General features: G+C 35.7%; 4 protein-coding genes and 2 pseudogenes across 5 annotated transcripts; all 6 read right to left on the reverse strand.

Annotated features, from left to right (window-relative positions):
• Positions 1–2,778: 2,778 nt before the first annotated feature.
• LOC115960299 (uncharacterized Rho GTPase-activating protein At5g61530) lies at positions 2,779–8,625 on the reverse strand. Its single transcript, XM_031079118.1, has 10 exons — positions 8,500–8,625; positions 8,000–8,091; positions 7,643–7,905; positions 6,842–6,904; positions 6,721–6,739; positions 5,946–6,044; positions 5,763–5,840; positions 5,431–5,675; positions 4,371–4,530; positions 2,779–3,397 (listed from the first exon to the last, which is right to left on the reverse strand). The coding sequence occupies exons 2-10, from the start codon at positions 8,058–8,060 to the stop codon at positions 3,252–3,254; spliced, it is 1,134 nt and encodes a 377-aa protein (XP_030934978.1). The 5' UTR covers positions 8,061–8,091; positions 8,500–8,625; the 3' UTR covers positions 2,779–3,251.
• Positions 8,626–20,033: 11,408 nt separating this feature from the next.
• Positions 20,034–23,641, reverse strand: LOC115960699 (hexose carrier protein HEX6-like). The gene is made up of 3 exons (XM_031079671.1): positions 23,469–23,641; positions 21,791–22,113; positions 20,034–21,292 (listed from the first exon to the last, which is right to left on the reverse strand). The coding sequence occupies exons 1-3, from the start codon at positions 23,596–23,598 to the stop codon at positions 20,219–20,221; spliced, it is 1,527 nt and encodes a 508-aa protein (XP_030935531.1). The 5' UTR covers positions 23,599–23,641; the 3' UTR covers positions 20,034–20,218.
• A 3,091-nt stretch (positions 23,642–26,732) lies between these two features.
• LOC115960211 (hexose carrier protein HEX6-like) lies at positions 26,733–29,954 on the reverse strand. Of its 2 annotated transcripts, XM_031078987.1 has the most exons (4): positions 29,587–29,954; positions 28,837–29,159; positions 27,353–27,893; positions 26,733–27,232 (listed from the first exon to the last, which is right to left on the reverse strand). In XM_031078987.1, the coding sequence occupies exons 1-4, from the start codon at positions 29,714–29,716 to the stop codon at positions 26,826–26,828; spliced, it is 1,401 nt and encodes a 466-aa protein (XP_030934847.1). In that variant the 5' UTR covers positions 29,717–29,954; the 3' UTR covers positions 26,733–26,825. The 2 variants fall into 2 exon arrangements, with proteins under 2 accessions (XP_030934847.1, XP_030934846.1); XM_031078986.1 differs by having other exon boundaries at positions 26,733–27,893; positions 29,587–29,953.
• A 746-nt stretch (positions 29,955–30,700) lies between these two features.
• LOC115962342 lies at positions 30,701–30,865 on the reverse strand (annotated as a pseudogene).
• Positions 30,866–31,352: 487 nt separating this feature from the next.
• On the reverse strand, positions 31,353–34,114 carry LOC115960212 (hexose carrier protein HEX6-like). The gene is made up of 3 exons (XM_031078988.1): positions 33,829–34,114; positions 33,151–33,473; positions 31,353–32,821 (listed from the first exon to the last, which is right to left on the reverse strand). The coding sequence occupies exons 1-3, from the start codon at positions 33,956–33,958 to the stop codon at positions 31,748–31,750; spliced, it is 1,527 nt and encodes a 508-aa protein (XP_030934848.1). The 5' UTR covers positions 33,959–34,114; the 3' UTR covers positions 31,353–31,747.
• Positions 34,115–54,368: 20,254 nt separating this feature from the next.
• LOC115961526 lies at positions 54,369–56,640 on the reverse strand (annotated as a pseudogene).
• Positions 56,641–60,732: the final 4,092 nt, after the last annotated feature.

The raw sequence follows: 60,732 nt of genomic DNA on the forward strand, positions 1-60,732 counted from the left end.
CACTCTTGGGCAAGAGAGGGAGACCCAATCAGGCAGGAAGGAGATGATTACATTTTCCAGATTTAAAAGTGTACAATGTGTAATGTAATGCCATATCTAATTTTAAAAAATGTGCCACTAAATACACTTTTTAATTTGTAACATTTGACACATAAAATATATAAAAGAAAATGGTGTTTCAAACTTTGTCCAAAGATATTTTGCTTTATCTATGAGACACCCAAGAAATCACATTAAGAGCATCGACATTGGTGGTGCAAAAAATTTAGCAATTTAACACTATAAAAAGCTACTTTATCTATTTTACCACATCATTTTACAAAATAGTCAATATCAGTGGTTTTATTTTAGTATTCAACACAATAAAATAATATAAATAATACAATAAAATAATATATCTACTATAATAAACAACAACAACCACCACCACCACTACTGCAGCCCACTTTTGCTATATTTTGATAGTAAATTTAGCATTTTAGCAAAATGCCTACACCAATACTAATACTCTAACCAATAGTGTGGTGGATTGAAAGTATTAAGTAATAACAACACCATTCGAGTACCCCGATGGGGGTGATCCTAATACTAAAAGTGAATAATAATAACTAATAAGTTAGACTTAAATGAGACCTAGACATATAATCTAGCATAAAACAAACAGGATACTGAACTATTCCTTTACCTTGCTCCTTCTACAATTGACGTCTTCTAGAAAAAAATAAAAAAAATCTCATCAAATTATTTTTTTAGTTAATAACATTATTTTTTTAGTATTTCTTTTTAACTAATTTTACTCAATAACTTTTTATATATTATCATACTATGTAATAAAGATATATAATAGTAAATTCATGCAAACAACTTTTTCCATTCTCCCATTGTTATAGAAGTTTTCATCTCTTTACTTTTTCATCCTTCCAGCTAAACATGTATGAGAAAAAACTAAATATTTTTTATCCCTCATTTTATCATCCTCTAAACAAGATACATTACCTAATAAATGAGTTTTTATTTCTAATTTCATCCATATTGGGATTCTTTTTATCGAAATATTGAATTTTTTACTTATTTTTTCAGTAATTAAAAATTTATATATATAAATATAATATTCCATTTGCAAAAGATATAATTTTCTTAAAGAGTTGAGTTAGATTATCAATAGAAATACTGGCCTATTTCTATTTCTAAATTATTTGGCAAATCTTGGTAATTGACCCTGAGCTTCTCAACTCCTCTCCCGCCTCAAGTAACCTATGTCAAAATCTATCAACATGCTACAAGTGTAAAAATTTGCTGAAACACCCCTCAGCCATCACACGAAAGAAATTCTATTGCCGTTAAATGTCTCAATAACAATATAAATTTAACTTAGAAAATGGAAAACAAATTTATTGTCTGAGCTGAATGAGTTTGCAGATTTAGAAATTGGGTTGCTTTTGTTTGATTGAAGGTGATCAAATCCTCCTTTAGGATTGCATTTGAGAACAAGGATTTAGATTTACAAAATAGAAATTTAGAATGCATAGATTGAATTCCATGAATTTTAAATCCTTTGACTTGAATGTCTTGATCATTTATATGGTCAAATGTATTTGAAGTTCATTTTCATTGATTTTAGAGTAATGTTACCCACACAAAAAATTTCACAATATTTTTAATAGCAATTGAGTTGGCTAACATTTATCAGTCCTCATTTGTACTCACTACTAACATCACTTTTTAACCTATCATAACAATCACTCACTTTTGATTTTAAGCAATCTTACCTTAGGTTTAGTTTTGAAAAGGAAAAATAAAAATGAAAACAGATACAAAATTATCAAAGAACAAAGCTGACCCAACAACAAACCAAATGCTCCAATTTATAGTTACACTTTCTAGTGAAAAACCCCAGTCATATAATCAACATAAATGTGTAAAATGCGAAACGTTAAATCCTGGAAAAAGAGTTACACAAAAAGCATTCAATCAAACAAAACATATCCACTCAGCCCACTTTCTAACTTTAATCAGATACCCAAACTACAGTGATCAAGGTCAAATTAATTTTACTGATGTTGCAGGAAAATTTTCAGACCAGTACCGGGTGACAGTTTGATCCAATGACATCAATACAATAAGTTAGCAATAATTAGTGCAAGTTAAAGGAGAATAAATCATCTGAGAACAACAAGAAAAGCGACAGCAACAAAATCAAGCAAATCACTATCCACAATGAAATCATTTGCTTTTGACATACCTCTCCCGACCTATGCTGAAGCAAATCATCCCAGTCCACATCTTCTATGCAGCAAGCATCCAAGCTGTATATGTGATTTTATTTTATAGTTATTAATTTAGATTCTTAGTATTTTGTACTCATTAACTCACTTGGCACAAAGATTAAAAAACTTAAAGTGGATAATTATAATGTAACCCCCACATCAATTTAAACACATAGTGCAAAATTGGATTCTAATTTCAAATTTTAATTGAACTTTCTTTGAGTTTTACCTATTAATATATAATAATAATAATAATAATAATGAAAATAGTAATAATGTAACATCATTAAGAAAACTGAAATATTTTTTTAATGGCAAACCCTTCATGGGGGCTTTACCAAGCCGACTGTTAGCTTTAAAAAAAACAAATGTAGCAACCTTGGCATGAGGGAAATATTGTGATTCAAAACACAGGTTTCAAATAGGTTGTGTTGAATCCCTATTCTTAAAAGTTCATATTAATTACTGCAAAATATACATCCTTTTATGCATGCCCTTTTTTCCCCTAATGAAATCCCATGAAAAGAATTCAGGTTCATCTTACACAGAAGGGAATATAGACAAGCCAATTCACCATAGATCAATCCTATAATCAGATACAATTACTTCTGTCTACAATGTATTACTTGCATACTTATAAATCATCATTCCAACTGTACTCACACCACAAGAATTTCACACCTACAAGATATGTATTTGTAAAGTATTTGACTGATTGATCTTCTAAAAATATATGCATGGTGCACTTCCATTTCCAAAGGGGAAAATATTGGCAAAACCAAGACTCATTTAAATCCAACTTTCAGTACTCCCTGATCACTATAAACATATAGACCCAAATCCAGCAATGGTCTCAGCTTTATCAAGGAATGTAACATCCACTACAGAGCAATGACCCTTGTGACCTGTCAAGATTTCAACCTTGAGAAATAGTTGGCTAAACTATTCATTAAATCCCCTGCTGGAGTAGAGAGTCATTGTAAGTCATCTCCAAGTTGTCACATTTGCATCTGTAAAAATTGCATTATGATGTTCTATAAGGCACTGAACAACTTCAATAGCACCAAAGTCAGTTGGCACGCCATCATCCAAGGGAATGAGAGAAGATGCATCAACACTTTCACCCTCTTCTGTACCCACAAAATTAAGGAAAAAAAAAAAATAGGCAGAAGAGTAAGGCTTTACCAATGCAAACAAAGTTTACTTTTCAATTAGCACAATATATTTGCATTATCCTACAATTTATTAGGGGGAAACAAACTTATGGCTTATACCATTTCAATAAATAAATTCAATAAATTTTAAGTCATAGATGGATTCGGTACATTATTACACATTTAGCAGTTTACAACTATTTATTTATTTTCATACGTCTGTTGATACTTTTTCTTTTTTGGATAAGTGATAATAAGTCTGTTGATACCTATACCCAACCCAATCCATTTAATTAGGATACATCTCTACCCACCAGTTAACGCAATTATATATGAACAGTTATAAAACTCAGGAGGGCCTTTTTCAAGGAATAAGAAAGACTCCAGGCAGATGCATCCACTTGATGGATTTCTAATTTCCTTTCTATGAATGCTGGATCATGGTCATTCAAGGCAGAGCAGAAAGCAAGATCTAATTGTCTGAGAACCCAACCCAGGGTGTTTGAATGATCTCAATTTCCCCCTTAAATTTTCTAAGCTACCAAACAAAGCATATCTTTTTTCAAAATGGGAAAAAAATCACCAAATTAATTGGATTTGGGGCAAAAGTTAGTTAGGCATCTCAAGATAATGAAAGAAGTATTCCAAAGAAGTCAAATGGGTAGCAGAATAGGTAAGCTGAGGCTTTTGTTAGGTGCTATATGGCTCCTGATAGGTGCCCATTTATAACCGAATTAAATCCTGTAGTATATGGATTTCTTAAATGGGTTGGGACGGGAAAATGGGTTATAGGTAATTCAACTGAAAAGAAAACAAGATATTGACAACTATTATCATTGACCAACCCCCCTGAATGTTATTCAATCTACTGGTGTCACAGACAGTTAGATGCAAGAGTACACTAGCCTAGGCAAAAAGTTGATATATATGCACAAACTGTATTACTCACCAGCAAGCATGTCCCATGCACTGTAACTAGGCGGTTGATCCAAGTTCTTGGAAGGAATTTTGGATGGTTGATTCCAATATTGCCTGTAGAATTCTGGTTTCCGTCCCTTCTGCCAGATAATAACAGGAACCATTTCCATGGCAAGGCTCCGGGCATCCATCTGTTTGAAAGTTAACAACAACTGAGAAAGCTTATGAAATAATATGTACCTGTAGGCTAGCAATTATTTTTGCTCTGATCCACAGTTCCTCATTCAGTACAAGGATAAAATAAAAAAGGAAATTGCAGATGGCCATAATAAATTAGATGAAGAATATCTTTAGTTGCATGAAAATTATAGCTGCACAGCAACAAACAACAGATAAACCTAATATATTTCCTTCATGGTCAATGTGGAGGAGCAAGTTAACCATGAAATGTTGTGATTTGATGAAAAATGCTGAACTTGAACAGAGGTAGGGGATAAAAGGAAAAGTAGTTGGTCTTGACCAGTTGACTATCAAATTGTGTTTTGCCCATCAGCAACCCCAAGTACAAGAAATTTCCATTTTCCAGACTCATATGGATTTCTGAGGCTTTGTATGATCCCAATGGATGTAAAAATAAATCAAGCAGTTAATGAATATCAATATATGGGGTGCCTTATTCATTGGAGACATGGTTGCATACAGTTTCAGTGGAACAATAGCTTAGAAAAGTTTAGATGCTAAATATAGGTATTTCAAAATTAACTTCCTTGAATTTTTTAATAGATCAAGGCATGTTATCTTTCAAAAGCATTCAAAATAATTCTAATGAGCTAATCTAATGATCTTTTAAATCTTTTCTTCAGTCAAGTTTAAAATTTTTAAATAGAAATATAATGCATACAAAGAGTGATAATCTAACTCAACTGATAATTCTATTGCTGGCTGGAAAAAGACACTGACAATATAATCCTCAATCAAGTGAGGAACTCATACCTAATAAGCCAATACTTGAGCCCACCTGCACCCCAAGACACGGGTGACACCCATGATAACCAATCCCATTTGAGAGAGAGAAAGAGAAAGATTCATGCCTTGTTAAGAAGTGACTTCTGGCTAACGCGGAGTAGCAGAGCAGTGATAAATTCCAGGGTCATGTAGTTTACACTAGGAAGCCTCTTCAGTATGTTTCTCATTGAATGAATGCTAGAACGAGCACCTTTGATCTCATCATAAAGCTCAAATGTAGTTAGTGGCTCAGGAAGGCTAGCTAAGTAGCACTTAGCTAGAGCTGCTACGTCAACTGGATTTACTCCTTCTGGTAATGATGCATTTGAATCTGTAATAAATATACTACAGCATTAGATTACAGCTTTATATTATAATATCAACCAAATTAAACAAATGATAACAACTGCAGGGATACCTTGGTTGTATATAGAAACCAACTGTTGAATGACTTTTTTATCTCCTTCAGACTTAAAAAGGTCTGGTGAGTTTAGTCCTTCAAATTAAAACAATAAACAGGTTACTCTCAGCATCAAAATGAAAAATTAAAGAGTGGTTATATATTATACCAGGAAAACATACTTTGTCAAAACTTAATTACCTGATAATATGAGATAATCTGCACATCTGACCAAAATATGGGGAACAGGCTTGCTGGACTGTTGCCGTTGCACCGTAACCTCAATTGGAACTCCAAATACTAGGAAAGCACAAAACAAAAAATAAAGAAATGACAGCCAACACTACAATACTAATTAAAAGCAACCCAAAGGCATTATGGATCTGTTAGTATATAATAGCTTCTTCTTTTTTTTTAAAAAAGTAAAAAAGTAAAAAGTAAGAAATAAGAATACTTCATGTTCACGATGATGAACACAAAGTATCCAAAAAAGTACAAAGTAATTAAATAGGGAAATGCAGGGAGTCCTGGAACTCCAAAATAGAATTACAATGAGTAAAACCCCAAGCACAAGACCAATCAAACAAGGTACAAAACAACAAACACTTCAAATGATCAAGAGATTGCTCCATATCCTTAAAAGTGTGGCTATTCCTTTCCTTCCACACCATCCACATCAAACAAAATTACAAAGCAATAAATGGTACATTGGATACTCCAACCATTGCGGGAATTCGAATAACTCTATTGGAGAGAATTTCAACTACATGACAAAAAGTCTCCAATATCACCAAAAAAGAAAAAAAAAGGTACTCTTACCATCTATCTCAGCTTCAATAAACTAATATAATGAACCTATCATAGCCATATGTCTTTGAAGAGGCAGGCAATTCATGTTCAACCAACAGAAGGTAGGATTACCAAATACGAAATACTATCCAAGAAGCTAAAAATTATGAAGGTTTAAGTAACTTACCATCGGTACTAGCAACACCCTGCAGATGACCAAAACAGATTTAAGTAAGAATTTTGAAACTTGAGAAAGAGAGGAGAACAAAAAGAGCAAGAAGAACTACTAGTTGCCTCAGAATCTATACCTTCTGCCATCGTTCAATGTCCGTCAAGATAGTCTTACTTTTTTGTGCAGTCTTCTTTGCCACCTGAGACAAACTCAGCATCTCAGACGAGTCAGTTATCATCTTAACTTGAAATCAAGGCTATTATAGGTTGTTGTAAACAAAGATGACCTTACCTGTCAGAATTCCTTATCACTTACATATATTATATCATATAAATACACTATAATGTTAAGATATGAAAAAAGAGGCAGAAAGAAATGTTAAGAAATCAAGCAAATAGATGAAAATGAACAGTACAACCGTGAGAACATGTATGAATAATATAATTTTTTTTTTTTTTTTAATTATGAGTTTAATCCCATAATAGGAAGCCTCACAGTTGAGCCATATTCCATAGTCTCCTAAACAGATACCACTAATTAACTTGGTTCATTAAGAAATCGAACAGCAAGAATCCCTAGTTGTTGGAGACCACTGATTCCGCTAGAGCATTAAAAAATTTGACAAGGCTTAAGGCTATAAAATAAAGGAAGAGGGATTGGCTGACAATCACCACAGGGACTTAATTCATAATCAAGCAGCAAAGATTCATGGGAACCCCTAACCTTAGTTACCAAACAGAACAGACTAGCATTATTAAAATAAATATCAGCAACTTTCAAACCATAATAGCATATCGAATTATAAATACCACTAACACAATTCCAAAATTCTTCAAATTGCAAATGCATTAAATAATCTCAAATCACCACTATATCAGTTATAATTTCACACAAAAATTAGTATTCTGCATTGACAGGCTATTTGAGCTAAAACTACCTCTTCAACTTTAGTTTTTCCAACAACAACCTTGTCCTTGGTCTCCTCAACACCTTTCCTAAGCAATGTGCCGGTGGTAGCAGCCGCGGATATAAGGCGTTCTTGCACGGCCTGCTTCGTGGAAGGCTGCTGAAGGAACGCCCACCGGCTTTTCACCATCGTGCCAACGCGTTCCGCCACATCTGTAAAATTGCCTTTGGCATCCTTTGCAACCTCCCCCACAAATGTTCCGGCCGATTGACCTGCGGATTTAATCTTCACCCCTGCTTTTCAAAACCACAAATTCTAAACACTTCAAAAAAAGAAAAAGAATTGAATGATCAAATTAATTAATGTAATAATGATTGACAATATTACCTGAGGAAGAAAAGAAACCGCTAGCCTTCTCTTGCCACGGAGGCGAGACTGCTGAAGGCATTGAAGCTTTGTTCTCAAACAGGACCTATCACCTATATATATATATATATATATATACACACACACACACATAAAATTTGTAAATTTCAATTAGCCAAATTGGGTTAGAAGTGCTAATTATAGAGATTCTAAATTTTATTAGTTTTCAAATTAAGAAAAAAAAAATTTACTAAATGATCGTTTGGGCTCTGTTTAGGGGAAAAGGAAAATCAAAGTTTTATAGTTATGTTGATTGAATTCTTAACATTTTCTCGGCAACCAAATGAATTTCAGAATCAAAATTCGATTATATAAATCAGATATACTAAAAATTTTCGACTAACTGTTTCTATTAAAAAAAAACTAAAAATTTTCGAGAATATATGATGTTAAAAAAAAAAAATCTTTTTAGAGAGAGAGAGAATCCCTAATTATGAGAGAAGTTAGAGAAAGTAATTTACCTTCGTGGCTTTGTTTAGGTTCTGATTGGAAAAGATGGTGAATAAAGGGAATAATTTTAGAGAGAGAAAGAGAGAGTTCAAATTTAAAAGCCAACAGCCTCGACGGGGTATTTATTTGAGAGAGAGAGAGAGAGAGAGAGAGAGAGAGTGTCAGCCGTCGGAGGAGTTAGAAAAAAAAATTGCTAGTTTTCGCAATTTTTGTCACAAGTTGTCAAGTAACTTTTACCGAGCTGTGAATAGCGGAAAAAAATGTGGTGACTACACGTTGGATTCACAACTCGATTTTTTTGTCATTCGCAATTCGTGACTTGGTAAGAGAGTTACGGTAAAAGTTGTCTAAATTTTTGTGGTTGGTGGCTAGAGTTGGGGAGGGAGGTCAGGGATTCTGTGAGCCTAGTCAGGAATATTAGTTAACGTTGTGAGCCAATGGAATAGTGACACGTAAGAGCTTTTTAGATGTGTACGCGGACCCGTGTGTGTTTTAGTGTTTTGGGGTCATGTAAAATTTTGGTAACTGATGTAACGGTTCTGTTCTGTGTGCTATTTTCAGCTCGACGTGCTGGAAATTTCGTTTGTTGTTTTAATTTATAAAAGGCTATCTCTATCATTGTTATTATTATTATTTTTTCTAGATTCTATCATTATCATTGACTTTTGAATATCAACTGTAAAAATCATAAGAACCAGTTATTTGACCGGAAGGATTTTTATGATTATAAATAAATAAAAATTGACAGGAAGAATGAACCTGAAGAAAGGCTTTAAATGGTTTTTAAAACAATTTGTAAGAGTTGTAAAACAGAATAACTTTTAAGTCTTTAACTAGGACTAGCTTTTATTTTTTATTTTTTTGATGAGCTGCGTTCTGATTTTATATATATAACTTTTATTTTGAGAATCTAATTTATAAGTGAATAAAATAATTTGAAAATTAATAGGAGAGTTGTCTTATTTTTTAGGCAATATTTTAGTGGAGTTAGAGTTGCATTTTTATCAGATTGTCTTTTAATTTTGTTTATACTTAAACATAGGGGTATAAGGGTATTTTTGAACTAAAAAAATGAGAAATCCAAATAGAAGAAGACCCTTAAAAAGCAACATAGATAATAAATTTGCTGGAAATAATTGTTTTATCTTACATTCATATTAATCTCTCTAAATGGAAGTTAGTGTAAAATCATATGTTTTGCTAGTCTTCTTTTTTATTTATTTTTAGAAGACTCTTGCTTTGAGAAAAACATATTAACTACTCAAGATTAAACACAAAGATTTTCTTAAACAAATTAATAGAGTCTCTAGCTCTACCAATTTAAATTAATTTCATGGAGTCTCTACTAATTTAAACAAATCAATGGAGTACTTGATTCTACCAATTAAACAAATTAACAGAATCCTTCACTCTACCATTATGAATTAATTTAATTGAGTTATTGACTCTACCAATTTAAATATTAGAGTCCTTACCACCGCACATCCTTAATGCGTTGATCACTCCACAAGTATAAGTGCTTGTGGGGTGTGGAGGGTAAGGGTTGGGGTTCAAGTTTTCAAGAGGGAGTTTCAAACATATATACACTTAGATTAGGTTAAAGTAGAATTTCTATCTTGTATCAAAAAAATATTAGAGTCATTGACTCTACAAATCAAATACATTAATGAAGTTCTTAACACTACCAATTAAACAAATTAATGGAGAAACTAACTCTACCAATTTAAATATTAGAGTCCTTGACTCTACAAAACAAACAAATCAACGGAGTTCTTAACTCCACCAATTAAACAATTTAATAGAGTCCTTGACTCTACCAACTAAATAATTTGGAGTTCCTACCACCACGCACCTTTGGTGCGGTAGTCACTTCACAAGTATAAATACTTGTGGGGTGTGGGGGGTAAGGACTGGGATTCAAGTCTCCAAGAGAGAGTTTCACACACATATACACTTAGATTAGGTTAGAGTATAAATTCTATCTTATATCAAAATAATAATAATAATAATAATAATTTGGAGTTCTTGAATCCACTAATTTAAAATAATATGATTCAATGGAGTCTTTGACTCTCTAAATTATTTTAAATAGAGTGGAGTTTCTAATTCCTTCAAATTAATTCAATAAATTATTTAATTCCAATATGATTAATTGTTTTGGGTTCTTAATTCCTCAACTAAAATTGGAGTTTCTAATTCTCCAATTTCCAATCTCTAAAAATGTTCATAAAAATAGAATTACTTCGAATGAGTTTTCTTTCCCTTAATTAATTTTCAGGACTTCAATCAAAATACCATCGCTTGATAAAATTCCTACAAAGAAGCAAATGAAAGAAAGGGAAATTTTTTTGTACATTTAATTTCTTAAAAATTGGGTTTTTGCTTCAATTTCCATAAAAAAAAAAAAAAAAAAAAAAAAAAAAAAAGGATCCTTTACTCATCCTTAAAATTAAAATAAACTATCTCAACAAAAAAAAAAAAAAAAAAATTAAGTCAATACTTAATTAAATAGCAAGTATTTGACTTAAATGTCCATCATTTAAAGTGGACAAAATCATATTTGAGAATTTTATATCCAAAACCTTAATTTAAGAACTACAAATTGGCTTGATCCCCCACCAAAGGTAGGCAACTTACATAAGTTATTAGGTGCAGCCACAAATAAATAAAAAACAGATATCCCCTCAAATACAAAAAATAAACTCATGTACAAAAAGGATGTGGTTGAAATCAAAGAGTCTTCTCTTGAAATAAGGGATTGTAATTAAGAGATACGTTATCTAAATGAGTACTACTTACATTAATAAAACTCATATGGCCAAACATTAATGAGCGAAATTATGTTTGATGGATTTTACTCAATAACAATTTTTGTCAAATACTCAAACTCTAGATGTCAAGAGTTTTGTAATTCAACTAGTTGACATCTTTTAATGTTTCTAATGAAGACCTCCCAATTTAAATTCCCCCTCACCCAAGTAATTAAAAAAAAAAAAAAAAAACTCAAATTCTATCATTTTAAAATTAGTTCATTATTATCATTATTATATTTTTAAAGAGGTATGTTTCATTATGGCCCATTGGCATTGGCATCTTCGTTTTCATATTTGGACTAGTTTAAGAATTCAACCCTTAACATATTCAATTTAAAATAGACTTGATCACTTGAGGGGTAGGTTTCACCTATCATTGGGATGGAAAAGATTCTTTCTATCATTGCTCTACCAAATCGATGTAACAATTCAGAGATTTGGGGATTTCTTGACTAGTGTGCGTTTCACCACAACATAGGAGCCACTCCTGTTCATCCATGTGGAGCATGGAAGCCACTACATTTTCACAATTTTCAAAGCTTGCAACCTCCTTGCCTTGGGCTATGATGGTTAGAAGTGAAGTGCAGTTGAAGGATTAGGTTTCCTCTAACTAGATCGATGAAGGTCCCTTTCCAAGTTAAGGCTAGGTCCGAAAGGGTCTAACCTCCAAATCATATGTTCTCATAGATGATAGTTTAAGCTAGCAAGCCACGATTAAAGCTGAATTTCAAAATAGAAGCCTCATTGAACCTTTAAGGGTCTATTTGGATACTGCTTATTTTTTGAAAATTGAAAACTTAGGAGTTAATAGAAGCCTCATTGAACCTTTAAGGGTCTATTTGGATATTGCTTATTTGTTGAAAATTGAAAACTTAGGGGTTGTTTGGTTTTTGTGTTTCCATCACTCATAACTCTATTTTCATCACCCATAACTCAAAATATGTGGGTCTCACGGTCGAGAAGTCTGTTTGTCATTGTTTCTAGTTTTTGTTTCTATCACTTAATTCTCTGATTTTTGAGTGATGAGTTATAAATGTGTTTTCAGTTTTCAAAACTCAGTTTCCAATGGCAAAATTGTAATTTGACTCAAGTCATGGGCCCTACAATCAGTGTTTAGTCATTTCAGTGGTCAACTTTTACTCCGACGTCTCTCTTTCATACCAGACCAAACCCATTTCATTCAACACCCTTCCTTTACCTTCTTCATCTTCTCTTCCCAAGCACAACCTCTCCATACGCTTCCTATACTTGCTTCATCTTCTCTTCCCAACATCAATATCATGAAAAAAGTTAGCTTAGAAGGAGATTCATACCATAGCTGAAGGAGATCTCCATCTAACGTGCTCCCCACCACTTGTGACAGTGAAGACCAAGGACGAAACTGCAACAAACTCACCGATTTCGGCCTCCACAGATTAGATCCACAATCTTCCTTCCTTGCTTCGTCGATTTGGATGCTAGGTTTTTTTTTTTTTTTTTTTTTTTTTTTTTTTTTTTTTTTTTTTTTTTTTTTTTGTCTTAGTTTTGGGCTATGAAAGTTTGGTTGGATCCCACAAGTTTAAACAAATCTCATACATAGTTATGTGGGGATGGGTTTTACAACAGAACAAAAAAAAAATGACATTTGAGTGAACATGGATAATTACATCATCCGTGATACAACACAAAAAAAAATTAAAATGGGGTTAAAAAAACCATGACATAACCCAAGGAAATAATGTAAATAAAAGAGGAGTAGTAAGGACAATGAGAAGTGAGAAGTGAGAAGTGAAGAAACAGGGTTGAAAGGGGAAGGGGAAATTAGAAGTGAAGAAAAATGGTGGGGTTTTGAGGGTTTCACAGGTAACCAAACAGAATTCTCAGAGTGAGGAGTCAAGCATGGGTCCCACAAAAAGTAGAAAAAATTGAGTGATGAGAAGCTGAAAATATGTACCAAACGGGTGGGTGTAGGAAACTGGGGTATTTTAGGTGATGAGTGATGAGTGATGAGTGATGAAAATTGAGTGAGGAGTGATGAGTGATTGGAAAAAAAAAAAAAAAATCCAAAAAGTCCTATTGCTAAAAACATTATAGCAAAATATTTTTTTAAAAGTAAAACATTGTTCACTTGTTACTGTTCACACGTTTTTGTGCTTTGGCTGGTCCATAAATAGTGCCATGGGACCAAGCAAAAAATGTAGACGCAACTTTGTTGTGAAATTTTAAAATACTCGCAAGTGTACGAACCGTACCGAAGTATAGTTGGACAAGAACGAGGTCGAACCCACAGGGATTTGTATGAACGTAGGAAAATTAATTAAACCTTAACCAAATTAATCATAATCTAGTTTAAATAAAAACTGGTTGGTTACAATAAAATAAACTAAGCAAATAATAAAATTAAGCAAATAGTTAAACTAAGCAAAATATATAAAGTAATAAAAAGATGTAAACAATCAAGAGAAAGGAATTAAGGTTTTGAAATCCGCCTTGTAAGTCATATCAGCATATATTTATGATCATTAATTTTTCCCAACCACTGCATGATAATCTAGAAATCAATCTTGCTATCATGGAAAATATCATCATAAAAATCCTTATTTTAAAAATCAAAAGCATGTTCTTCTTCGCTTCTTAAGTATAAAATCAAATTATCAATTGTATCCGTAGCCAAACAAATCACAAGATATATCCAATTCTAAAAATCAAATCATAAATTGTATCCATTGACAGACAAATAACAAGAGATATCTAATTTTATAATCAAGAATTAATAAACCAAGTATTCAATTAATTAAGACAAATCTTAAATTATGAGAAAAACATGATTGAACTCATATCTAGAATTCCATCTTAGTTAATTGATATGAAGCAAGAACAATTTAAATCATTAAAGAACAACTATTGTGGGAAAAATCAAATCACATAAATATTATTGATAATCGTTAACAAGGTTTCATCCTCAACCCTAATTATAAATTTAGCTACTCATAGTAATTGAAAGAAAACACAAAAATAAAATACTAAATATTAAATTAGACAAATAAAATAAAACTAACTGTCATAGAAGAAAACGAAAGAAGTAGCCGCACTCTCTATACATTCAGCCCTCAGCCCTAGCACTAGCCTCCGCCTCCTGAATTTTGCCCTAAAGAGCCTTTAAATAGGTTAAAGAATCCTATTACAAGTTGAAGAGTTTGGAGAAAATTCCAAATTTTTAGGCTTCACTTAACCGACTATTTTGGCCCATTTAACGTCAGAATTTGGACTTTTGGTGAACAACAAAGTTGTAGCCCTTTAAGTTATCGTTCCAGCCCAACTTGAATCATCTCGATTGGACATCTGACCCGAAAGTTATGCCAAAAATACTAACTAATGTGCAGTCTGGAATCCTAATTCGAATTGGACTTGGATTTGGTGCAAATTTCCTTTGATTCCTTACTCCAATTGGACTTAAATTTAATTGGATTGGTCTTTTCTTGAATTCATGCCTGGCTCGATGTAAGTTGGCTTGATTCAATTGGCCTAGCCCCACTTTGCATGTAAAACCCTTATTATCTATAACATAAAGATATTATATAATCAGTTACAAAATAACATAAAAGTAAGACTAAATATATAGATATGTGAGTACTTTATTGTATATATCTTATGCACATCAAACTTCAACGCAGACGCGTTGCTAAACAGATGCACACTAAGTCACCTATCAAAATTTATTACTCTCACTAATTAGGCAGTATATGCTATTTTTTTATTAAAAAAAATTAATAAAGGCTATTTCTATCATTATCATTGAATTTTGAATATCAACTGTAAAAATCATATGAACCTATAATTTGACGGGAAGGATTTTACTGATAAAACAAAAATTCATCAGAAGGATGAACATGAAGATAGACTTTGAATTTTGAATGGGTTTTAAAAATAATATGTGAGAGTTGTAAAACAGAATAAATTTTACTAGGATAATAAAATTGCTCAAATAATTATTTTATCCGACATTATTATTAATCTCTCTAAATGGAAGTTACGTGTCTAACATTATATGGTTTTTTTTTTTTTTTGAGAAGATTCTTGCTAGTCATTCATTTCGGGCCTCATGATTTGGGAAAAACATGATAACTACTCAAGATCAAACGCAAAGATTCTCTTAATCTAGGCATAAATTTAAGCTCCACATTATAATTTACCTACCACAATTATTAGTCAAAATGACTAGTCCTAATCAAAGGTATTTATGTAACCTTAATGGGTGGGAATCTTTTTTATGTTTCTATTTAAATCAGAGAGTGATAAAGAAAAGGTGGTACTCTGGCCCCATGGAACAATGATCATCTAGTTCTTTGCCCATCAGGAAAAACGCAAGTAGTTAGGGACATAGATTTTTTTTTTTCTTCCTTGTGGGTGTATCCACAACCTACCCATTGTTTTTATGAATAGCAATGGTACTCAGTTGATATGGGCCAAAGCCTACTGAAGAGTGGCTTTTTCCTTTACAGAAACCTATGTATGACCTTTGGATCCGACTGAAATACAAGCGACTTTCAAATGTCTGCTATAAATCGCAGAAGATTAGGCCATACCAAAGGTGAATGCAGATGGAGAAAGATGACAACAGCAGATCAAAGGTCGGAAACAAAGATGAAGGGCTTTGGACCTTGGATGATCACAAAGTCGGTGAATATTAAAGAAAACCGAGTAGTGGATGTGGTCTTCATGGCTCTTTTTCAAATTTGATAAGTGATGGTTGATTGTATATTCCATTATAGTTGTATGATTAAATACTTTATTAATGTAAGAAAAACAAGCAGAACAAAGGGAAAAAATGCAAATTTCTAACAATTTTCCATAAATGAGTAATCATTAGGCATTCTAGAGTACAGTAACATTGTGATTGTAAGATAATGAAGTACTACATCACTGTACTTTGAAAATATCAATTTTCAAGAAGAATAATGCCAACGCTTTAAATGGGAATAGATAAATGTATTCTCAAAGTCAAACTGTTCCGCTAATAGACCTTGTAGAATGTCCATGTTTTTGTTGGAAACAAGTAGTTTAGAAATAAAATTTTATGACAATTCCTTGACCAATTGTATGTTATTCTAGCACCCGGCGCACCACCCATGGATGCTTATTGCCATTTATGGTTCATTTGTTAATGTCTAAGAGTAACTTTTTTTGGAGTCTGTTAACTGTCAAACTCATTCTCATGGTCCTACCATATTTGTGCCTTAGTGGACTCTTTAAAAAAAAAAAAAAAAAAAAAAAAAGCAGAAGAAAAAGAAAAAGTAGTGCCTTAGTGACTATTTTAGGAGTCAATGCTTTAGCTATCATCATCATTTTATTGTTTTAGTAAAATGCATCTACATTTCTTGAGATTTAATTGATGGAATCGCGATTCTTTTCCTATTAAAATTAAAGAAACTAATGACAATCACTTGGAAGTAGGAGTAGGTAGTATGAACAGAGACAAAGTTAGGTCTTTGAATTAAGAGGACCAACGTATTAAAAAAAGATCATTATAAAACTCTAAACTAGTATCCATATAATACTAATTAGTCGCTAACTCATGATGCATGGAATAATTAAATAAACATTAAAACTATTTAGTTTACTTATTCAGCAAAAAAAAAAAAAAAAAAAACTATTTAGTTTACTTGAAGGCACTATTACTTGAAAATGATAACAAAAAACTTACGCTAAATGAATAGAATTCATGTATAGTTAAATTCATTACTATAAAAGAGTTATTACATTTGCTTTGATAAGAAAAAAAGACAAAAGAATTACTACACAGTTTAAACATATAACTGCTCTTAATATAGTAACTTCTTAAAATTAAGTCAATGACATCTACCTAACCAATTGTGACTTCAAAAGTTCTTACATGTAGGCACTTTGAACAATCCTTTTTATATGAGATTAGTGAAAAAGGTTCAAATCATTATCATTATATGCAAGGATACAGTGGTAATGATATAGAAGATGGATGAAAAACTTCTTCAAATTATAATGAATATATGCTCAAAAAATAAAATCTAGAAGATCTTATGTCCTCATACTGCAATAAGAAAAGTAAGATTATGATAATTGGTGAATGTCAAATGAATGTGGTGGCACTTAGGAAATTAATTTATAGGTTGAAAGTTTCAACTCTCATATCTTCAAATAAGAGGTCATATTTAATTTGAAAATTGCAAAAGAAATTTTAGAGCAAACATTTTTTTTATAGGAATTTTAGAGCAAACCTTATTTTGGGTTCTTTCATCCATATGACCTAATTTTCAAAACTTTTTTTTTTCTACCCAACAAGTAAGTTTAATTCCGGAGAAGAAAACATGTACCCCATTTAAGATAAAAAATTGTAAGTTTAAAAAAGGTAAAGGGAAAAACAAAGTGAACATGAGATAAATGGAAAAAGAACATGCTATTATGTCTACACTATCATATAAATCACTAACCCAAGTTGAAGCTTAATCCTATTTATAGAGAAGATGATAGAATAACCACTATTTGCTAGGACTTAAAAAAAAAAAAAAAAAAAACCATTGCTTAAAGCTTTTTAAGTTCCCAAAGTAGTGTTTTCCCAGTAGCTCAACACTATTATTACATCCCATAATCCGTTAATTATCTACTATTATAATAGTCCTTTCTAGGCAAACTTCATCCTCACCTACTAAATGGGCCTTTAAGAGGAGAAACACCTCATATCCTCATCATTCAAATGGTTATTTGCAAATAGAATCTAAACCCAATGCAAGATCTTTATCCAACCTATTTAACTGTCCATAAAATTCAACTTGGACATTTCATCAAGCATGTGGAGTTCACTTTAAAGAACAAATAAATAATACCAATAAATTAAATTATCTTCTCAGCTAATGGCACAACAAAAGAGAGGCACTCCCCAAGAATTAATATTTTCTTATACTTCATTGCTTTGTTAAATCTGTCTATAAAAAATAAATAAAAAATCTAACAAAACCTACTAAATAATCTACAATTTCAACCTTATAGTGCATAATATCACTAATCTAGAAAAATAAATATGCATATTAGAAAAAAAACTCAATGTCAAAAAGATTCTTAAACCCAAAATAGGAACTTTGCCCTCATTCATATAAACAACAAATAAAACAATAATAAAACGAGGAGTTAGTCTCTATTTGCAACAACCTGAGAATGACTTAATGTGATATGAAACTCAGCCAATAGTGCTTTTGCAGTTCTCATGATCTCGCTGGGGGGTACCTGAACGGGTTAATGCAATATTTGTTTCTTGTGTAAGCACCCACAATTCGAACTCTTTTGTATGCCTTTGCCGCACCTCACTACATTGTTGCAAAACATCTGAACTCACTATCAATAAAAGGGGTAGACATTGGGCAGCTCAAAATCGGTTGGATTGGTTTCATTGGATTGGTGGGTATACTGTCAATGGGGTGATTTTCTGCATCTGTAGGTTTAGTTTAGGTTTTTCATAGTAAAAATTTTGTAGATGGGGGTTTCAAAATTTGCACGAAGGACTCTAAAGCTTATGTGTCAAATTTTGGTGAGGTCAAAAAATAGTTAAATGTCTTCAGTTTTATACTATATATAGAGATATACCGTTAATAAGAGAACGACACAACAATTAATTATCTCAACTTTATTTAAAAAAAAGACAAACAAACAACCACAATTATTATACTTATAATAATTGTTACAATTTTATAAAATAATAATAATAACAATTGTTAAATGGTCAGTCATCACCTCACCAAACCTAATAAAAACAACAAGTGTTAAAAACTTGATTGTGCACATCACATTGCAGATTGCACACTTATCTGATGCCTTGATGAAAACAGAAGGAAAAGTTCAAGCATTTGACCAAAAAACAAAAGGCCATCTCAATTCAATTAATAAAACAAATGGAATTTTGAAAGACTGAGGCGTAGAAAAAGGGAAAATAAAAGACAGAAGAGTGGTATAACTAAGAAGTAGGTGTGGATGATCCAGCAAGTTAAAATAAAGAAGAAGTGGTGGATGGTCCAAAAAGCTGAAATTTGGGCCATGGTGGTTGTCCAACAATTCAACGAGTATTGAATAACTATTGTCTATTTCTATGATCTGTTTGGTGATAGTACATAATTAATAGAACTATAAATTTGTATTTCATAGTTTGATACAACATGATTTGATGATATAATAATGGAATTATATTCCTATCGAATTTCTAAATTTATTTTAATAATTATATTTACACTCTTGTTAGGTTTCTCTAAACATTCAATTATTTGAAAATTCAATAATTGTAAAATTAATTAATATCCTTGTACTTTGTTCATATCAATTTCTCCACAGACACATATATAGAAATTGACAACATCTCTGATCAATATTAAACTCTAATAGCTAACGGAGTTACTTGCTTGAATGAAATATTGATATATAAAAAAAAAAAAAAAAAACTTTTTATTTTCAAAAAAATACATGTTTCATAGCAAAAGTTAATACATATTTGAAATTAAAAATTAACACATGTAACTTGTTTGTCTAGAAAAAAAATGGTTTGTAACTTGTTTGTCTTTTTAAATATTAAATTTCATATCATGGTATAAATTGATTACACTTATACTATACTTATAATCAACATTTTCTAATGATGGGTTTTGAGATTTTTTTTTGGGACTATTACTTGGCTTATTTGATAATAAATAACCATTCCTTAATCCTAGTTAAAGGACTAGTAACAAAAATACAACTAAATAACTGAACTGAATGATAATTTCAAAGGAATAGCAATTCTATTGATTGTGTTTCTATTCCAGCTTACTAAACATGGTCTTAGTGTTGTATCATACATTTAGATTTGAATCCCACCATCACCCTATTTTGTATTTTTGGACCATGAAGGAGAAGAAAGAACAGAGGACTTGCAAATCATGCATCATGGTCCTTCTATCTTACTCTCTCCACTCACTTCCCCCACCATTCTCTTCCAAAACCAGTGCTTCCTCCAAACTTTGTCCATCTGTTCAATTGGCATATTCTTAGTCTCCGGCAAATACAAGTACACAAACACAGTCATCACCACCACCCATCCCCCAAAAAAGAAGAAAATCCCAGCCTTGAAGTGGCATAGCATAGCAAGAAAAGTTTGAGCAACTATGAAAGTGAAAAGAAAGCTCACTGCCACTGTAATACTTTGCCCAGCTGACCGAATCTCCAAGGGAAATATCTCACTTGGAACCAACCATCCCAATGGACCCCATGACCATCCAAACCCAGCAACATACACACATATCAAAATCAGAACCAAATATGCAGACCTTTTGTCTAGCCCACCATGGTCACCTAGTTGAGCTGCCATTATTGCACCAATAAGAACTTGTGAGATAAACATTTGAATTCCTCCTACTGTAAACAAAGCTCTTCGACCAAATTTATCCACTACAAGCATGGATATGAAGGTTGAGACAGTACCAACAATCCCAGTCATGACTGCAGATAAAAGTGATGCACTTTCACCTAAACCTATTGTCCTAAAGAGTATTGGGGCATAGAATGCAATGACATTGATCCCAGTCACTTGTTGGAAGAAGGGTATTGCTATAGCCATTACAAGTTGTGGTCTATATTTTCTTTGTACAATTTTCTTAAATGGGTTTTCAATGGTTTTGGACATGGAACTAGCTCTGATGAGATCATCTAATTCTGCTTGCACATCATTGGTACCTCGGACACGTTGTAGCATTAGTTTGGCCTTTTGGTGGTCATTGTTGCGTTGGATTAGGCTATTGGGTGTTTCAGGAAGGAAAATTGCACCTAGAGTTAGAATTGAGGCAGGGACAGCGGCCATTCCTAGAGAGATTCGCCAGCCCCATCCACCTTTGATCTTTTGTGTACCAAAGTTGATGAGGTTAGCCGATAAAGCACCGATTCCAACGCTGAATTGAAAGCCATTGTTGAATGCTCCTCTATATTTTGCTGGAGCCATTTCAGAGAGATATAGTGGGACTGCCTGCAAAGACAAAGTACTATTGTTGTAAAATAGAATATCCAATTCAAAGATCTTCTATCTTTAGAAGTATGAAAAGACAATGGTGTATGGTGGGAGAAGAAATTAATTATAGTGAAATTTTTGGTCATTTTCTTTATAAAGTATCAAAATAGAATACCTTCTAGTGAGATAGAGTGTTTAAAACAAAAGTTTGGCTAATCAATAAAATTTTCTGTTTATAAAGAAAGCAAACATTGTATATGGAATTGAAAGTAATTTATTTTGTATCTCAAAAAAAAAAAAAAAAAAAAGAGCAAGTAATTTATTTTGAGTACGAAGGGTGAATGGGAGAGCATGTATTGTCATAAAATTCTACCATTATAAGTTAAAGTGGGTGAGCACCATAATAACGAATGGAGTCTATATATCCAATCTTCTATACATACACATGCACAAACACTAAATATTCTTAATTGTGAATATTGTATTAATATAAATGCAATTTTCTTAATATGCTACCTGGTTTGCAAAGCCAACCCCAACTCCAAGCAAGACACGACCAAGTATAAGCATGGTGACATTGAAAGCTGCACCGCCTAGGGCTGCACCTGAGAGGAATGCAGCTCCTCCTACAAGGATTGATGGCATGCGTCCAAAGGCTCTTGTGACTGAGGAGGCGAAGAAGGACGCTACGAGGCCGGCCACGTAGAGTGAAGACGTGAAGGAAGTTAACAATTGGCTATCAAACATGCAGTAATTGCTAATCTTGGTGTCTTCTTTCATCTTAGTGAGCACTTCCGGGAAGAATTTCTTCAGAAATGAATCCATAGAAGTGACTCCACCTTCATAGTTATACAATGGTTGAACATAATAAATAAGAATGATATAATAATCTCAATAATTTTTTATATTATAATCCAGATCCAGTGAATGGATGATCAACTCAAGCAAACACTTTTTTTCGATATTTTCTGGATCGATTATGAAATTTAGGTTATCAATTGATATAAAGTGTAAGCCTGCCCAATCATTGAAATGTTAATTTATGTGTCTATTTATTTTTCTTCACAATATCGGCGAAACCGTCATGATTCTATAATAGGAAGCACAACAACAACAATAACAATAATTACTATTTAAACAAAGTTTAGCTACAAAATTGGTTGTAGTCTAAAACTACAATTTTACTTAATAAAATAAACATTACTACATATTTTGAAAATCTAATAGTTAAATTGCATTTTTTTTAAGCTCTTAATATACATGTCAAATTTTGTGTCAATTGGATATTATTTACTATATGATCTATAAGTTTATATTTTATGCATAATTTTAAATCATAAAAACTTGTAATTTAAATAATTTATTGATGACATAAATATTGATCTTCAATTTTTTAGAAATTTTGCAAGCATAAAGGATATAAGAAAAGGATGTAATCTAATGGTAGATTTGTCAAAATTCACCTCCAATAAAAAGATATTTAGTAAAGTTGTAGCCTAATGCTACAAGCCTATAACCAATTTTATAACTAAACTCCGTTCTTAACAATTATTATATTTTATTTTGAACACACTATAATAACCTAATATGTAATAATAGTTACGACTAATTCTATGGTAGCTCTTTGATTATTTAAGATATATATGATAACCCAATTTTGGAGTATTTTGTTATCAATTCATATCATACTATATTAAGAAAATATTAGCTTGACCGGTAGGGATCAACATCATTTTTCCTAAACTAAAAAGTTAAAAAGTGCAAAACAACAAAAATAGACCCAAGGCAAACAAACGTGGAGGTACAAACAAACAGATATTTTGGAGTTACTAGCATTATATTAATGGTCTCTCACACAGAAAATTTAAAAAAAAAAAAAAAAAAAAAAAAAAACAAAAACATTATAATAAGGGTATAATATTATTGGCAGTATAATATTGTTCATATAGACCAATATGTGACATCAGAATTCGGAAAACAAACAATCATCCAAGCTGATCCAAATATAACCCCTTCAATTTCATAGCTAGCATAGCAATAAAGATAGAACGACTTTACTGAAAAAAAAAAGCTATATAGGCCTAAAGCTAGCATAGCATATATGATACATGTAACTGGTTGAGTATGTCAATGGATTAATGGCTAACTATGGTAAGAAGAAAGCTGACATGATAAACTATATTGTAAGACGTACCTGAAATTCCAATATCATAGCCGAAGATAACACCTCCCATGGCAGCCATCATACAAGATAGGATCACAAAAAGGGTCATTCTTCCATTGTAGTTCCCTCCTTCGCTTGTTATTGCTAGACCTGTCGCCATGGCCTCTTTTTTTCCAAGTTCATTCACTGTTATCACTCACGACAAAGATTGAGAGAGTTCAATGTTGTGGATATGTAGAAAATAAAGGCAGCAAGCAGTCTTCCTTGACCGGTAGAGATCAACATCATTGTTGTCAATTTGAATTGTCAAAACAATCAATGTTATCACTTATCAATGTATATTATAAACTATAGTATATTTTGAAAACTTCGTGGGATATAGGAGCATGGGTGTGGAATATTTTAAGTAGGGCAAAATTTAGATACAGTAACTTAGGCATTATTTCTTAGTATCCATTTTAAAATTCTGCCACGTGTTCAATCACTTAGGTTTGTAAACCGCGTTAACCAACCGTCTCTTCCTCTTCTTCTTTTTCTTCTTTTCTACCGTGAAAGCCATTCAAAATTCCAGAAAACTCCAAACCCAAACTTCTCACACCTAATCTATAATATTGAGATACAAATCATCCTACAATGCTAGAGCATCCAAAACCTACATATCCAAAAAAAAAAAAAAACCCAAAATTTTTAGTCTGCATTTTGTTTATTCTGTTCTTGTAAGACCACTGTTTTATGGTTTCATCTTTTTTGGGTTGGACGTTGTTGCTAAGTCCAGGGTCCCATTGAATACTTATTTTCTATTTATAATACAAAATTCTCTCTTTTTTCTTTAAAAAAAAATCATAAATCCCACAAACCCAGTTCACAAATTCCAAATCCAAATCAACCCGGCCTTCAGCTAAACCAAGTCTAAAAGCGCAAAATTCGACTTAGATCTACTGGGTATGAGCTGATCTGAATAGATTGTTCTTAACAGCTCCGTGTGTTAGTTCAAGTTTAAGAGACTCTGTGTTGTTGCTCCGTGCTGCCGCTTCACCTCCGTGTGTTAGTTCTTGACAGCTCTGTGCTACCGCTTCAGTTGCGAAAATGAAGACGAAGAGGATGAGGAAGATAGTGGGGTTAGGGTTCTCAAAGCTGATTGAATGGGTGACATTTGAACAGGTGGAATCGTCCATAGAGGATTTCTTTCAGCAAAACTTTTCTTTTTCTCTGGAGAGAGAGAGAGATTTAAGGTTTTTCTTGTTTTTTTCATGGTAGATTGGGTTTCAGCAGAACAAGAAAAGTAAAAAAGAAATATACGGATGGCCAACTTAACGCCGTTTGCAAACTTAAATGGCTGGGCAGGTGACAGAATTTTAAAAAGATGACCTAAGGAACAGTATACAAAAGTACTGTAATTAAGTTTTACCCTTTCAATATAGGCAAGTTTGAAGTCTCGCATGGGCTTATATATTCTCTATCAGACGCCATTTTACAAAATCAAGCATGACCATTTGACTTACTACATGTGTTGTCCGAAGAAAGGTAGATAAGTTTTTTTTTGGGAGGAGGATTACTAAAAATTAGAGAACCATCTCCACCACACAATAATTGGGTGGATAATCCATCATTTTTCCACGGGAAGAGATTTGGTTGTATTATTAGTATATTAATTTACGAAAACATCCTCATTCCCACTATAATTAAAACTCACACAAAATTAAAAAAAGAAAAAAAAGAAGATTAAGTTAACAAGGTGGCTAGAAAATTGGATAACTATCAACCAACCTAAAAGAACAATGAGATATACTGATTGCTTTCTCTGCTATCTTAGATCTTCATTTCTTCCCCCTAAAAGAAGATTTAGTGTCCATTTAGAAACAACTTATCTAGTTTTTTGCTGAAAACTTTTTACTGAAAGTGTATTAAAGTATATTTGTACCTTAAAAAATGTGAGAAAAAAATGAGAAATATGAAATTTTAAAAAGCTGAATATAAAAGATAAAAGCTAAAAATTAAAAATTAAAAGTTGAAGTTGATGTCAAACAAACTTTAAATCCTTTCTGTTGGCATTAAAGGATGAGAAATTAAGAAACTAGATTTCGGTGTGTTATAGAAAAAAGGAAATGAATATCCCTATCATGTTTTGCCCTTGTGATTATTAGTCTATTGTCAATTCAAGCAAATTGTTAGATACAAGCTAAAGAAAACTTCTCTATATAAAAATAAATAAAAAAGATGGAGAAAACTTTTGGATGAAAAGTGAACTTGGAGTTGCAGCTAAAACATTTCCAAGAATTGGCGATTGCAATTTGCTTTTGCACTAATTTGATTGGACTAATACCTCTAACTTATTCACTCAAACTTAAGGTACAAGCTTAAGGATACCTTGAGTTTGGAAAGAAACTGTAACCGTGTAAAAGTAAGCTACAACAGATCAAATGTAGAATGAACTAGGCTTGACGTAAAATGTAATGACAAATGGTAGTTAGAGGGTGACGACATTGACCGCCAAAGGAGAGCGACATTGTTTGTCGAAAGATATTGGCTAAGGATAGTGTAGTGTAGTGGGAGCTAGAAGACATCGATCGTTCAAAGTCAATAGTCAAATTCATTATTGGTTAATGGTGTACTATCGTGACTAGATGATTTGATTATTAACATGGCTTGTTAACATAGGTGTTGTTGACGTGGTAGATTTTGATGATGTGTTTGTGATGTGGCATATTTTGATGATGTGTTGGTTGATGTGGCATGCCAGAATGTTAGAGATGTGCTGTTATGCTAATTAATGTTGTAAGGTTATGTGACAAATTATGATATGTAGATGATTGAGCTAAAAAGAAGAGGATTCTCAAAACCTTAACTTTGATATCATGTTTAAATTTGAGAGAGAGAGAGAGAGAGAGAGTTGACATGACTTGGCCTAACGATCTATGTCGATAGTGAAAAGCTATTGAACTTCTACATCTTTACAATATAAATTTGTGTGATACATCATTGACTTATCATTTAACAAAAGCTATTAGCAAGTGCTATTTCAAACCCAAATGGTAAGAAACCTTTGGGACTCTTTAACAGATAGCCTTAACATGAATGTATTGTCCTATATAAATTAGTTAGTCGGATTCTTCATATCAATTTTTTCACTTCCAAGTCAGAAAACTAGAGAAACTTGTCAAGAATTTCATGCACAAACTCGTGTTTTTCAATTAGCCAATTTTCATACCAGTGTCAAGATCCTCACCTTCTCACATTATTATTTAACGACTTTGCAATATGCCTACAAAAAAGAAGCTAAAACGGCAAGAGTAGAGAAAGCCAAAATGGAAAGTCACATGGGAACATAGTAAGTATGAACTGATACAAAATAAGTAAACATATCATGGCACTTCCATCTTTCCATCTTCATTCACTTCCCCAACTATTCTCTTCCCCAACTATTCTCTTCCAAAACCAATGCTCCCTCCACACTCTATTCATCTGTTCAATTGGCATATTCTTAGTCTCAGGCAACAAGAAGTACACAAATGCAGACATCACCACTACCCATCCCCCAAAAAAGAAGAAAATCCCAGATTTGAGATGGCAAAGCATGGTAAGAAAAGTTTGAGCAACCATAAAAGTGAAGAGAAAGCCCACTGCTACAGTAATACTTTGCCCTGCTGATCGAATTTCCAATGGAAAAATCTCACTTGGAACCAACCATCCTAGCGGTCCCCATGACCATGCAAACCCGGCCACATATGTACAAATAAAAATTATAATCAAACTTGCATACCCTTTGCTAATCCCACCATAATCTCCAAGCTGAGCTGCCATAAGTACACCAACCATAGTTTGTGAGAGGAACATTTGAATACCCCCAATCATGAACAAAGCTCTTCGGCCAAATTTATCCACTATAAGCATGGATATGAAGGTTGAGAAAGTACCTAAAACCCCAGTGATCATGAATGAGGACAAAAGTGATGCACTTTCACCTAAACCAATTGTTCGAAGAAGTACTGGAGCATAGAAGGAGATGACGTTTATACCGGTTACTTGTTGGAAAAATGGAATTGCTATTGCCATAACCAGTTGAGGCCTATACTTACTCTGTAAGATATTCTTAAATGGGTGTTTAATGGTTTTTGATATGGAACTAGCTATGATGAGATCATCTAATTCTGCTTGGACATCATTGGTGCCTCGGACACGCTGCAGCATTAGCTTGGCCTTTTCGGGATCTTTGCTGTTCTGGATAAGGCTGTTGGGTGTCTCAGGAAGGAATAGAGCACCTAGTGTGAGGATTGAAGCTGGAACAGCAGCCATAGCTAGGGAGATTCGCCAGCCCCAACCGGCTTTAATCTTCTCAGTTCCAAAGTTGATAAGGTTAGCTGATAGAACACCTATGCCAACACAGAGTTGAAAGCCAATAGTAATTGCTCCTCTGTAGTTTGGTGGTGCCATTTCTGAGAGATACAAAGGGACTGACTGCAAAAAAAAGTACTTGATTTTTTTTTTTTTTTTTTTGAAAGCAAAAAGTACTTGAATTTAGAACAACATTTTAGCAACAATCCTATTCAAAGATTTACCGATAAAGATATCAGGGAAAAAAAAAGTTCCTGTCCTGCTTTTGTATGCGTCTAATGTCTATGCATATCAAGGATGCACGGACGCGGCTCCCAGGCAGCCGCACCCGCGTCCGACGCGGCGGGACACGGCGACGCGGGAGGGACGCCGCAGACCGCGCGTCCGTCCCGCGTCGTGCCGCGTCGCGCCACGTGGCGGATCCCGACTCGGGCCGACGCGGGCCGACGCGGCCAAAATCGGCGCCGACGCGGCCGAAATCGGGCCGACTCGGCCGAAATCGGGCCGACTCGGTCCGTATCGGCCGTATCGGCCATATCGGCCGGCGACCGATACGGCCGATACGGCCGAAATAGGCCGGAATCGGCCGAAACAGGCCGAAATCGGCCGTGAAAATCGCCGGAGAGGCCGAAATTCTGGCCTCAGATGCTTTTCTTGCCTTATTCTTTCTTTGTTTTGTGAATCAAGTATATTAATGTGTTTTTTAAGAATATTTTAATAGTAAAAATATATAGAAAATATAAATAAAAATATTTTTAATAATTTTTTAATCGCCGAGTCCCGCCGCACCCGCACCCTATTTTTTCAAAAATTGCCGAGTCCCGCACCCGCACCCGCACCCGCACCCGAGTCCCGAAACGCACCCGTGCTTCATAGATGCATATAACCTTCACAGTTTCTACCAAACTCAATTTCAACATTCCTTACTTCTGATGAACATTAAGGTAACTTACTATCTGATCCCATTAAAAGAAGGTTCACAACAACAAAATATTCCAAGAGATGAACTCAAGAAGTTCTACAAAAGAAACAAATAATAAAGAAGAATAAAAAAGTAACTTCCTACCTGGTTGGCAAAACCAACACCAATTCCAAGTAAAATGCGACCAAATATAAGCATGTACACATTCAAAGCTGCACCACCAAGGGCTGAACCAGCAAGGAATGCAGCACCTCCTAAAAGAATTGATGGCTTGCGCCCAAAGACTCTAGTGACTGATGAGGCAAAGAAGGAAGCAACAAGGCCAGCAATATAGAGTGAGGATGTGAAGGAGGTCAACAGTTGGCTATCAAATTTGCAGTAGTTGCTGATCTTAGTGTCTTCATTCATCTTAGTGTACACCTCTGGGAAGAACTTCTTGAGAAATGGCTCCATAGAGGTCACTCCTCCTTCATAGTTGGTTTCATAAATTAGTGAAATTGTTTGAAACTTCTTTGTGGCATGGTTGATTATATAATGACATTGCTTCCCATTAGCAATATTCATGGAGACATTAGCTAGCCATATTGATGCCAAACTATAACCAAAACTAAACTAGTAGGCAGATGGAAAGCTTAAACATTGATTTTTTTTTGAATTGAGTACATGAATGTTTGTATAAGAAAAACCTGATATTTATGTTGGACAACCTTAAAAAGGCACTTGAAAATTTTAGTACCACATATTATATATACCATTGTCAACTTTATACAATATGATTAGTATGGGTTTCTGAATTCGTTGCTAACATTGCATATATAATAGAAGAGAACACTGATTTTTATTTTATTTTTAATCTTGATGAAAGATGAATATAAAAGTTTAGCAAGAAAGGACCTGAAATTCCAATATCGTAGCCAAAGATAACTCCTCCCGTGGCTGCAATCATACAAGATATGACAACAAAGAGGGTCATCTTGCCATTATAGTGCCCTTTTTCACTTGTTATGGTAAGCCCAACTGCCATAGCTTCTTCCCAGGCCCAATACAGTAAACACAAACGAGAAAGAGAGAGATGGACTGTGTGTCTGCGTGTTCAAAGTGGTAAACAAAAGAAAGAGCAGTCTTCCTTGACTAGCATCCATCAACATCAATGTAGAAAATGTGGTAAAGTCAAAAGGAAATGTCATAGTTTCTGGACTTAGCGGAGCACGTGGGCTCATCGATCATGAGAATCACAGGTTTGGTTAAGCTACTAGTGGACTACCGAACCGCAATTGCAGAGAAGCCACTTTTCCAAAGGTTTGGAGAAGGATTTGATATTGATGTGTTCCAAAACACTTCAACAAAAACTGAGCATTCTTCTTCTTCTTCTTCTTTATATTTTTATTAAAAAAAAAAACATGTGAGAAAGGGAATGAGATTTTAATATAGTTCTATTAAAAAATTATAGTAACTTTTAACGGCAAAATCAGTCTTTGTGTTTCAATAAACTGAAATCGTAAGTTTAATTCATGATTACGGTTTATAAAAACACTATATTATAATTAGTATCCAATTTTTAAGAGAGAATATGACAAGTTATACTTTGAAACCGATGGAGTAAATTTGTACACCATGCCATCATTTAATTTTAACGGAGCCAGTCTCATGGTCATAGAAATACAACATGAAGACAGAACCTTATCAGCAAGTACACCACAAAAACATTTTCTTTTGATGGGCTGAAACTTTGGGTGGGCTATTGTGTGATGCCTGCATGTAACTATCATGTTCATGTCGGGCTCGGATATATGCTCATCTATTGAATTGGATCCAAAGCAACATACGGACGAGGACAGGAAGGGCCCAAAAATAATACAACCCAAAGTCTTAACCAAACCAAACCCATATCCGTAAATTTATTTTAAAAAATATTAATAAAAAAAACTGATTTTACAATAGTTGCAATTTACTTTTTTCCAGTTTTTTTTTTTTTTTTTTGGGTCTAATAAAATATATTGGAGTGTTGGACTAACTAATTGTAGGGCTTTACCCCGAAAGGAGTCATTCCAGAAATTCTCAAAGGCCTAGGTTGAACCCAGGCCCAAGAGGGGTTTGGAAATAGTTTTCAACCGGCAATAGACATGCCTTGGTTACAACCTCGCTAGCTGCATAATTGCCCCAGCTCAAAGATTTTTCTATTTCATTTTATTGATAATTCAATAATTACAAAAGACTCTTGACTATTTTTAATACGGATTTTCCAGCTTTCTTTTATCTAATGGTGGGCTTTCTCATTTCTGTTTAATTTTATTATATATTTACATCTATGTGAGCTTTCGCCCCAATTGGAAAATATGTCTTTTACGTACATTTTAAAAAATAATCTCCAAATTATGGTTTAAGGCAAATAGTCTTGTAAACCAATTGATATTTCTTGATGTTTCTAACAAACACTTCAAATCTCCTTAGATCAATTGACATCTCTTTCAAAAAAAGAAAACGGTAAAGGCTGGAGAGTAAATGTGGTTTAGAAAACAGTAATTGATTATAAAGATAGAAGGGAACGGTTAGAAGGCAGACCACATGAAAACTACAGTTTATTAGTTAGCTTAAATTAAAGTTTTGTTAATAACATAATCATAGCCACAGTTGCTTAACAATCCACTTCCTCTAATTTTTCTATGCTTAGATGGTTATGAACTTATGATACTATCTTGTACACTATCTCATCAAAAATATTTATTACTTATCATCTAAAGAAGGCAATTAGCAAGTGCTATCTCAAATCCAAATACTTGGGACTTAAACCGATACTCAACTTGAAGATGCACACTGCTAACAAGTTCCTTGATATAAATTATTTCTCTACGAAGTCAAAAAACTGGAGGAACTTTTCAAGAATTTCATGTACATGTTTGTGTTCCTTGATTTGTCAACTATCGGGAATATCCTCACCTTCTCACAACTTTGCAATTAGCCAACATAACAGAAGCTAAAATTGCAAGAAATGAAAGAGCGAAAATGGAAATTCTCATGGGAACATAGTACTTATGATATAAAACAAGTGCACATATCATGGTGCATCCTTGTTTCTATCTTCATTCACTTCCCCAACAATTCTCCTCCAAAACCAATGCTCCCTCCACACTTTACTCATCTGTTCAATGGGCATATTCTTAGTCTCCGGCAACAACAAGTACACAAATGCAGTCATCACCATCACCCATACCCCAAAAAAGAAGAAAATACCAGACTTGAAATGGCAAAGCATGGTAAGAAAAGTTTGAGCACTGATAAAAATAAAGAGAAAGCTCACTGCTACTGTAATACTTTGCCCTGCTGATCGAATTTCCAATGGAAAAATCTCACTTGGAACCAACCATGCTAGTGGCCCCCATGACCAAGCAAACCCGGACACATATATGCAAATAAAAATTATAATCAAAGTTGCAAACCCTTTGCTAATCCCACCATGATCTCCAAGCTGAGCAGCCATAAGTCCACCAATTATAATTTGTGAGAGGAACATCTGAACACCCCCAATCATAAACAAAGCTCTTCGGCCAAGTTTATCAACTATAAGCATGGATGTGATGGTTGAGACAGTAGCAACAGCCCTAATCACGATTGCAGAAAAAAGTGATGCACTTTCAGCTAAACCCATTGTTCGAAAAAGTACTGGTGCATAGAAGGATATGACATTTATTCCGGTTACTTGTTGGAAAAATGGAATTGCTATTGCCATAACCAGTTGAGGCCTATACTTTCTCTGTAAGATATTTTTAAATGGGTGTTTAATGGCTTTTGATATGGAACTAGCTTTGATGAGATCATCTAATTCTGCTTGCACATCGTTGGTGCCTCGGACACGTTGTAGCATTAGCTTGGCCTTTTCGTGGTCTTTGCTGTTCTGGATTAGGCTGTTGGGTGTCTCTGGGAGGAATACAGCACCTAGTGTAAGGATTGAAGCTGGGGCTGCAGCCATGGCTAGGGAGATTCGCCAGCCCCAACCGCCTTTAATCTTCTCAGTCCCAAAGTTTATAAGGTTTGCGAATAGTATACCCAAGCCAACACAGAGGTCAAAGCCGATGTTAATTGCTCCTCTGTAGTCTGGAGGTGCCATTTCTGAGAGATACAAGGGTACTGACTGCGCATAAAAAGTCTATGTTAGAAAAAAATTTCGACAATTATCAAATTCAAAGATATTCCAATAATTATACAAGAATTATTATGGGAAAAAAAAGAAAAGAAAAGGAATAAAATATTTTGTCATGTCCTGCTTTTGTGTGTGCCTATACGTATAACCTTCACAATTTCTGCTAAACTCAATAGCCACATTTAGCTTCTTTTGTCTAATTAACATTAATGTGACTTACTAACGTATCACTGATGCTGTTTAAAGAAGGTTAAAAAATTCTTCCAGATATGAACTCAAAAGACTTTCAAAAAGGGGAAAAAAGAGAGTAATTTTACTACCTGGTTGGCAAAACCAAGACCAAATCCAAGCAAAATGCGACCAAATATAATCATGTACACATTGAAAGCTGCACCACCAAGGGCTGAACCAGCAAGGAATGCGACACCTCCTACAAGAATTGATGTCTTGCGCCCGAAGGCTTTAGTGACTGATGAGGCAAAGAAGGAAGCAACAAGGCCAGCAATATAGAGTGAGGATGTGAAGGTGGTCAGCAGTTGACTATCAAATTTGCAGTAGTTGCTAATCTTGGTGTGTTCATTCAACTTAGTATACACCTCTGGGAAGAACTTTTTGAGAAATGGCTCCATAGAGGTCACTCCTCCTTCATAGTTGATTTCATATGTTAGTGAAACTATTTTAAACTTCTTTTGTAAAGTGGTTTATTAGATAATGATATTACTTACTAATAGTAATATTCATGGTGATATTAGTCAGTCATATTGATGCCAAATTATAACAATAAATGAATTAGTGAGCAGCTGGAAAGGTTAAATCACTCTTCCTTTGACCTTAACTGAGTACAATGTTTGTAAAAACAAAAACCTGAAATGTGTCTTTGACAACTATGTGTTTCATAATTGATGGCTAACATTACATATATGAGAAAAATAACGTTAAGATTTTTATTTTTATTTTTTAAAATCCTGATGAATATAAAGGTTCAAAAAAGAAGGGACCTGAAATTCCAAGATCATAGCCAAAGATAATTCCTCCTGTGGCAGCAATCATACAAGATAGGACAACAAAGGGGGTCATCTTGGCATTATATTGCCCTTCTTCACTTGTTATGGCTAACCCAACTGCCATAGCTTCTTCCAAGCTCCAACACACAGTACACACAAAAATGATAGGAGAGAGAGAGAGAGTGTGTGTTCAAAATTGTAGGTTCAGAATAAAATGAGCACTCTTCCTTTACTGGCTAGCACCAATGTCATGAACGTGGAAAAAGTCGAAACAAAAAATATTTGTTTTTGCACTTAAAGTGGAACATGTGTTCTATCAACTAGTGCAGAGTCAGTCTTGTAAGCTTTATTGTCGGCCACATGGTTGAAGTGGTGATAATGATCACCAAAAAAGAAAAAAAAGTATTTGGCTTTTTGAAACGCATTTTCATTAAAGTGACGATTGCCTCGACTCGAATAGAGTAGTTGTTATAAAAATTATGCAATTTTATCACATTAAAAGCCTATTTTATTATTTTATCACATCATTTTATAATATCTTATTTATCAGATGTTCTATATTTTTACCACTTCACTTAAATATTATTTCTTAATTCTTATTTTAAAACCTAGGACTGTAGCCACAGATGGGGATTGGTGACTGTAGCCACAGATGTCACAAAATTAAAAGCTTAGAACATGGGGACTGACCGACTGACAGAGAAAGAGGAATAAAAAAATAAAAAAATCATATGCCACAGATTTCCGTACCGTGTCAAATATATGAAGACACTGTAGCATGTTGTAAAAATTATGAGATTTAGAACATCTGATATTTGGTGTTTTTTGGTGTTTGGTGTGTTAAATGTGCCAAATATTTGGCATTTGGCACATTTAGCACATCTAGTGTGGGTGCTCTAATAACAAGAGAAAAATTTGTCTCGGAAACAGACGTTGAATTAAGTTTGGTTCTAACTTTCAAATATGTTTGGAATTATTTTTTACCGATCATTACGTAATAATTTATAAAATTATTTATATGTACTATTTAAATAAGTCATATGAGCTATTAATAAAGTCATGCAGGTAAAATTACACATGCATGGTTTTTTTAGTTGTTACATAATAAGTAGAAAAAAAGATAATTTTAAACATGTTTGAAACTAAAATTTTTCTTTTTACATCTACATTATATATTCACAATTAATGCAAGTATGTGCACAATTTAAAAGGCAAAAAAAGGGAGAGAGATCTGTCTAAAACATGAAAGTAGTTGCTTAAAAAGTGGATGTAAGAATATAATTACCTCTTGCTACATAGTTTCTAATCAATCTCATGACATGTACCTAGATAGGCCCATTTGTTTCTTTTTCTCTTATTTTGGAAGGACATATTATCTATATCTATTTATTTTTAAAAATAGAAACGTAATATTTATTGTTACTACGTTCCTATTGAGTCATCTCAGCGTCATATCATCTACCTATTTCCAATCATTTCTCTCAACTATTTCCAACCATAATGTCTCTTTTATCTTTTTATCTTTCTACTACTCTCAAACTTAATCATTCTTCATCTATCCTTTCATTTTCCTTTTATTTTGACTCTTCTTCTCCCCATTCCATTATATAAATATGTTATTCTCTCTCCTATTTTATACATATTTTCCCACATGAAAAAGTTTATTACTCTCTCTTTCAAGTTTTATTTTTGTGTGAAAATTTTTTTTAATCTCTTCTTTAAATTTATGAATTTATGCATTCTTTAGAATTTTACTTCGAGTATATGGTTTTTTTTTTTTTTTTTTTTTTTTTTTGAGAATCAACGGTAGAATTTTATTCAAAAAAAGAATAAGTTTATACAAAGCAAGGCAGCATCAAAAACAACCATGCATGCTAAACCTGTACTAGCTACATAGCTTTCTCTTCACCAACAAAACAACAACTATAAACAAATAAGTTACATCAAGGAAAGCCACAGAAAAAACAAGACTATCTAACTATTCCTCAAGACAAAACTCCATAATTAGCTTCCAAATATTCTAAAGCACGGGCTGCAGCAGACATGGCTAGAAAAGGGGGATCAGGTCGTGGAATACTGAAGGAAGCCTCATTCCGCTTATTCCAAATCATCCAGCTGGTTGTGAAAAATATTACAATCTCTAGGTCATTTTTTCTTTGCATTATTTGATCAGCCACATTCACAAATGAGAGATTTGTGCAATGAGTCATGATCTCCCTCAAACATGAAGACATCCAAACCTTGTCAGAATATGTACATCTTAGAATGACATGGTCTATTGACTCCACCCCATCCTCACAATATTCACATCCAGCATCAAACAAAATTCTCCTTCTAGTTAGATTAGCTTTAGTAGGCAATATATCTCTACAAGCTCTCCAAATGAAAGTTTTGATTTTATTACATACCTTGATTGCCCAAATCGCTTTCCAAATTTTATTGCTTTGTGAGTGATTGGATGATTGGCCATGAGAAGATCTCACTTGTTAAGTTTGGATCATCTTATATGCACTTTTTACCGAATATTCACCCGTGTTTGTGTATGCCCAAATTTGGATGTCTTGCACCACTCTATTGCTCAATGGGATGGATTTGATAACCACAGCTTCATGTGGGAGAAATACATGATCAATCATGGATACTCGCCATGATCTTGTAGTTGGATCAACGAGGTTATCCACTGTGGCTATTGTTGACATTGTGGAGCACGAGGTTACCACCTTGAATGATGGTGGGGTTGGAAGCCATTGGTCTTGCCAAATTCGAATTTTATTTCCGGTTCCTACCTGCCATCTCAATCCACTGTCCAAGATAAATTTGGCTGCTACTATACTTTTCCATGCAAAACTCCCTGAATTTGGTGATGGGGCATCTAAAAAAGATGTATTGGGTAAGTGCTTTGATTTGTAGACTCGATAGAACAAGGAGTGTGTGTTTTTCAATTCCTCCCATCGACTTGGGCATACAAAGTTTAGACTAACTTAGCCAATGTACTTTCCTTTCTTGTGTCTTTTGGCCCCACCAAAATCTACTCATCATCCCTTCAAGATCTTTAAGCAAGCCTTTTGGTAGCAAAAAGCATCCTATGGCATATGTGGGGATAGCTTGTGCCATGACTTTAATCAAAATTTCTCTTCCAGCTTGAGACATCATCTTTTCCTTCCATCCCTTTAGTTTACTTTAGACTCTTCCAATGATTGCAGCAAAGGCTGATTTTTTGTTACGCCCCACTATACTAGGCAACCCTAAATACTTCTCATATTCTAGGACTATCTCGGCACCCAATGCTTGTTTAATTGATTCTTGGGTCTCTAATCCAGTATTGCTACTAAAGAAAAGAGAAGTTTTGTTAGTATTAATCTTTTTTCCTGAAGAAACCTCATATAAATTAAGCAAATAATTGACCTATTGGCACTCCTCTACCGAGGCATGACAAAATAATAAGCTATCATCAACAAATAGGAGATGAGAAATACAAGGACCACCTCTGCTAGCTACCACTCCTCTTATAATTGCATCTGTTTCTACCTTTTTTAGCAAAGCGGTAGGCCCCTCAACACAAAACAGAAAGAGATAAGGTGACAGTGGGTCACCTTGTCTTAATCCTCTAGAAGGCAAAATATAACTTGTAGGATTGCCATTAACTAAAACAGAAAAATGAGTAGTTGTTATGCATGCCATTATCAATTGCACCCATTTTGCGTGAAACCCCATTTTCTCCATCACCCTTTGTAGATAACCCCATTCAACCTGATCATAAGCTCTGCTCATGTCCAATTTAATAGCTACCTGATCTATCTTGCCCCACCTTTTCTTTTCCATGCTATGCAAAGTTTCATATGCAACTAAAATGTTGTCTGTAATTAATCTTCCCAAGACAAAAGCGCTCTAAGTATCATAAATTAAATTTGGGAGGATGAGCTTCGACCGGTTGACTAACATTTTAGATATGGTTTTTTCTTTTTAAGTTATCATGTTTTTTCTTTTATATTTTTGAGAATGAAGACAACTATTTTATTAAGAAATCAGTTGAGATTAGCAAAGAGTACATCATAGAGGTGTGGTGGAATATCCTCCACCCACACCGACAAACCTCTAACATGTCTAGTATGTTTAGCTAGGTTGTGTGCAACTCTATTACCACTTCTATGAATATGGGTGAAAGCTATGCATTTACTGGTAACAAGAGTGGATTTAGCAGACTCAAGAAGATGGCCATAAGTTGTCAGTGAGGCTTCTGTGCTTTGGAAAGTGTTGATAACAGCTTCTGAATCTCCTTCTATCTTAAACTCATTAATACCAAGTTCCTAGGCAAAGGTTAACACCCGTGTAGCAGCCATGGCTTCCACAATGACTGGTGAAAACGGTAAGGGAGCTTATTCAGACAAAGAGGCAATGGCATTTCCTTAACAGTCACGAACCACAACACCCAAATCAGCTTTACCCAACTCCGGGAAAACGGCACCGTCGAAATTCAGTTTGATGTAGTTTTTCGGAGGAGGTTGCCACTAAGTACGTTGTTGTGGTCTTATCTCTATTGCGTCATTGGTGAGGGATTGCTGGCATTGTTGGAACGTTGCAAAGGCCAACGTAGCTAGCTGAAGGACCTGGGTTTTGGGGTAGACATTAGAGCTTAGGTGGAGTTGATTTCACCAGTGTCATATTGTCCACTTCACCATAGCCAGGAGGTCCACGTTCTTCCTTTTCTCATGAATCAAGTTGATCAGGTCCTTGAGGTTTGAAGCGCTGAGTTGACTTTGGTCTTCAAAGCCCGAAATGCTCTCCCAGATTTCGTTCAACATAGGACAAGTCCAAAGTGCATGGGTGGCTATTTCGGACTCCACCCTACATTGTTCATATCTGTCCTCATTTAAAATCTTCCTTTTCAATAGATTATGTTTGGCTGGTATGGCTTCTTTACAAGCTCTCCACAAGAAATTCTACACCTTGCTAGGAACATTGAGCCCCCAAATCCGCTTCCAAATCTCATTTTGTTGTTGTGGATTACCTGCAGGAGCAAACAAAGAGTTTAGTTTGGCTAAGAACTTTGAACCCAAATTTACCTTATAATTACCTGAGGGGGTGAAGGGCCAAATGATTTTGTCCTCCATTGGGGTACGGCTCAATGGAATGCTGAGGACCATTGCAACTTCTTCAGGTGAAAACAAACCATGTACTAAATGTGCATCCCATGTTCTTGTACTCAGATTGATGAGATCAGAAACTTTACCATCTTCAAACCCTGGTACAATATCTGAAAGAATCCGTGGGTGCTCTTGTGATGGTAACCATGCGTCATTCCAAATACTAATGGCCTCTTCAAACCCAACCCTTCATCTTGCATCCTTAATTAGGACGTCCCTTCCTTTAAGAATGCTATGCCAAGCATGTGAACTAGAGTCATTGTCTTGAGCTTCCCATATGCTACAGTTTGGAAAGAATTTCATTTTGAAAACTCTATAAAAAAGAGAATCCTTATTATGAAGTAATCTCCATGCTTGCTTAGCTAAAAGAGCATCATTGAAATTGGCTAGATCCTTGAAACCCATACCACCTTCATTTTTTGGAAGACAAAGAGTGTCCCATTTAACCCAGTGAACTTTCCTCCGTTCACCTTTCTGCCCCCACCAAAACCTTCTTATTAGGCTCGATTTCAGAACAAAGCCTTATTGGGAGTTTGAAGTAGCTCATGGTGTAGGTTGGAATAGCCTGAACAACTGCTTTGATTAAAATCTCCCTTTCAACTTGCGAAAGGAGTTTTTCCTTCCACCCTTGTAATTTTTTCCATACACATTCCTTTATGTAATTGAAGCTTACTTTTTTGTTTCTACCCACCAAAGAAGGTAACCCTAAGTACTTTTCATACTAAATAATTTCTAGGACTCCCAAGGCCAGCTTAATTTGGTTTCTAAATTCAACCTTCGTAGATTTACTAAAGAAGATTGTCGTCTTGCTTTGGCTAATTTGCTGGCCTAAGCATTTCCCATACACATCCAGAATGTCTAAGACTCGATGGCACTCCTCAATGGTGAACCTGCAAAATAGTAAGCTATCATCTGCAAACAAAAGGTGTGTTAGACGAGGGCTATTTCTACAAAGAGAGTATCCTTTTATGTGTCCTTGGTGAGCTGCTCTGTTGAGAAGCCCAGTGAGACCTTCAGTGCAAAGTAAGAAAAGAAAGGTAGAGAGGGATCGGCTTGTCTGATGCCTCTTATTGGTTTGATCATACCTTTGGGTTCCCCATTCACCAATATTGAATAGGTCACCGTCTTGACACATAGCATCATGAAACTGATCTAGTGATTTGTGAACCCCATTTTTTCCATGACTGAATGTAAATAAGCCCACTCTACTCTGTCATATGTTTTGCTCATATCCAACTTGATGGCCATGTATCCATCCTTCCCTCTGTGTCTCTACATGTTGTGTAAAGACTCAAAAGCTACCAGAATATTGTCAGAAATAAGGCGACTTTTAGTGAAAGCACTTTGGTTCTCAGTGATGATATTAGGCAAAATTTTCTTAAGTCTATTTGCTAGAAATTTAGAGAAAATTTTATACAAAACATTGCACAAACTTATAGGTCTAAATTCAGATGCACATTCAGGATTTTTCTTTTTAGGGATAAGTGTAACAAAAGTGTGATTGAGGTGTTCAGGAAGTGTGGCAGAATTAAGATAATGCAACACAGTATTAGATATGTCATTACCAATTAAATTCCAATAGTGTTGATAAAAGAGCGGAGGCATACCGTCTGGCCCGGGGGCCTTTAGTGGGGCCATTTGGTTAATGGCTTGCTTTACCTCCAAATGAGTGAACTCAAAAGACAGTTTGGAGTTCATCTCCTCAGTAATCACTGTCTGAATTGAATCTGTAGCTGATGCACAAAATTGCTAGTTTTCTAAACTCAGGAGGTTCTGATAGTATTGCACTAGACATTCAGCTATCCCTTCATTATCCTCAATCATATGGCCATTGGAGTCTCTCAGCTTTTGAATTAGATTTTTCCTCTTCCTTTGTGAAGCTTGGCTGTGAAAAAACTTTGAGTTTTTGTCTCCAAATTTTGCCCACATGATTTTAGATCTTTGAAACCATAGTCTATTTTCCTTATCAACCAACTCGGTTATTTCCTTTTCCAATTCTCTGACCTGTTGATTATTTCCAGATCTTATGGCTACTTTTTCAGCCTCTTTTAGCTCCTTTCTCTTTCAACTTAACACCATTCTAACATTGCCAAAACAATTCTGGTTCCATGCTCTTAATTCTTTACCACATTTGTCTATTTTACGAATGACATGATCCTGAACCTCTCCATCTTCCTTTGATAACCACACCACTTCAACAATATCCGAGCATCCACGATCCGAGAGCCATATTTCTTCAAACCTGAATGGTTTAGAGAAAGAAGGGATATCCAATCCATCCAAGGTGATCCACAGCAGCGAGTGATCAGAAGAGTCTGAATGCAAATGATGAATTTTGGAACCCGAAAATTTCATGAACCAGTCATGGTTGGCCAACCCTTGGTCTAATATCTCCCACAGTGAGTGACCATCAGCAAAATGCTTTCTTCATGTGAATTGATCTCCCACATATCCGAGGTCAAGGAAACCACACTCGTCTATGACATCCCTAAAAAGTTGCATTTGAGCTAGGCTCTTGTTATTGCCTTCCAATTTTTCTGAGTGTCTTGTGATTTTATTAAAGTCTCCAGCACAAAGCCAAGGGAGATTGTGTTTTGTGTTAAGTAACCGAAGTTTGTTCCATGCTTCAATTCTCTTGTGTGTTGCCGACTCTCCATAGAAACCTGTGAATCTCCAAGCTTCATCATTGCCTTTATTGATTATAGAGTCTATGTGATACTTGGAAAAAGAGTCTACATGGACATTAATGGAGTTCTTCCAGTATAGAGTGAAACCCCCATCCCCTCTATGATTTCTTTCCATGTAGAACAGGTTATCAAACTTGATATTTCTTTGAATTTCTTTTAGCCTAGCTTCATCTGCCCATGTTTCGGCTAAAAACACGACAAAGGGATCTTTATCCCGAATTAGTACTTTAAGCTCTTTCCCTGTACGCAGGTTCCCAAGCCCACGACAATTCCATACTAAGAGACTTATTATGCTTGGCGGGGCTGCTGAGCAGCCTTTGCCATTGTGTTTTGTTGACTCACTTCCATTGAAACCTGTAGCTTCTTTGTAAGTAACTTGGGAAGTATTTCCTAATCCTCTTCTCTGTTTCTTTTTGTGGCTGTAGGTCCTTGAGAAGTTTCAGTCTCCATAGTGCTCTCACGTGCTATTTTTTTCCATGTGCGCAGGGTTCTCTTTGCTGGACTGAATGAGGTCTCTGCCACGTGGGGAACGTGTTCCTAAGTAATTAAGATATGAACTGGCTGGGAAGGTACTATCATGGCTGCATTATTTGCTGAATTGAGTGACGTATCAGTTAAATTGGGGGCCACGTAACTTTCACAGTTATCATATTTTCCAAGGGCAATGTTTATTTCCTGAATTTGCACATCAAAATTAGCAGTATCAATATGGCAAGTGGATAAATTATGGTTTGAAGAAATTACCTCATTAAATACGGTGCTATTGTTCTGGGATTCTGGCGTGATTTGCTCCTCTGTTTCAACAGTTTCTATATTTGAAGCTTGCATTTGATTAGTCCCGTCCTTCTCGCCGCCGTTTGTTACCGTTGATCGGACCGCCATTTCAGTTGGTGTTTTTGATGGTTTTGAGACTCCTCCCAAGCCATCGCCCATACCGGAAACCACTGTGAACGGGATTTTCCCTGGATTGAATGACATTGCTCTCAGCCATGGTCCGTACTAGTGAGTTTCAGTGTTTCTTGTGTCTTTCCTTGCTAACCCGATGTTGCAATCCTTCCCATCATGTGAAATGAGACCACACCAATAACAAAAATTTGATAATTTTTCATACTTAAATGATATCCAAATCTCTTCATTTTCGTCCAGTGCAACTCTTCGCCCACGACAGAGAGGTTTGGAGACATCAATCTCCACATGAACATGTAAAAAATCACCCCCCACCAGGTCATTAGGATTTTCACATGGTATTACTTGGCCGAGAGTTTCTCCTAGTTCGATTATCGTCTCTATATCCAGCATATGTATCGGCAGACCGTATATTTGCACCTAAAATTTCGCTTTTGTGAACCTCAGGTACCTCGGCAGCATTGAACCATCAAACCTTTGAAGGAGGACTGTGTGTTTGTCGAAAGTCTAGGGTTCGGCAAGAACCTCTTCTGTGTCTGCTTCAAGTTCAAAAAACGAATAGGAGAACATGATCTCCCGCTTCGTGAATTTTGAAATCCTATTTGGCTCTCCAAAGGGGTTTGAACGTACGACCAATTGCTTCCACGTTAAGAGCTCTTTTTGTTAGGAATTTGGCAACCAACACGTACTCCTTACTTCATAGATTTTTAGATCTTGAAAGACTAAGCTTGACATCTTCCTCATCTGTCAACGATAATTTTTTCCAGTCGTATAAAATTTCTTCCATGGTGTTTAGGTGGTATTGAAAGGGTAGGGAGAGGAGAGAATAGACCACGCATATAGGAGACAGAGGTCAAAGGGAACCCTACTGCTATGGAGAATTAATAGAGGGGAGGGTTTATCATTCCGGGGAAGATAATGAGAATTCTACACTCTAGTGACTTAGAGAGAAACTAGGGTGAGAAAATATATATAGTTTACAAGAATATAATATTGTTCTATTATATAAAATGACTTGGATAATTTGGTGTTTCACTCATGACTATATATTTTAATTTGATGCTTCTTCTTCTCATTTTGTTTTCTATTTCTCTCCCAAAAAAGGATCTCACTCACTCTTTCTCTCTCTCTCTCTACATATATATATATATATATATATATATATATATATTATTTATTCTTTTATGTAGCTTTACTTTAGGTTGATGAATCATTGTATTTTGGGGAAATTACATTTTTTCCATATGTGATTTGCTCAAAAAATGTTTTAAAAATTGACATTTTATCCACCAAATGTAAGATTTGTTTATCTCTCCTTACCCACCTTTGTTAAAAATAGAAGTAAATTTGTATTTTTTTTTTTGCTACTCTTTTATGTCTCTTTCCTCTTAAAACATAAAAAACTAAAAAATCAAGAGAAAAGAAAAATCTAAAAGCTAGCTTCTGTAAAAATTAAAACCTAACTTTTTGATCAACAACGAATCGGAAAATTCCTTGCACATTAGGGAACTTCACAGAGTCTCAAACTTCTCCGAACCACCTAGAAATTCCGATAATGTTATGTAACATTGTATTTCCTCAATTTCGTAGTCGTCACTGTTTTCTTGTTCCTCTTCCTTTTTTCGTGGTTGTATAGTACTAGTGTTAGTTTCTTGCTCTGTTGTAAGGTCATGAAGCTTTCGACTCTTGGACATCAAAGGAAACTGAAATATCAAAAAAGAAAATGAGAGAATGTTATATTGTATAGAAGAGGGAAAAAAAAATCCAGGGATTGATGGAAAAAGAAATGTTGTGGAGATGAAAAGTCACGTCGTCGACTTCGATAACAATGTCGCTTGGCAAACAAGTGGTGCAAAACCATGCTTGACCTTGTTAGAGATATATATTAGACATATTAGACCAATGTAATAGGCCCAAGCCCAGTCTTACTTGTACTAGTAGTTTAGGGTTTAGTCGCCTATATATACTCATGTTAGGGTTCATTGTAACACATGTTATTTTACTACACTCATATACAATAAAGATGTAGCCCTTAAGGGATTCCTCCGTGGATGTAGGCCGTCAAGGCTGAACCACATAACCCTCATATTCTCGGTGTTCCTATTCTATGTTTCCTTTTCCGCATCCACTCTAGCATACACAACATGATATAACCCATCACATTGCTAATAATAATAATTAATTTTAACATGGTATCAGAGCTAAATTTCGTTCTTGGCATCAAACAAAACATCTCTAGCAAGCAAAGAAGACTCTCACGTGCACACCACCATCGGAAGCCACACATGCTTATCTGCTGGATCTAGACTCCACGGCATCTCGCAGCCGCTATGGCTTACTGTTGTGTCCAGATCCTCAAGCCCAAGCAATCAGTGCCCTTCCCTATCAGATCTGTGCACATCAAGCCTTCGCTTGATGAAACCAACAAGACAGAAGTGCTGCACGGTATATCGTGAACAAAACTCGGGCACCTGACCTCCAATGGCAGCCACACGCGCCACCACATGTGAACAATGGCTCCTAGAACTCTCACATGCATCGCCAAAGGTTCTTAACTCCCAGCTTGGATCTCAGCCACATGCGCCGCCAATACGGCCTTGTTGTCCCTTGATCTACTTGACCTGAGAATCTGGTGATCATATGAACTCACACGCGCCTACCCGTGCCGCCCGGGTATCTATCTCGCCACCACGCGCCAATAACACTGTCACGTGCCTTCCACGCATTGAAGAACTGCTGCTGATGTGGCATGATGACGTCAACAGTGTCACCTCGTCAACACCACGTCACCTAACTGACCATTGACTTGGCCGACCCGACCTGGACCACCCGAATCTGACTCGTGAGCACTGACTATTGACTTGACTAGGATCTGTTAACTTTGACTTTTGCGTTGACCTTTAACCAAAAGTTAAAATTTTCGAAAGGGCCTATCTTGCTCAGTTTTTCGTGTAGATTCCAATTTTGGACCCCGTTTCTTCATTTGAAACTCCAAAATTGGCCAATTGGCATATTCTTCATTGTGGCTTCTTCAAAGGCATTATTCATGGCATCTCCAAGTGATCTTCTCATACTTATCCAACCTCAAACCTTCATCAAGCTTCCACCTTGAGTTTGAGGGAGGGTGTTAGAGATATATATTAGACATATTAGCCCAATGTAATAGGCCCAAGCCCAGTCCTACTTGTAATAGTAGTCTAGGGTTTAGTCGCCTATATATACTCATGTTAAGGTTCATTGTAACATAAGTTATTGTACTACACTCTTATACAATAAAGATGTAGCCCTCAAGGGATTCCTCCGTTGATATAGACCGTCAAGGCTGAACCACGTAACTCTCATGTTCTCTGTGTTCCTATTCTATGCTTCCTCTTCCGCATCCATTCTAGCATACACAATATGATATAACCCATCACATTGCTAATAATAATAATAATAATTAACTTTAACAGACCTGAAGTGGTAAATCTAGTGGTAAAGTACTTTATCTTCATGGGTATATTGGGAGTAGGTGGTGTTCATGAATGGGTCCCCTGTTTGGAGTCAATGGGGATGATAGTAAATGACTGTATTTGTTAAATCCCAGATAATATTATCAATAATATTAGCAATCTAAAATAACAATCACACACAAGAATACAAATATTTACGGGGGAAATTTTTTCTCTTTGAAGGGAAAAAACCATGAGACAAACTCTGAATAACTTCATTATTATCAAATCAATTACAATAATTCTTGTGTATGTCTCATGACTAAAAAAAATCTCTCTTATTTTTTTTTTGCTCTCACACACACTAATTATCTTTTTCAAAGGTGACAACACTTTTTTCTCTCATTTTTATTTTCTTCTCCATGCATAGCTCTCTCTTAGCTGTTTTCTTTTTCTCTAAGCGGCTCCCTCTTGGCTGCTCTCTATTCTTTTTCTTTCTTGTGCAGCTTCCTCTTTCTTTACTCTTGCACATACTCTCTTTATGTCTTCTTGAAAGCGATAGTACCTTACTCTCTCCTTCTTCTTACCTTCCTCCCAAGCAAAAATCCATTTTTTCTCTCTTTATTTCACGCTCTATTTTCCTCTTCCCATAGGAAGGACCGTTGGGCCAAAGCGAAAGCCAAAACCATCAAATTCTTTGTAGCATTGTCAATTTATAAGACTCTTTGGTTATTTTCTCTTAGACTAGAAATACATTACCTTTTTGACAAGGAATATACTTCCTTCCACACTAAGGAATAGTCTTTCCTACTATAACAAAGAAACCCAAATTAATTTTTTCTTTTTTAACTAGGAAACCTAATTGACTTTCCAAGTCGGAATTGGAATTTAAGGTAATTTCTCAACAATATCCACATTGACTCAAATTCTATCAATTGTCCTTAACTATCTTCTTTCCTCTTGGGATAGCTCATACCTTAATTAAGTAGTCCTCTTTTCCTCTTGTAATAGCTCCACCTTAATCAAAGCAATCCATTCTCTTCCATCTTAATTCACACAAAGAGTCATCCACTAAATCAACTAAGCTCTAATACCACTGCTGGTCTTTTCTTTCACAACATTGTGCGTAACTGATCTTAATAAAATTAATCGAATAACTCCCAATTTCTGTTTATCAAGAAGGTTTTATTCTTCATCCTTCATAGTATCAGGCTTCTTCCCCAAAAGAGGTAGATGCAACTTTTTCCCATAGAGAAGTACACAAATTCAGTTGTGACCAAAGTGCTTCGATTTTCAACTATATATTTTTAAAATATTTAATCATATTACATTCGTTCTCTGAACGTGGAAGCAAGTCAGGTCTTGCTTCTTGCAAGTAGTTGGTAGTCTCCCCCGTGAGACTCTCTGTTTTTTCGTCTTCCTTCTTTAGCTTCCCTACCTTGTAAGACTACAACCTGCTTCTGCCGCTCTTGAGCCCCACAGTACCCTCTCAATTCTCAAATATGGCTGACGAGTTAGAAGAGATATGGAAAAAACTAACCATTACTGAAGAAGAGGATGAGGGAATATCCCTTGGGAATGATAGTACACATGCTGCTCAAGAACTGGGAAAAAACTGTCTTCTCATGCAAATCCTCACCCAACGAAGCATCAACATCGAAGCACTGAGGAAGACGATGAGAATGATATGGAAACCGAATAAAGGAGTCCTAATCTCAGACGTAGAGGAAGACCTATTCCTGGTTGAGTTCGGAGACAAGAGAGACAAGCAAAAAGTGCTCGACATGTCCCCTTGGAGCTACGAAAAGAATCTGGTTCTGCTCCAAGACTTCGATGGCAATGCGGTGCCGAAAGACATCAACCTCATCTGGTCTCCTTTCTGGGTCCAGATTTTCAACCTCCCCCTCAAAAGTAGAACTAGAGAAATAGGGTGGCGTATAGGATGTAACCTGGGCGAAGTCATGGACGTTGATGTACCAGAAAAAGGAGTTCAATGGGGACGATGCCTGCGAGTCAGAATCAAGATAAACGTAACAAAAAAGCTTGTCAGAGGAAAAAAGATCACATTTGGAGATAACGACCACCGATGGGTTTTCTTCAAATATGAGAGATTACCCAATTTTTGCTACATCTGCAGTAAGCTTGGCCATGGAGAAAAGGAATGCAAGGAAGGTGTCTCACCGAAAGGAAGTGAAAGTGAAGGTGCGTACCAATATGGGGCATGGCTCAGAGGTGAACCGGGCAAGCGAGCATTCAACAACCCGGAACACCATCACAGCAACGCCTCCGATCACTCCTCGTCGGAACTCAGGCAAACCCACAGGTCACAGGAAAGGAAGGAATACTCACACGTGAGAGATGGAGTCCACGGCACACACGTGACTCGTGTGGTAGGTGAGAAAGCCGAAATTGACGTGACAGTGACACCTCTAAAGCCTCTGACCGATCAGGTGGAACCAAGACAAGCGGAAAAGCAGGCATTGAGCAGTGAACCTGACGTGCTAGAGAGCTATGTCATCTCTTCTAACCTTAAAAAGGATACTGTCAACCTTGGGAAGCCCCTTTCCTCAGACCTAGGTGACACAGAGGGTCTTGTAAAGGAAGAAGCACAGCGGCGGACAGAGACAAGTGCAAAGAAAAAAGATGTTGTGGTAAAAGACAATGAGATGCTGCCCAAAGTCATAGAGATAGAAAAAAGTCAACACAATCTTTGGACTCAAGATGATGGGCCCACGGCCATGATTTATGACACCAACTTGGGCTGGATTAATGAACCTCCTGGGTCAACAACTAGATATTGGAAGCGTATTACAAGGCCCAGTGAAAATAAAAGCCCAGAGAAAACTCCAATCATCATTAAGGATAAAAAAAGAGCAGGCCCAACTCCACTCCAAGAGTTGGATCCAAAATCCATAACAACAAAACGTAAGAAAGGTAAGTAGGTGGTGGCACAGAATGAAGAAAAACATTTCAACATGGATGGTGGTTTGGCGGAGGCTGCAATGCAGCCCCGCCCAGCTCAATGAATATCATATCTTGGAACTGCCAAGGGCTTAGGATCCCTCGGTTAGTTCAAGCCCTCACCAAACTGGTCAGGGCAGAAGCTCCTCTTTTGATCTTCCTCGTGGAGACAAAAGCCAAGGTTCCTGTCGTGGCTAGACTTCAAACTCAACTTGATTACACGCAGGGAATCATTGTTCCGAGCGATGGAAAAAGCGGAGGTCTTGCTCTGCTTTGGAAGGAAGGCACTAATGTCTGGACACAAAAATACTCAAACTCACATATTGATGTGGTCGTCACTGATACCACGTCAAACATGCGATGGAGAGCTACTGGATTCTATGGCCACCCAGATACACAGAAGAGGCACATGTCTTGGAAGCTACTAGAACGCCTCCACTCACAACTAAGCCTTCCCTGGTTAGTATTCGGAGACTTCAATGAAATAACTCACCCTGAAGAAAAATGTGGGTAGGCCGAACGAAATGTGGATCAAATGATGGCCTTTCAGAACGTTCTTGATGCATGTAATCTCTAAGACTTGGGTTTCAGCGGCTCAAACTACACGTGGTGTAATGGCAGGTTTGGCTCACAAAGAACTCTTATACGTCTTGATAGAATGGTGGCTAACGCAGAGTGGATGAGTCTTTTTCAGGGTGCAAGGGTATACCACAAGTCCATGGCTGCCTCTGATCACTGTGCCCTCGTCCTACACTTGAAAACTGAGCAGCCCCGACATAGAAAGAAGCCTCGGTTTCGCTTTGAGTCCATGTGGCTTAGAGACCCAGGGTGTAGAGAGGTTGTTGAACTAGCTTGGGACGCCACCAACCCTTCTGGAGATCTAACAACGCAGGACCGAATCAAAAACTGTCAAAATCAGCTTCGTTGGTGGAACACGAATGTTTTTGGTCATGTTAATAAGCAACTTCAGAAGAAACAGGAACAACTCCAACACCTTGAATCTCTAAACACTCTGCATGACTTTGCAAAGGATATTGCGCTCCTCCGCAAGGAGATTAATGAATTGCTAGATAGGGAGAATGACATGTGGTGGCAAAGATCCAGAGCTTTATGGATGCAATGGGGTGATCGCAACACCAAATTCTTCCATTCCACAGCCAGCCAACGGAGACAGAAAAATACCATCGTAGGACTACAAGATGAACAAGGGAACTGGATGGAGAGTGATGAGGATATTGAAAGAATTGTCCTGGAGTACTACCAAAGCATTTACCAATCAGACATGCCTTCTGGCTTTGATGCTGTGGTGCATGCTATAGAACCCAAAGTGACACCGGAGATGAATGCTAGTTTGACCAAGGAATTCCACCCCGACGAAGTCTGGACTGCGCTCCAACAAATGCACCCACTTAAGTCTCCAGGCCCCGACGGTATGCCACCCATATTTTATCAAAAGTTCTGGAATATTGTTGGTCCTAATGTCATTGAATGTGTTCTTAATATTTTAAATTCTGGAATTATGCCCCCTGACTTCAATGCCACCCATATATGCCTTATTCCAAAACGAAACAATCCTCAAAAAGTCACAGATTACCGCCCTATAAGTCTTACTAATGTGCTTTCTAGGATCGTTTCTAAGGTATTGGCTAACCGGCTTAAGAAGATCCTGCCCCAAATCATTAACATGTCCCAGAGTGCATTTCTACCAGACAGGTTAATCACCGACAACGTTCTTGTCACATTTGAAACAATGCATTGCATTAACCAACGAAGGAAAGGAAAGGAGGGCCTCATGGCAATCAAACTAGACATGAGTAAGGCTTTCGACCGCGTTGAGTGGCCTTGCTTAGAAAGGATCATGACAAGATTGGGCTTCCATGAACGTTGGATATCACTGATGATGATGTGCATAAAAAGTGTCTCATACTCTGTGCTTTTGAATGGTGAGCCTAAGGGCTTAATCCAGCCAACACGTGGTATTCGGCAAGGCGATCCCATATCGCCGTACCTTTTCTTATTATGTGGGGAAGGTCTCTCTGCCCTGTTAAAGCAAGCAGAAAACAGAGGAAGCATTAATGGTGTCTCGGTGTGTCGGAGAGCCCTTCAGATCTCCCACTTACTATTTGCTGATGATAGCCTTGTTTTTTGCAAAGCCAACATGACTGAGTGCTCCAACATTTGGAAAATTCTTCGGGATTATGAAATGGCATCAGGGTAGAAGATGAATAGGGACAAAACATCCCTGTTTTTCAGCAAAAACACGCCTACAGAAACCCAAGACTCCATCAAAGAATTATTTGGAGCACAAATCATTAAACAGCACGAGCAATATCTGGGACTACCGTCATTAGTTGGCAGAGGGAAAAAGAAAGCCTTTAACAAAATTAACCAAGTGGGAAAGAAGATTGCCGGTTGGAAGGGGAAGTTACTGTTTAGTGCTGGTAGAGAAACACTTATAAAGGCAGTGGCCCAAGCCACTCCGACATATTCCATGAGCTGTTTTAAGCTTCCGGACTCATTATGTAAGGAGCTTGGAGCCATGATTAGCCGGTTTTGGTGGGGACAAAAAAAGGAGGAGAGGAAAATCCCATGGATCACATGGGATAAGTTATGCAAGCCTAAGGCAGATGGAGGAATGGGATTCAAAGATTTAAAAGCCTTTAACTTAGCTCTCCTTGCAAAACAGGGGTGGAGATTAATGCATAACCAAGACACACTCTTTCACCAGGTCTTCAAAGCCAAGTATTTTGAGAACTCCACATTCCTTGAAGCTGAATTGGGGAAACGCCCCTCCTTTGCATGGAGAAGCATAATGGCAGCCAAGAATGTTGTGGTGGAAGGTACCAGATGGAGCGTCGGCAATGGCAACAAGATCAGATTATGGGAAGACAAATGGTTGCCAACACCTACCCACATCAAGCCTATTAGTCCGAGGAAGAATCTCCAAGAGGGAAGCCAAGTATCAAGCTTGATTGATCAGACTTTGTGCACCTGGAGAGAAGATGTTGTGCTTAATACTTTCCTCCCACATGAGGCAGAGGTTATCCTCGGCATCCCCCTCAGCTCATTCCCCACTGAAGACAGACGAGTTTGGTCAGCCACTGCAAATGGCTTGTTCTCCGTTCGTAGTGCATACCGAGTTGCTCAACAACTCCAAGAAAACGAAGATATTGGCCAAAGCTCAGATAATACTGTAATGGCAGGCCTTTGGAAGACCATTTGGAGCCTCAAATGCCCATGCAAACTAAGAAACTTTGCATGGCGGGCAAGCAAAAATATTCTTCCCACCAAGACTCGCCTCAGAGACCGCCACGTGCAAGTTGATGTAGAATGTGACATGTGCGAAGCAACAGAGACACCGGGACATGTTTTCTAGGGCTGTGGCCTGGCCATGGAAGTATGGACAATCCTAGGTGTCAAGCCACCTAATACCACTTGGGAGCCAAAAGATTTCTGTGACTTACTCTGGCTGTTTGAAGAGCGACTCCAAAATGCCGACTTGGAAGTCCTTATTGCAGCGGCATGGGGCATTTGGAACAATAGAAACGATGTCAGGCATGGTGGTTCCTCTAAAACAGCAACGGTTATAGTCACAAATACTTACAGGTACATGAAGGAGTTCAGACAAGTAACAGCCGTCACGGTCCCAAGGCGTGAATCTATGCAGGAGCGATGGAAGCCTCCACCCCACGGGTGGTACAAGATAAACATAGATGGAGCAACGTTTAAGGATGAAGGGCATTGTGGATTGGGAATAATAGTTCGGAATGACAGAGGAGAGATCATGAGAGCTCTGTCGAAGAGGATTCGTTTTCCTTTAGGAGCATTAGAAGCTGAAGCCAAAGCAGCGGAGTGTGGTGTTATTTTTGCATGGGAGCTGGGACTTAGAGAAGTCATTATTGAAGGGGATTCACAGGTGGTCATTCATGCTTTGTCTACAGAGCAACCTGCCCCTTTATCAATCCAGCAACTCATCTCGGGAACTAAGACATGGCTGCCAAATTTCAGGTCCTGGAAGGCACGTTTTGCACGAAGGGACTGTAACAAAGCAGCTCATTTAATGGCTAGACATGCTAAGGAAATTGAAGATTGTATTTTTTGGGTGGAGGATACTCCCCCTTTTATTGTATCTGAAGTTAACTCTGATGTAATTTCTCTTGGTTCTACCCAAGTTTAATGACATTGTAGACTTCCAATCAAAAAAAAAAAAAAAAAGCAAAAGCCGAAGGTAGACAGAACAAGGAAAATCCATACGGCAGATAATAGGAAACACAGCACGATACCCAAAAACCAGCAAACAAAAAATTAAGACAAGTCAAGATCAGAAATGCAAACTTCACGTAAGGGAAGTTGAGAGATTGTAGGGAAGAAAAAAACCAAAAGCCAAAAGCAGAGAAGGAGCCAACAAGTTAAAAACCATTATGAGTCGGTGAGGCATTTAGTCGAACAGTTGGCGTGCCTCAGCGATTCAGACGAGTTTGATGATTTAGTCATTTTTGTTGCTCACAAAAATATCAACATTAAGGAGATGACCAATCAAGATCAGGTAAGATTATAACACACCAAGTTTTTACTACTATGGTACACAAGCATTCATAAGTTCATAATTTCTTCTAGCATGGCACTTTCATCAAACACAGTGTTCAATGCGTGTAAGTTTCTCACATGTGCATTTACATGAACGACACCAACAGACCTATACTTACTGACTAAAAGAAATAAGAGAAGAGGTTCTTAAATGAGAATCATTATGGCAATAATAAAACTATATGTGAGAATCATTAGGGATTTAAATAAAGAGACGAGTTCGATGGTTTTGAACTTATGATGCTATCTTCTATAGATAATGGTCATAAGTTTTTTTTTTTTTTTTTGGGGGGGGGGGTGGGAAGATAATGGTCATAAGTTAGTTTGGTAAGAAAAACTTTTTCCCCATCAAAATATTGTATTACTTATCATCTAATGAAAGAAATTAGCAGCTGCTATTTCAAATCCAAATTGTAGGAAAACATGGGGCTCAAACTAATAGACTTAACTTGAAGATGTATACTACCATATAAATTAGTTAGTCGGGTCCTTAATATAAATTATTTATCTACCAAGTCAGAAAACTAGAGGAAATTTTCAAGAATTTCATGGTACACCGTATGTGTTCGTGTTCTTTGATTAGTGACCAAATTTGCCAAATAGCATAATTTTAGAAAAAAAATCATCCTAACAAAGTTATTTAGTTATATGGTACATTTTTGAAATTTCAGTTCCAAGCAATATGGGCTCCATCGCTTGTGAGCTGCTTGGAACTCGAGTTTGTCAAAATCGAGTTCCAAAAATGTTCTACATAACTAAATAAATTTGTCATTATGCGTTTTTGCTAAAATTGTGCTATTAGGCAAATTTGGCCTTGATTAGTCAACCATCAGGAATATCCTCACATCCCCAACAATTCTCTTCCAAAACCATTGCTCCCTCCACCCTTTGGTCATCTGTTCAATGGGCATATTCTTAGTCTCCGGCGACAAGAAGTACACAAATGCAGCCATCACCATCACCCATCCCCCAAAAAAGAAGGAAATACCAGACTTGAAATGGTAAAGCATGGTAAGAAAAGTTTGAGCACTGATAAAAAGGAAGAGAGAGCTCACTGCTACAGTAATACTTTGCCCTGCTGATCGTATTTCCAAAGGAAAAATCTCACTTGGAACCAACCATCCTAGTGGCCCCCATGACCATGCAAACCCGGTAACATATGTACAAATAAAAATTATAATCAAACTTGCATACCCTTTGCTAATCCCACCATGATCTCCAAGCTGAGCAGCTATAAGTCCGACCATAATTTGTGAGAGGAAAATCTGGATGCCCCCAATCATAAACAAAGCTCTTCGGCCAAGTTTATACACTATAAGCATGGATATGAAGGTTGAGACAGTACCAACAACCCCAGTCACGACCGCAGATAAAAGTGAATCACTTTCACTTAACTAATCGTTCGAAAAATTACTGGTGCATAGAAGGTGATGACGTTTATTCCAGTTACTTGTTGGAAAAATGGAATTGGTATAGCCATAACCAGTTGAGGCCTATACTTTCTATGTATGATATTCTTAAATGGGTGTAATGGTTTTTGATATGGAACTAGCTTTGATGAGATCATCTAATTCTGCTTGCACATCATTGGTGCCTCGGACACGTTGCAGCATAAGCTTGGCCTTTTCGCAGTCTTTGCCATTCTGGATTTGGCTGTTGGGTGTCTCAGGAAGGAATAGAGAACGTAATGTGAGGATTGAAGCTGGAGCAGCAGCCATAGCTAAGGAGATTCGCCAGCCCCAACCACTTTTAATCTTCTCAGTACCAAAGTTGATGAGGTTTGCCAATAGGAAACCTATGACAATAGAGAGTTGAAAGCCAATGTTAATTGCCCCTGTGTACTTTGGTGGTGCTTTTTCTGAGAGATACAAAGGGACTGGGGGCCGGACTGACTGCAAAAACACGTGCTAGTATTGAGAACTACATTTCGGCAACAAAACAAAATTCTAAGATTAAGGTAACTAACATATTACCGACGTCTTGTCCTGCTTTTGTATGCGTCTAATGTCTGTACATTTAACCATCACAATTTCTTCCAAATTCAATTTCCACATTCCTTTTGTCAAACAAACATTAAGTTAACTTACTATCATATTACTGATGCCATTCAATGAAGATTTAGTAAATGCTCCAGAGATGAACTCAAGAGGTTTCACAAAAGGGGGAAAAAGATTTAACTTTAATACCTGGTTGGCAAAACCAACACCAATCCCAAGCAAAATGCGACCAAATATAAGCTTGTACACATTCAAAGCTGCACCACCAAGGGCTGAACCAGCAAAGAATGCCGCACCACCTAAATGAATTGATGGCTTGCGCCCAAAAACTCTAGTGACTGATGAGGCAAATAAGGAAGCAACAAGGCTAGCGATATAGAGTGAGGATGTGAAGGTGGTCAGCAGTTGCCAGTTGGCTATCAAATTTGCAGTAGTTGCTAATATTGGTGTCTTCATTCATCTTAGTGTACACCTCTGGGAAGAACTTTTTGAGAAATGGCTCCATAGAGGTCACTCCTCCTTCATAGTTGCTTACATATATGTTAGTGGAACTGTTTCAAACTTATTTTGTAGGTGGTTTATTAGTTAATGACATCGCTTATTGATGGAGATATTAGTTAGTCATATTGATGCCAAATTATAACAGAAGATGAACTGGTAAGCAGATGGAAAGCTTAAACATTGAATTCTATTAAATCCTTAATTGAGTACATTAATGTTTGTAAAAACAAAAGTCTGATGTGTCTTGGACTACTTTAAAAGGTACTTGAAAATTCAGTACCAATATACACGCACACCATCGTCAACAAGTACAGATTAGTATGTATTTCTCAATTGGTCTCTAACATTGCATATATAGGAGAAAAATAAAACTAAGAATTTTATTTTATTTTTAATCTTGATGAATCTAAACGCTTAGGAAGAAGGGACCTGAAATTCCAATATCGTAGCCAAAGATAACTCCTCCCGTGGCAGCAATCATTCAAGATAGGACGACAAAGGGTGTCATCTTGCCATTATATTGCCCTTTTTCACTGGTTATAGCTAGCCCAACCGCCATCTCTTCTTCCAAGCTCCAACATAGTGGCCAGAAGCAAGAGAGAATGTGTGTGTGTGTTCAAACTTCAAAGTTGTATTTATGGTTCAGAACAAAAGAGCAGTCTTCTTTGACAGGAACATCGATGCGGTAAAGCCAAAACAAAATATCGGAGTTTCTGGATTTGATATTGATGCGTTCCAAAACACTTGGTAAAAAATGAGCACTGACAAAGATATATCATTGGCAATTGTAGCTTAGGTTCTCTCCTACTTAAAATAATAATAATAACTAGCCTCTGAGCACGCGCTCACGCGCGTGCTCAGAGGCTCTTCTATTTTTTGAGTAAGAGTTAAATTAGGGCTCAAATTATATATTGGGATTACTACATTTTCCAATAAAAAAAAAAACCTAGGGGTGTGATGAATGTCGTGTGGGGAGAAATAATTTTCCAATCACAATAATTTTTCATCACAAAAAAATCTAGGGGTGTGATTGGAAAATTATTTCTCCACACGATACTCATCACACTCCTAGGTTTTTTTTTTATATTGGAAAATGTAGTAATCCCAATATATAATTTGAGCCCTAATTTAACTCTTACTCAAAAAATAGAAGAGCCTCTCACGCGCGTGCTCAGAGGCTAGTCTTCCATAAATATCATCCAATTTTTTTGTGTTGCTTCTAAAGTGATTGTTAATAGATCAATTTTTGAAACATTACTATAATTATAATTAGAATTTGTAGAAGATTGTTCATTAAAAAAAGAAACAAAAAATTACATCCACCCATATATATATGATAGGGTATGAAAAAAAAATGTTTATGATTGGGCGAATCTTTTATTGAGCCTTCCAATTGTTTCACAGCAATATTTGCAACAAACCTGTTGTGTAATTGTAAGAGGCAAATGAAGCCACATTAGAATAACACCATTGTCACATTAATTTAAATGGTCAAATACACTTATTCCGCATAAACATATAATGTAATATACAATGTGTGGTAAACAAAGAAGTTAGGGTGTGATGAAAAATTATTGTGATTGGAAAATTATTTGTCCCCACATGACACTCATCACACCCCTAGGTTTTTTTTTTTATTTGAAAATGTAGTAATCTCAATATATAATTTGAGCCCTTAATCCTACAGATGTAAATTATTAAACTTTACCAAAAAAATAGAAGAGTCTCTAAGCACGCGCGTGAGCACATGCTCAAAGGCAAGTATTTCGTAATTATAAAAAAAAATTGGCAATTTTGTTAATGCAGTGATTAATATTTTGATAATAGGAAGATAATGCTATAATTTTTCCCATAGCTTATAAATAGAAAAAAAAAAAAAATCAAGATAAATATAGCACTATTGATCTACTATTGTTCGTCTTTCACTCTATTTGTTGATATATTTGATTAAAATTCATCTGCTCATAATAAGATAATGAAGGTATAGCATCCATATACGATAGATTAAAAAAAAAAAAAAAAAACCCTTCTGCATTCCAGATCAACAATGAATCTCTTGGCTTATGGATAAATGTATTTGATGATAGATGGTGCTAGACCATATGATCTAAAGATCTAACTATTTCCTAATGGTGCATGATCTCCATAATTTTTGAAGTCCAACCTGTTGATTGAAGATCGTGAAGTGCAGATTCAAAGTCCCATCGAAGATTGAAGTGTAGGGGTGAGGTGATAAAGCTCATCATCATAGGCATCTGATGACCTTGCTGAGTAACCACCTTCAGCAAAAACCAAAAATAGTTGGCAACCTAACAGCCAAATAAAATATTTCAACCCAAAAAAAGAAAAAGAAAAAACCATCAATTAAAATACTACTTTTAGCGTTTTTTATTTATGTATTATACAAATCATGTGTTCTGGACCTTTTGGTTTGTCCGGGTGCAGAGACCAAGAGAGAAAAATTAATGCATTCTCTAGAATATCTTCCGCTACATGAGTGAATGAAGTACTTCTCAAACAAAAATTGTCTTAGTAGAGAAGGATCTCAACCTCACCATCCAACTTTCTCCAACAAAATCATCTATTCCTTTGCAATCTTACTGGACTTCCTCAACTCGCGGTGTTTGTTTAAGGAACCTTTGTTTCACCCATCATAAACAACACTTTATGCACACTTCTATGTCTCTGCAAGTCAAAAAGAGATGATAATTAATAAAAGATCTTATTTATTATTTTATAAGAAAAATAAAAGAAAGCCCAAGAGCAAAATATTACTTTAAACGTGACAAAGGCACATAACCTATAATGCATGAAAGTGGAAAAAGTTAATAAAAGGCATTGAAAAAAAAAAATTTAATTGCAGATGAGGATTGTGGATGAGTATTTCTTGCTTGGGTTGAGGAGGGAAAATAATCAAAATATTATTGTCAAGGGATAAGGAAGAGAAATTGAATAGATGAGGTAGTAACTGTTTGCAAGTTTTGTAGTTTCCTGAAAGTGATGGTAGTGGGCAGTTTCTAAAGTTGCAAGACGTGAAGAGTGGAGTTATTCAAATTAGTGTCTGGGTATGAAATATTTTATATACCCTTCTTCTCTCAAATTTTAGAAGTGAAATAAGGTAAAATATATTGAAGGGTTATGTTTGTCATTTCATGAAAATTACTTTAACCCCATCTAGAGGATTAAGGGCCCAAATTAATAATTTGCCAATTTACTATTTTAACCTCATTTTTAAGTTGTTGATTAATTAATTTAGGGGTATTTTTGACAGGAAAAAAAGTAATAACTAACTTTCTGAATCCTCTTAATATATACAGATAATAATAACTAACTTCTGAGCACGTTCTTACATTTGTCCTCAAAGGCTTTTTTATTTTTTAGGTAAAAATTAATAATTTACATTTATTATAATTTGGGATTTATACTTTTTCCAATAAAAATAAAAAATAAAAAAAACCACCTAAGGTTGTGATGAAAAAATTATTTCCCCCACAAATGCATAAATCAATACTACCAAGAATTTTGGAAGATATCTGTTTGCTCAAAGAATTGTTTGAGTCTTGATCATATTTGCCAATCTCAATTCTAGACCCCGTAAAATGTGTCCCTAACATCAAGTCCATTGAAGTCATCAATTAGTTGCTAAAGTTTGGCTTAATTTTAAAAAATAATCATTGAAAAGCACAAATTGTACAAATTGTAAAAAAAAAAATTTAAAGAGAAAAAGAAACATAAGATTGATGATAATGAAACTTGGCCTTCACAAATATAAGATAAATATAAAACTGACTAACAAACGTGGAGGTTAGCGATAATAAGGAGATTGTAAGTGAAAAAGTGAAAAACAAAAATAAAAGTGAGAGAAATTACATAGTAGTAATTGCTTTTAAGTGGGGATGTTAGGATGATAAGGATAGATAGAAGTTATAGTACTGGTTTTATAGTAGGAGTCTTTTTTTTTTTCTTTTTCTTTTTTTTAATGAAGGAGAAGAGATTTGGAAAAATTAAAACGTGAGATTAGAGTAATGAAATTTTAAAAAAAAAAAAAGGGGACAGAAGAAACAAATAGATCGTGATGAAGTAAAAAAAAAATGAATACATGTGGTGAGTTTTGTAGATTGGAGGAGTTTTAAAACTAACAAAAGAGTAAACCTATTTTGTAAGGAGTTAATGAGTAGAAGTAGAAATTTAAATCAATGTAAAAGTATGAGTTTATTAGAAGCAGAAAACGTAGAAGTAGGAATTTAATATCTTTGTCAATTTACTTTTTTAACCCAAATTTTAAGTTTTAAGTTAATTAAATTATGGGTATTTTTCTAAGTCAAAAAAACAATAACTAATTTTTTGAATTCTCCTAATATATATAGAAATATATACAGATAATAAAAAACAAAGGATGGAGTAGATTTTTATAGTATGCCATCATGTAATTTTAACGGAACCAGAATCATGGTCATTGGAATACAACATGAAGTCACAACCTTATCTTCATCAAGTTCACCACCCAAAAAAAAAAAAAAAATTCTTTTGAGGGCTGAAACTTTGGGTGGGCTACTATGTGAGGCCTGCATACAACTATCATGTTCATGTCGGGTTCAGCCATATTTTGTCTATTGAATTGGACCCAAATCAACATACAAATGGGGACAAGAATGGCCCAAAAATAATATAGCACAAAGACTTA

This window comes from Quercus lobata, chromosome 9 (genome assembly GCF_001633185.2).
Source record: "Quercus lobata isolate SW786 chromosome 9, ValleyOak3.0 Primary Assembly, whole genome shotgun sequence".
Taxonomy (NCBI): domain Eukaryota; kingdom Viridiplantae; phylum Streptophyta; class Magnoliopsida; order Fagales; family Fagaceae; genus Quercus; species Quercus lobata.

Coding starts and splice junctions, on each gene's coding strand:
- LOC115960699 (XM_031079671.1), bottom strand. CDS start 23,598: ATGGCGACAGGTCTAGCAATAACAAGCGAAGGAGGGAACTACAATGGA. Junction 22,114..23,468: donor CTATGATATTGGAATTTCAG/GTACGTCTTACA, acceptor ATAACTATGAAG/GTGGAGTCACTTCTATGGAT. Junction 21,293..21,790: donor GGGTTGGCTTTGCAAACCAG/GTAGCATATTAA, acceptor TTGTCTTTGCAG/GCAGTCCCACTATATCTCTC.
- LOC115960211 (XM_031078986.1), bottom strand. CDS start 29,716: ATGGCAGTTGGGCTTACCATAACAAGTGAAAAAGGGCACTATAATGGC. Junction 29,160..29,586: donor CTACGATATTGGAATTTCAG/GTCCTTTCTTGC, acceptor CCAACTATGAAG/GAGGAGTGACCTCTATGGAG. Junction 27,894..28,836: donor GTGTTGGTTTTGCCAACCAG/GTAGGAAGTTAC, acceptor TTTTTTTTGCAG/TCAGTCCCTTTGTATCTCTC.
- LOC115960212 (XM_031078988.1), bottom strand. CDS start 33,958: ATGGCAGTTGGGTTAGCCATAACAAGTGAAGAAGGGCAATATAATGCC. Junction 33,474..33,828: donor CTATGATCTTGGAATTTCAG/GTCCCTTCTTTT, acceptor TCAACTATGAAG/GAGGAGTGACCTCTATGGAG. Junction 32,822..33,150: donor GTCTTGGTTTTGCCAACCAG/GTAGTAAAATTA, acceptor TTTTATGCGCAG/TCAGTACCCTTGTATCTCTC.
- LOC115960299 (XM_031079118.1), bottom strand. CDS start 8,060: ATGCCTTCAGCAGTCTCGCCTCCGTGGCAAGAGAAGGCTAGCGGTTTC. Junction 5,841..5,945: donor AGATTATCTCATATTATCAG/GTAATTAAGTTT, acceptor TTTAATTTGAAG/GACTAAACTCACCAGACCTT. Junction 4,531..5,430: donor AGAAGTCACTTCTTAACAAG/GCATGAATCTTT, acceptor ACTTTCAAACAG/ATGGATGCCCGGAGCCTTGC.